The sequence below is a fragment of the Hibiscus syriacus genome, unplaced genomic scaffold (assembly GCF_006381635.1).
Source record: "Hibiscus syriacus cultivar Baekdansim isolate YM2019G1 unplaced genomic scaffold, ASM638163v2 tig00110387_pilon, whole genome shotgun sequence".
In the NCBI taxonomy this organism is placed as follows: Eukaryota; Viridiplantae; Streptophyta; class Magnoliopsida; order Malvales; family Malvaceae; genus Hibiscus; species Hibiscus syriacus.
In genome coordinates this window covers 6,052,221-6,124,309 of record NW_024062717.1, presented here as the reverse complement: position 1 = coordinate 6,124,309, position 72,089 = coordinate 6,052,221, and the positions used below count along the sequence as shown (strand labels likewise).

General features: G+C 32.6%; 3 protein-coding genes and 1 pseudogene across 5 annotated transcripts; 2 read left to right on the top strand and 2 right to left on the bottom strand.

The window, feature by feature from the left end:
* The first annotated feature begins 25,852 nt into the window (after nt 1–25,852).
* On the top strand, nt 25,853–27,918 carry LOC120122481 (annotated as a pseudogene).
* Nucleotides 27,919–35,953: 8,035 nt separating this feature from the next.
* On the bottom strand, nt 35,954–36,761 carry LOC120122751 (elongation of fatty acids protein 3-like). The gene has a single exon (XM_039141855.1). It carries the CDS (start codon nt 36,590–36,592, stop codon nt 35,954–35,956), a length of 639 nt encoding a protein of 212 aa, XP_038997786.1. The 5' UTR covers nt 36,593–36,761.
* A 15,684-nt stretch (nt 36,762–52,445) lies between these two features.
* On the top strand, nt 52,446–53,734 carry LOC120122480 (probable galacturonosyltransferase-like 1). The gene has a single exon (XM_039141623.1). The coding sequence runs from the start codon at nt 52,515–52,517 to the stop codon at nt 53,595–53,597; it is 1,083 nt and encodes a 360-aa protein (XP_038997554.1). The 5' UTR covers nt 52,446–52,514; the 3' UTR covers nt 53,598–53,734.
* Nucleotides 53,735–58,836: 5,102 nt separating this feature from the next.
* LOC120122479 (probable vacuolar amino acid transporter YPQ3) lies at nt 58,837–61,564 on the bottom strand. 3 transcript variants are annotated; one of them, XM_039141618.1, is made up of 12 exons: nt 61,309–61,562; nt 61,180–61,222; nt 60,921–60,947; nt 60,471–60,569; nt 60,269–60,372; nt 59,994–60,165; nt 59,799–59,903; nt 59,628–59,723; nt 59,508–59,528; nt 59,353–59,411; nt 59,167–59,257; nt 58,837–59,082 (listed from the first exon to the last, which is right to left on the bottom strand). In XM_039141618.1, exons 1-12 carry the CDS (start codon nt 61,530–61,532, stop codon nt 58,978–58,980), a joined length of 1,146 nt encoding a protein of 381 aa, XP_038997549.1. In that variant the 5' UTR covers nt 61,533–61,562; the 3' UTR covers nt 58,837–58,977. The 3 variants fall into 3 exon arrangements, with proteins under 3 accessions (XP_038997549.1, XP_038997553.1, XP_038997550.1); XM_039141622.1 differs by lacking the exon at nt 59,167–59,257 and having other exon boundaries at nt 58,967–59,082; nt 61,309–61,563; XM_039141619.1 differs by lacking the exon at nt 59,167–59,257 and having other exon boundaries at nt 58,972–59,133; nt 61,309–61,564.
* Between the last annotated feature and the right edge of the window lie 10,525 nt (nt 61,565–72,089).

The following is a 72,089-nucleotide window of genomic DNA, read 5'->3' as shown; positions in this document are numbered from 1 at the left end:
TGAACCGCAAGGAACCGTTCGAACTGGCTTTGAACCGCTTGGACCGGACCGTGAACCGATTCAACCTAAATTTTTTTATTTTTTATTAAATATTTTTTATATTTTTATTTAATTTTTTAAATAATTATGACGTCATCCGATTCTTACGACCGATCTAATCGACTCAACCAGTTGAACAAATAAACCGATAACACGGTCGATTTGTTGACCGGTTCAGTTCTGAAAACCATGTGTATATAAATATTCGTCGTATTTAAATTTATCTGTGATATTTATATGAAAATTGTGATTATTACGCTTAAGCTGGTCAACATCTAAGGAGGTGCGAAATACTATAAATTTTCATACGATCTGACGGTTCGAATGAAAGTTCAACCCTAGCCATCACGTGTATGATTTGTTGAGTCACACCACTTCGATATTTTCCCTCGTGAAACCACATCCTCCAATTTCTCATCCTCCATTCTCTGCGATAAATTCAAAATTGTTTCAATCTAGTGAAAGAACGGTGATTTTATGCGTCTTTATTTTACTGTTAAATACCGTTCATATTATATTTTTTAATATAATACACTTTGCAGGAAAGCACGACTCTTACACCGCTCTTTACGGCGCGACTTTTACGCTGATCTGGTGTCACATGGGTAAGGCGCACCTCCTACAACGCGCCTTGTTAAAAGTGTAAAAAATTCGGTTGCTAATTTTTTAAATATTTTTAAATTGGTGCCTAATATATAATTACTTTCTGTTAGGGTGATATTTGCATAAAAATGCCAACTTTCTCTATTTTTTTGTGATATTATTTTTAACAATAGTTAATAATATTTATTGACTTTTAAAATTAATTATTTAAAAATTTTAAAATAAACTTTTAATTACAATTTAGAGATCAAATGAATTATTATTTATTTTTTAAAAAATAAATAAAAATATAATAAAAATAAATAAAATTCAATAAACATATAATGTAAAGCTAAAAAATATCATCTCTTTATTTAAAATATTCTTTATAATATTAATTTTAAAAAATATAAAATAAATATTAAATTTTAATTTTATTAAAAATGAATAAATATTATTAACTGTTAAAAATAATATAAATAATAATTCATTTGATCCCTCAATTGTAAATAAAAGTTTATTTTAGTCAAGTTTATAATTATTAGTCGTAGGTGTGGAAAACTCATTTCTTTTTCAATTCTTTTTCAATAACTCAAAATTGTCTAATTGTTGTCTAAATATCAACTCAATTGTACCACGAATAAATATCCGATCAAAGAGTTGATCTTTTCTGCTCAATCTTCACAAAAACTGTTTTGTCTCATCATTTTCTCCTGCGTATGAGCTCATTTCTTTTTCAATTCTTTTTTGTTGAATATAGTTGCCCACGTGCACCCAGAAAAATCAAAAGTAGAGTAACTTTTATTGCAAAAGTCAATTGTGATTAAAAGTTTATTTTAATATTTTTTATATTTTTAAACAATTAATTTTAGAAATCAATAAATTTTTTAAAAATATATGAAATTTATAATTTTTTAAATTATAAAATATTTACTATCATCATCATCATTTTGTAAAAGAAATACTAGTTATAAAACTATTATAAAATTATTCATATTTTAAAATACTTTTAAATATTTTTTTACAAATTATTTTATAACTCGACAAATTTTGATTTTTGTATGAAATTACACAATACATATATTCTTTTGCATGAATGTTATAAAAAGAAAGGAGCTCATACGCGGGAGAAAATGGTGAGACGAAACAGTTTTTGTGAAGATTGAGCAGAAAAGATCAATTCTTTGATCGGATGTTTATTCTTGGTACAATTGAGTTGATATTTAGACAGTAGCTAGACAAGTTTGAGTTATTGACTTTGTACGATCTAATTTTCATTTGATTCCTGTAACTTTTCACATATACTACTGTTTAACAATCATAAACTTGACAATAGGTCTTGAGAATAGAGTATTTTAAAATTAATTTTTTAAAAATATAAAAAAAATATTAAAATAAAATTTTAATTACAATTGAGGGATCAAATGAATTAGTATTCATTAATTATATTTTTTAACAACAGTTAATAATGTTTATTCTTTTTTAATAAAATTAAAATTTAATATTTATTTAATATTTTTTAAAATTAATATTAGAAAAAATATTTTAAATAAAGATATGATATTTTTTAGTTTTACATTATATTTTTATTGAATTTTATTCATTTTTAATTCATTTTTATTGTATTTGTATTTATTTTTTAAAAAGTGAATAATAATTCATTTGATCTCTCAATTATAATTAAAAGTTTATTTTAATATTTTTAAACAATTAATTTTAAAAGTCAATAAACATTTGTTAAAAATAATATCACAAAAAAATAGATAAAGTTGGTATTTTTACACATATATCACCCTAACAGAAATTAATTACATTTTAGGCACCAGTTTAAAAATATTTACAAAATTAACACCCGAATTTTTTATACTTTTAACAAGGCGCGTTGCAGGGGCGCGCTTTACCCTACGTGGCGTAAAGCGCGATGTAGAGGAGCGTCTTTCTGCAAAGGGTGTTAGATCAAAAAATATAGTCTGAACGATGTCTGACAGATAAATAAAATCGCCTAGAGTGATTTATCGGAAAAATCACCTAAAGAACGAGGGAATTGGCCATTATACTATAATATCATCAATTAAAAATTAATTTTTAAATCAATACTAATATTTTTTTAAATTTCAAAATGATATATTTTTCTGTTACGCGAAATAAAAATTATCAGGTTTGTCATACATTTAACTGGGTGTACTTCTACTCTTAGTTAACACGTTTTTAGTTTACATGAAAGACACGATTAATTAAATATGTATTTCGAAAAATTATATTAAAAAGTAAAAATATAGAAAGTTAATTAGATAATAATAATTTTTACAATGTTAATAAAAATAACAATAATATATATAATTAAACCATGTTACTACAAAAAGAAAAAAATTATAATACTAATAAACAATAAAAATAAGAAACAATAATTTCATCGATGACTTCTTCATAAATAAGTTTTACATTACAATATTCTTCAATTTCATGAAGGATTTCTCTATAATAATTGTTCTTCAATAGGATCATCGTCACTATCATTGTTTTTTTTAATATTGACGGTGATTTTCTCGAAAAATTATTTTTTACTTAAATATTTACGTGTCAGACACCCTTTGAGATATATTTCTCGATCTAACACCTTTTGCAGAAAGACGAGGCAATGCATCGCGCCTTACGATGATGTGACACCACGTAAGATAAGGTGCGACCTATGCACCGCGCCTTACGCTGATGTGGCGTCACACAGGGTAAGGCACGGTGCATGGCCGCGCCTTACTGTCGTCTGACATAAGCGCCAGATAGGCGCGGTGCATGGGTCACACCATGTATAATTATATCTGTATTTCTCGGCTTTTAATCTTTTCTCTCGGCTATAAGTACGCTCTCAACCCGTAAACATTCACACCAATCCTCTCAACCTCAAAAATCACACAACAAACATTTCAACCCGTAAATATCACCTGACAATCTTCTTATCTTTGATTCAGAAGTTCGTTCGATCTTTCGTTGTAAGGTAATTTTTTTAATATATAATTTTTTTTATAATTATATATGATTATTTAAAAAAATATTGTACTAATTATTTTTAATTAATTCTTGTGATTGTAAAATTAGAAAGCGAGAGCATACGTCGAAATATTTTTGTCGATATGGTAATAATATAAAATTATATTATTTAAATTATTTGTGTTTATGTGTAAAAATTTCATTGTGTTATATTTTAATTCATATATTATTTATTTAATTAGGCTTGTTTCAAGTTTTTTTTTACAGATATGAGACTGTATCCCTTTCAAACTCTAAGAATGACACGAATTTCAGCTATTGTTTATTATGATAGAGAAATTCGGGAAGATGAAACCGACATTGTTTTCGTATCAAATCGTTATGTTAAAATATCCTTCAAGAGAAACATAATTATTGAGGAGCTGATAGTGAAGATTTCAAGGAAGGTTCATGTTGGAAGTATTAGAAGAATGTCGTTGCTTCAGTACAGATTTACAACATCATTGTTTCCGTTAACTTATACATCATTTGAAATATTGAACAATGATGATGTTGAAATGATGGTTGATTCTCAAAATCATTATTCAGATGCCGATACAGAGATGTATGCAAAGTTTATTGAAGTGTGTGTTGTTCGGGGTATGTCATTAAGCTCCCAATATGGGCTGGCTGAACAAGCTGATCAAGTTGACAGCCCAACTACAGTAATGTGTAATGATTTTAATTTCATAATGAGAAATCCACATCATGGTGCCATCCCATAAACTTCAATGTGGAGACATTCATCAACAACTCCTTATGATCTGTACCGAGGTGGGTCTACAAACAATTCGTATGGCAACATCGCGTCCAGTTCAAAGGGAAGGCATTCATCTGTCAATTTCTTTGACATAAATATGGAGATGCCCTCGACGTAATAATATGTGCAGTTTCCATTTGACACGATGGCTTTAAGCTCCAAGGGAGGCATTCTACTGCGAGCTTTTTCGATCTCAATGTTAAGATGCCTTCTAGTTCAAGGGGAAGACACGCAATTAGTAGGTTATTCGACCTAAATATGGAGAGCATGAAGGAACCCTCATCTCCACCAGAAGAACAGCTTCGTGAGCCTGGTGCGGATGGTGCTGAGACTAGACTATCCGTTCACCTAGAATCACCGCTGTTCAACTCTGATGATGATGTAGATGAAGTTCCCACAAATGTGGTACAAACTGAACCTCTAGCACACATGTATGAAGCTAACTATGATACAATGTACGGGCCAGAATTTATGGATATGTCTAATCTCGGTGACTATAGATTTAACTCATCAATAATTAATGGTGAGTTATAAGGCATGGAGTTTTCAAGAAAAGAAAAAGCGATGACGGCTATAAAAAAATTACAATATCCGTAATTATATTCAGTCTAGAGTCGACCGCTCTACGCTAGAAAAGTATGTATGCTATTGTGTCTGACGTGAAAATGGTTACAATTGGATGGTTCGCGTATCGAAGAGGAAGAAGAAAAACAATAAATGAGAACTAACGGTATACAACGGTCCTCACACATATTGTGCTGGAGGGATCAACCAAGATCATCCAACTTAAACTCTGAAGTGATCTGCCAAGCCATCATGCCCATGGTAAAATCAAGCTCCCATATAGCTATTGTTGTGTTGATTTTAGCTATACAATCGCAGTATGGGTATTCCGTCTCATACAAAAAAGCATGGTTGGCAAAGCAGAGTACGATTAAAAACTTCACGGCGAATGGGATGCATCTTACAAGGAACTTCCAAGTTGGTTTAGGGTGGTGCAGAGGTTGAATCCTGAGACAATTGTGGACTTCGAAACTTGCCATGCATACCATAATGATCGAGTTTTTCGCGATCGATGCCAATTCTACCGGGTTTTTTGGACTAATCCATAGTGAATTAATATTGTGAAGTACTTCAAGCCTGTGGTCCAGATCGAAGAGACTTTCTTGTATGAAAAATACAAGCAAGTTTTACTATTTGCAGTTGTCCAAGATGGTAATCTCAACATTCTTTAGTTGTTTTCGCCCTTGTTGAAGGAGAAAATACAGATTTTTGGGATTTTTTCCTCCAAAACTTATGTTCATATATTATCTCAAGGGAAAAAATCTGTGTCATTTCAGATCGTGGAGCTAAGATCAAAGCATCAGTGGAGTCTTTGGGTCCAATATGGCAACCACCCTTTGTCCAACATAGGTACTGTATCTGACATATTGTTGTAAACTACCATAGAAGGTTCAAGAAGAATGATGAGCGTCAATTACTTGTGCGCACGGGTAAATGAAATTGATATAGTTTTTTTTCTTTCAATCATTTTCTTTTTTTATAAAAACAAAGTTAGTAAGTTCTACATTTTATGCTCAGGTTACGAACTACTACCTCAAACATTTGAATCCATGCTTCAAGATTTACGTGCGAAGAACGAGGAATGATACAATTACATCAGCCTAATCAATAAAGAAATGTGAACAAATGTATATGATAGTGAATATCGATATGGACACATGACGACTAACTTGGCTGAGGTAATCAATTCGACCTTAAAGGGGACATGTCACTTACCTATAATGGCTTTGGTAAAAATGATATATTTTCGTTTGGAAGCTCTTTTTGTGAAGCTCAGGAGACAAGCTCAAACATGGATACAAGGCGGTCATGTTTATCACCCTAGATTAGTTATAGATGTACAAAAAAATTGTTGCATTAAATGGAATATCTGTAACAAGCTTCTCTAGAACGCATGAATTGTTTCGTGTCACAGAGATGTCACGACCTCTTCAAGGGATTGAAGCTAACTCGTTAAGAGTAAATCTACGGGGCAGATGGTGCGATTGTGGGTTTTTCAAGCTCTGAAGTATTCATTCTCTCATGTGATAGCAGCTTGCTCGCATACCCGTAAAGACTATAATTGTTTTGTGGATCTCGTATACCTACTATTAGAAGTGTTTAAGGTATACAAATTTGAGTTCCCCCTATAGGTAATGACAATGACTATAATGAGGTTCAGAATTGGGTTCCGATTGTACTAGATCCAACTTTATTAAGGGACTGTGGTCGTCCAAAATCCACTCAAATTCATTGTGATATAGATATTCGAGAAACATCTAGACAAGACAGAAGATGTAGGCATTGAAGAAACTCAGGACACACTAGAAAAACATGTCCACTTCTTTCGTCATCAAGTAACCATTGATGAGAAACTGATGTAGTTGTTGTTTATCAAAGAATAGTTCTTGTAATTTAATTCACATTTACTTAAAGTTAATGTCATTTGATTACCACTGATTAATTAATTAAACAATACAAGAAACCCACAAAGAATAACTATTTAAAGCGCAAATTATCCATCAACATTGATAAAGAAGAACCATTCAAAGATATGACACATTTTTATTGGTACAACGGGATTCGACATTGGCGTTATATGTGATTAAAATAAAAGAGATAATATATGACAAACTTAATAAAGTTATCGAACACAATTATTAAATTTTTATCAAACTAATAACAATTTGGTATTTGAATATAATTTTAAATACAACAAACTTTTAAAAGACAAATGTTTTTTATATATAAATTTACTATTATTATTATAAAAATAATTAAAAAGCACTAAATGATCATCACCATTTGCTTGAATTAAGTAATAAACAAAATAAATTAAATATTAAATGGTAAATAAAAAAATTACAATAAAGAAAGTCCAACAAACAAGTAAATACAAATATAATAAAATATCAAAAACTATCGATGTCTGCAGTGCGAATGTGTTCTGCAGGGCGGTTATTGTCTGTCTCGAAGAGGATTTCTTCGTATAACTGGTTCTGAATCCTCACTGTCATCATTATCATCATTATGATCGTCATCGTCGTCGTCAGGAACAGATACATTTTATTGATGAGTAACTGATGACGATGTAGCACTTCCATAGAATAAAGACCCTGAAGATGTATGACTGACTATCACGCCGCTCATAAAAAACTGGGAAAACTCAGAAAACACAGACATCGATGAGCGAGAAAACTGTACAGGAGGTGTCTGTACGGAGGCCATCGGTGGTGAGACTGCACCTGCCAATCAACCAACATATGAACCCTAAGTCGGATCTACAAATATAGAACCATAATATCCTCTAGAATGAGTTATATAACTCTGTGGCGATGGCGGCATCTGGTATGGGAACGACGGTGGCAGCATTTGATATGACTGCGGGGTGTACGTCGTTGCAGACGGTGGTTGTTGTGAAGGTTCCGGTGCTGTAGCTGGCGTAGAACTGGAAGCACCTGCTATCCGTCCACGAGTCGGTGGCGGCATCTGATATGGTTGCGGAGTGTACGTCGATGAATGCTCCATCTTCGTGCATCATCGGAAAGCATGAATGGTTTCCCATTTCTGTTGAACCAATCGTAATAACCATATACAACCATCAAATGGTCAACATAAATGGGTTCTCTATGGGGAATGCACCGATGTGGATCCTCCCATATCATGACCCACTCATAATGTTTCAACAACCAATCTATATTTGTCTTACCGCATCAATCGGTGTTATACAACAGGTCGAGATTTTGAGGTACTTCCGGAATTGGTTGTATAAAACCAAATTGTCAGAGCACGCGATCAGTGGGGTGTCACTCAACAATCGCATAATAGATCAGAGGGACCACCACCATCCAAACATCTAATGGGCCCTTTAACTCATATGAGATGCATATCCTCATATCATCATTACAATAAGGATCCCATTCAAACTAAAACAAATATATATAATTCTTATCAAAATAATAATTTAATTATATAATTATAATACAAAATAGAGTTTCAAACATTTAAATGCATATCTCTGTACCAGCCTTTTGATCAATTAGTAGCCTGATTATTTCTAATTCATCAGCTAGATTTCGATGATTTTTCCTATCAATAGACCACTTATTCAAGGAAATAATTTTTATTATACACTAGATAAAATGATTAATATACAAAATCAATTTTGTAATTACCTTAATAGTAGCGTGAATACAAACGGGTTCTTCATAACAGAAGATAAAAAGGGCAAGCGATACCATGCTTAAGACTGCAATAGAATGAGACATCCGCCGATAGCATTTTTCCTGTATTCAGTAGCTTGACACATCTCCCTATACATAAATGTCAAAACTGCCGAGTCCCAACTCAGTGATCCAGCTAAATGAAAATCGCCAAGATGCCACAACCACATACAGTGAACTTGCTTGTGCAATTTGTCTGGCATCAACAACCCTCCTATGAGCTGTAGTATGCATGCCCATGCATACTTTTTAACTTGATCCTCCGAGGTGCCCTCACTCAAATTCTGGAAATTTGCATCTAACCAAATTAATGGAATCCAACCACCGTTAAAATTTGGCGGGACACCTCCTAGATATTCCTAGCACAAAGAAATCCAATTACCGTGCGCCACCCCTGAAAGCACATCTTCATCCACCGAAAGCCCTAAGTGCATGGAAACATCCTCCAGCGTAATCGTTCACTCTCCGCACGGAAGATGGAATATGTGTGTCTCCGGTCTCCACCGCTCGACTAATGTAGAAATTAAGTTTGGTTCTATCCTACAGTTACCTTCATATCTAGCTATGTAATTGAATCCAACCTCGACTAAATACAACCAGACACGGGTTGGTATCGCTAACTTAAGGTTGCGGATAAAAAGATCTAATATACGGTCGCTCTCCTAAAAATATTAATAATTACAAAAATTAATTTATAAACTAATAATAAAAAATTAAATAAATAAATTATTACTAATAATTTAAATTAAATTAAAATTTAAAAATGTTACCGTATCAGCAAAATGTCTCGATATATGATTTTCATCCAAACGAAGCAGACCACCTTCCATTTTATAACTGCAAAAAATAAAATAATTACATAAAATACTAAAAAAATTAAATGATACAATAATTAAATAAAATACTAATAAAATATTAAATAGAATAAAATATACCTTATAAATAAAACTTGAACGAGGATTGGTTTTTGAGAGGATTTGGTGTGATGAAAATGGTTGAGAAGGGAGTATTTATAGGATGGAAGGGAGAGTGTGAATGGGCGGATGAGGAGTGTGAACGGTCTGAATTAAAAGAAAAGGCACGACCCATGGACCGCGCCTTACCCTGCGTGGCACCACATCAGCGTAAGGCGCGGTGCATAAACCGCGCCTTTCTGCAAAGGGTGTTATATTGGGAAATATATCTCAAAGGGTGTCTGATATGTAAATATTTAAGGAAAAGGTTATTTTCAGGGAAAATCACCCATCTTGACTGATATTATGTCTAATATTATCGTTATCAGCGTGTGTTGTCAGCATCAATGGTGATGGATTACCTGCAAAGAATATTGAATGCGTATGTGTTTAATAAAAAATCCTACCACTGAATACAAACTACGAAAATTCAGATGTCATCAGTGGAAAATGTATCATTGATTGGACTAATTTAATTGGTTGTGCTGGCACAAACCAAGTGACCTTCGTGGTAAAGGAATTGTTGTTATCCCTTGAGGACCTAAGTTTAAGCACCATAGATGCAATGGGTGTAAGCGTTCAATGTCGAAAGGTTGAGAGTTATCTTTTAACAGATATTGCCTTGTACTTACTCCAGATTAATAAAAATAATAATAATAATTGCTTGTGGTGGTACTAGTGTATGAGCAACACTCGTTAAATACAATACACATGAAGTAAATATTGAGTTTGATAATACTAGTGTATAATAATCTTATGTCGAATTTGACATAGGTGAAACAAAATATGATGAATACTACATTAATAACATCAATAGTGCATGTTGTGGTGTTTTAAGCGGTGTTATTGAGGACAAGTCAAAATCTCTTCCCTGATTAGTTGATCGATGTTGTATTAATAAATACTTTTTCGTACATTAATGAATATATCTAACCGGTTATTCGTTGTACGATACAATTTCTTATAGTACATGGGTAAGGTTATATAATCACTTGAAATTATCATATGATGTTTAAAAATAAAATGATGATTGAGAATACGATCATATTATATGTCCCAAATTATTAAATCACTCATTGTGCTTTTTCTCCTAATTAACATTTTATTTCCCTCATCTATCAACTTCATGCACTCTATCTAAGTAAGCAGACGATCAAGGAATAGATTGTACAAAACCAAAGTAATGTAGCACTTGATTACCTAGATGACACTTAACAATTAAGTAACAAATAAGAGGCGCAATCGTATGTCAAACGTTCAATGGAACATCAAACAAGTGTGTTAGAATTATTGAGGTTTTATGGATCAACCAAAATAAGCAAAAGGGGGGTGAATTAGCCTTTAAAAAATCTTGGTGTGGAAGTAATGAAAGATAGACAATTTACACAATGATTTATAGTAGTCTGACTTCTCAACTAAGTTTACATCCACTATTTCAGCATCCATATTAAGGATTTCCAACAAATTCACTAATTTGTTATTATATTTCAAGGATAAGTTATAACATTTACAACTCTCTAATTTTTCAAAGGCTAAACTAGAATCACTCCCCTTTTACAAAGGATTACTTTTTGTAAACAAGAAAACCTCTCAAGGTAGATATTTATGAATTTAAGCTCACAAAGAATCAAATAAAAAGATACACAATAAAACTCAATACATAATGTATAAGAGAAATGAAGAAATAAAGAACGAAAACTATTTTCTCTTAATTTTTAAGCTTGTATAGGTGTAGTAACTTTCTTCAAGTGTTTTTGGATTGTTTTATATGTTGGAATGAGTTTATAGTTGTTTAGAGTCATTTGTGTTGAATTTTAGTCGTTGGGGTAGTTAATTTCAGCATTGGAACTTGCTCAGACAAAATAATACCAGTACTACATGTGTTAAAATAAAAAATATAACCATTGGGGAAGAGGCATTATTGATGCTATACCTATTAATATCGATACTACTATTATAAGTAACATCAATACTCTTAGAAGTACCGGTATCATCTTTTCATTTTGGAATTTGAAGAAGTTTAAAATCAAAGCGTATGTAATATCAATACTATCAAAAGAGTATTAATACTTCTTTTATACGTAGTACCCTTACTACAAGAACAATATCGATATTATTAATGCATTATTGATATTTCAAGAACAGTACTCGATACTACTTACCCATAAAAGTATTTTTTATGTTCAAACTCTTATTTATGAACTTTGAGTTATTTTTTAAATATATGAACAAATTCAATTATTTCCGAAAACATTTTACTTTTAATTGTTATATCATAGTATAAGTTCAACAAAGTGTACATAGAAAAGGAAATATGAATGGATAATTAGCAAGTGCACTTAGAAAAGGTATGTTATACCACACACATGATTATAGAAGTAGTTGACAATCATTAATATTTTTTTGGATTGATTGTCTTACACATTTATATAAAAAAAGTACCAAAATTATTGATCCCTACCTCAATGTACATATTTCTTTGAAATCTACGAGGTAACATAACCACGTTGCATACTCTTGGTTGAAGGATTTATGGGACATTGGTATATATAACGATCCAATCATCAGCTCTATTGTCTGTCACCCCATATCTATCAACCAAGAGTCTTAACTAAAGTGAAACATCTTTTAGAGTGATTGTGCACTCCTCACACGTAAGATGAAATGTGCGTCTTTGATTTCCACCTCTGAATGAATATAGAAATAAATGTTGGTTGGAGTTTACAACAAAGATGGAGATTTCTTCATATTATGAATAAATAGATCAAGGACATGAATTAACCAGATATTTAACTAATTCGAATCCAAATCGTTTTGACCTGAGCTGATATTAATTGAACCTAAAATTAACTCAACTAGAACCCGAACTAAATCTGATTTAAAATCACTCTGAAAATGGCCCCTAACCTGAGTCAACTCGGACTCAATCTAATTCGAGTCATATTATTGAATTGATTTTGTAACACCTTAACCCGTATCCGACCCAAATATGAGTCAAAGTCACATTGACTTTTAAAAACGATATTCTTACAAAATATCAAAACATTTGAACTCTTTTTAAGAAAATACAATAATATATTATTGAATCATGTTTGTTATAACCAATTTAAGAAAATATATATTTTATGAACATTAAAATATGCTATGAACAGTGAACATCACCGTATGAACAACACTATGAACAGTATCGTGAATAGTACCAAATGTTAAAATTTTTCCAGATTGCTACAGGGTACCGATTCCCCTGCTATAGGGTACCGATTCCCTGCTACAGTACTGCTACAGTACTTTTATAAAATACATATAAATTCATAAAAATCTAAGTTTTCATCTGTATAAAATTTCCATTTACATATATACATTTGAAAACATTACAAAACTCAATCATATGATTTTACTAACCATTTAGAATATATCATATTCAAAACTTAATTTACATGCCAAACACTATAATTATTACAAAATACATACTATTAATTTCTTTTCTGATCTGATCTTTGGAAATGAGGAACTGACCTATCTTGCGTAACTTTTATCAATCTTCCTCTTCTTAAAACCTACGCGTGAAACAATCACACGCTAAGTCGATGACTTAGTGAGGCATAAAAATATATAATAAAAACCATAAAACATTTCATATATCAAAATGCATACATGCACATATACCATTATATTTCTATTCATATATCAAATCCACACATGTACATATGTGATTATCTATCATTTCATAAAGAAATACACTTAACATCATATAATTCATGTAATACAGTTCATATAACTAAAAACATATATCCTTTCATATAACCAATACATGAATCCTGTAATTTATTCCATATAACAAATCACATATACATATCACATTCAGTATATTTATTTAATTTCTTTATTAGCCCATATACACTGTTGAGAACTAAAGGTATGTGAGTACATTGAGGTTGTGCACTAATGCTATCACCACAACTCGTATAAATTCCCACTAGGGGCACTGAATATTTATCCCGAAGGACCACTATATCCCGAAGGACCACATATCACATTTGTCCCAAAGGACCACTCCTTAAGAACCATATACATAATACAATGGACCAAATAAGTGTACTGAAGTACCACATATATGTTCCACGGAATTACATATATGTCCCGAAGGACCACGTAGAATTATCCCGTAGGACCGCGTAGACCCTCGACTCTTGGCATGCCAACTATACCTATAGCTCTCGTATTATATAATATGGGCATTATTATTTATCATTTCACATATTCATATCACTTGTTCTTTTTCTTCTATCACATACCACATGTATGTGTAACCGTATATCTCATATCATATCATATGTATCACAAGTGCATGTATTCACGTAGATAGTTTCATATGACTTATATCATTTCTCATGTTTTTATATAAGTACATATGTCACATCTTGTTCATATATATATATCACATAGCACATAGAATAGCATATAAACTTATGCATAAATCATTTCCATTTGATTCACATGTCACCTATCTCATTGCTTATATTTTTTAAGCACTTAATCACTTGTCTCATAATTTCATATATTCACATATCACTTATCACATTGTTTATATCTTATGATCATGTAATCATACCAAACATATTCACACATATATGTATTCACATAATTCACATGTAGAAATGCACTTACTCTATAGACCTATGCATGTATTCATTTTATTGCTCTTATATTCACATATAACAACATATACTTATTTTCATGTACTCATGCACATATAAGAATTCAATATACTATATAACATTTTAGGAGTCACTTCTTACCATAGTAACTCCACCACTGGCTCATCGCAAGCCAATGTATGTTCAATAACATACGTACAATTAAATTGCACTCACCTTAGCCTTTCTTTGATTCGATTCTAATTCTTTAATTGTTCCGAAACTTGTTTAGGCTTAATATCTACATAAATATAACATTTCAAAATAATTATCAGAAGCCTAAACCTTAAACTTGATGTTAATAACTTAAGTCGGTTTAATGAACCAAAATTCCATTTTTTTTCTTTAGGGGAAATCGATACCCCCCCCAGGGGGAATCTGTACCCCCTGCATAATATGGAATTTTTCGTTCAAGCCCATAAATTATTGTTCATGCACGAAAATTCACTATATCAACTTAAATTCTTCATGTTTCATTCCCTTTCATACTCCTAACTCATATATACATTCTTAAACTCATTTATATCCATTTATTTCATCTTAAACCTCAAAATTCTATTCTCTATATAGAAATCAATAATCATACCAAATTTTCCATGTTATCCAAACTTAATTCTAACACTTCTAACTTCTTATTCTCATATATGACAAGTCAAATTCATCCTCCAAATTCATTTAAACCTTCTTATTCAAAATTTCACTTAAAACCCCATTTTCTTTAATATGTCATAACTCCTTTATCTTTTGATTTTAAGATAACTTAAGCTTTCCTTAAGATTAGTTATCCTCTAATGATCAAAACTCAATTTAAATTTCAACTAATAATTAACAAAATAGAAAACTCACATTTGCCTAGCTTCCACGATTGGAGAAGAAGAAAGAAAGAAGAAGATGAAATGTTTTCATCTTACTCCCCCCACGTGTATATCTCCTATTAAAGGGGATAAAAAATATATTTCCTTATCAATTAACCATTTTACCCTTTAATTCATTGGATAATTACTAACAACTTTCTGGAAATATTCCCAAATAAATCATTGAATTATTCAACTATTCTACTTTGATTACCAAATTCTAAAAATTTTACAATTTAGTCACTAACCCATAATTTGGGATATTACAGATTTGACATAATCTGTATTTGATTTAACCTGGCTTTATATAATATAATCTGAAACTTAAATAATTATCTGATTTCATATCCCAAGGAAAAGATGAAATGGGTGATTTTCCCAAAAAAATCACCCTAGGGACCTTTATTTCCCTGTCAGGCACCGTTCAGACTATATTTCCCGATCTAACACCCTTTGTAGAAAGGTGCGCCCCTGCAACGCGCTTTACGCTGATCTGGCGCTACGTGGGGTAAGGCGCCCCCCGTGCAGCACGCCTTATGCTGAGTTGGATAAACGTACGGATATAGCGCGGGGCACCTTACCTTTAATTCCGACACACGTCAGAAAAGTTCCCCCCTGTAGCGCGTCTTAGCTTTAATTACACAACTACCTCGGCCGTTCACCCCCATCCCTCCCTATAAATACCCCCATTCTCAATCACTTTCATCACACCAAATCCTCTCAACTTCTCTCAAATACTCTTATATTCTCTTATAATTGTTTAAGGTATATTTTATTATATTTAGTATTTTGTTAGTAATTTATTTAAATTTAATTTTATTAATATTTTATTTAATTAATTTTTTTACATATATAAAATGGAAGGCGGTCTACTTTGCTTGGATGGAAATCATATATCTCGACATTTTGCTGATACGATAACATTTTAACGTTTTAATATAATTTAAATTATTTGTAATAATTTATTTATTTATTTAATGCATGATTATTAGTTTAAGAATTAATTTTTGTAATTATTTATATTTTAGGAGAGGGACCGTATATTAGATCCTTTTATTAGGAACCTTAAGTTAGTGATACCTACCCGTGTCTGGCTGTATTTAACAGAGCCTGGATTTGGTCACATAGGTAGATGTGAAGGTCACTGTAAGATAGAACTAGACCTTATTTTTACCTTAGTAGAGCGGTGGAGGCCGGAGACTCACACATTCCATCTTCCGTGCGTAGAGTGCACGATTATACTTGAGGATGTTTCTATGCACATGAGGCTTCCGGTGGATAGAGGTGTGATATTAGGGATTGCCCATGGTTCCTAGACTACTTTATGCCGAGAAAATCTAGGACATGTCCCGGAAAATTTTAACGGTGGTCGGATACAATTAAATTAGTTAGATACCAATTTTTGGGAGTTGAGCGCAGACGCCTCTGAAGATGAAGTTAAAATGTATGCATTGATATGTATACTGCAGCTGATAGGAGGGTTGCCGATGCCAGACAAATCGCGCAACCAAGTTCACTGTATGTGGTTGCAACATCTTGGCGTCTTTCATCTGGCTGTATCACTCAGTTGGGGCTCGGCAGTTTTGGCTTTCCTGTATAGGGAGATGTGTCAAGCAACTGACTACAGGAAAAATGCTATCGGCGGATGTCTCCTTCTGCTGCAGTCTTGGGCATGGTATCGATTGCCCTTTTTATGTCCCGTTGTGAAGAACCCATTCATATTTCCACTACTATTGAGGTAATTATAAAACTGATTTCGTGTATTAATCATTTTATACAGTGTATAATAATTTTTATCCTTGAATAGGTGGTATATTGTCAGGAAAAATCATTAGGAGCTACCTGATGATTTAGAAAAAAATAGGATACTAATCGATCAGAAGGCTGGCACACAGGTATGCATTTTAATTTTTATAAATCAATTTTAGATTATAGTTATATAATTAAATTATTATTTTGATAAAAATTATATTTATTTATTTTAGTTTGAATGGGTGCCATATTCTAATGATTATGTGAGGATGGCGATCTCACATGAGTTTAGGGGCCCATCAGATGTTTGGATGGCGATGGTCCATTTGATTTGTTATGTGATCGTCGAGTGGCACTCCACTGATCGCGTGCTCTGACAATTTGGTTGTTTTCAACCAATTCCAGAAGCACCTCACAACATGGACAAGTTGCATAGCACAGATCGACGCGGCAAGTCGGATACATATTAGCTGGTGAAGCATCATGAGCAGGTCGTGCTATAGGAGGATCGACATCGGCACATTCCCCGTAGAGAGCTCATTCATGTTGACCACTCGACGGTTGATAATGATTATTATGAGTGGTTCAACAGAACGGGAAACCGTTTCTACTTTTCGAGGATGCACGAGGAGGACCTTTCAACGATGTTGACAGAGACGTTCACCGTTATAGTACCATCATCCCCCGACTCGTAGACGGAGATCAGGTGCTTCCGGTTCATCCTCAGCTGCACCAGCAGGACCTTCATAGCAGTCACAATCTCCAGCGACTTATATACCGCTGCCATATATGATGCCGCCACCGCCTTTCTCTTACCAGATATCGTTGCCGCCGCCTTCACATGGTTTTATGACCCCGCCGCCACCACCGTCACAGAGTTATATGACCTCTCATGGAGGATATTATAGGTTTTGTTTGTAGATCCAACTTATGGTTCATATGCTGGTTATTTAGCAGGTGCAGCCTCATCACCCATGGCCGCAGCATAGACACCTCCTGTACAGTTTTCACACCCAGCGATGTCTGGGTTTTATGAGTTTTCCCAGTTTTCACAGGCCAGTGGGATAGTCAATCATACACCTCCAGGGTCCTTATTCTATGGAGGTGCTACATCGTCATCAGTTCCTCATCAACAAAATGTATCTGCTCATGACGACGATGACGACGATGACGACGACGACGATGATGGTGATGATGATGAGAGCGAGGACTCATAACCAATTATATGAAGAAATCTTCCTCGAGACCGACAACCACCGCCCTGCGGAACACATTCGCACTGCAAACATCGATAGATTTTGTTTTTTTATTATATTTGTATTTAGTTGTTTATTGGATTTTTTATTGTAATTTTTTTATTTATCATTAAATACTTACTTTATTTTGTTAATTTGGTTGAATTTTTTTAAAATTTATTTTGTTTATTTTATTGGACTTTTTCTTAATTTATTTTGATAATTTTGTTTATTACCATTTAATATAAGTTACTGTAATTTGATTATTATTTACCAATTAATACTTATTTTAAGTTTGTTGTATTTAGAATTATATTCAAATACCAAATTATTATTAGTTTGATAAAATTTAATAATTGTGTTCGATAACTTTCTTAAGTTTTTCATTTATTATCTTTTTTATTATAATCACATATAACGCCAAAGTCCAATTAAAGTACATGAAAATTATAACGTACAATTATAATGTCAGTGATTACCGAATGACATTTACTTTAAGTAAATACAAATTAAAATACAAGAATTATTATTTGATAAACAACTACATCAGTTCCTGATCAATTGTTACTTGATGACAACAGAAGTTGACATGTTCTCCTAGTGTGTCCTGAGTTTCTACAATGCCCACATTTTTTGTCGTATCTACTTGTTTCTCGAATATCCATATCACAATGAATTCGAGTGAATTTTGGACGACTACGCTCCCTCAACAAGCTCAGATTTGGTACAATCGGAACCCAATTTTGAACTTCATCAGGGTCTTTGTCATTACCTATGTGGGGAACTCAAATTCGTATACCTTAAAAACTTTTGATAGTAGGTATACGAGATCCACAAAACGGTTATAATCTTGACGGGTATGCGAGCAAGCTGCTATCACATGAGAGCATGGATACTTCAAAGCTTGAAAAAACCCGCAGTCGCACCATCTGTCCCGTAGATTTACTCTTAACAACATAACTTCAATCCCTTAAAGAGGTTGTGGCAACTCTGTGACACGAAACATTGCATGTGTTCTAGAGAAGCTTGTTACATATATTCAATTTGATGCAACAATTTTTTTTTGTAGATCTGCAACTAATATAGGGTGATAGACATGACCGCCATGCATTCATGTTTGAGCTTGTCCCCCGAGCTTTGCAAAAAGCACTCTCAAATGAAAATATGTAGTTTTACCAAAGCCGCTACAGGTAAGTGACATGCACCCTTTAAGGTCGAATTGATTGCCTCAGCCAAGTTGGTCTTCATGTGTCCATATCGATATCCACCATCATATGCATTTGTCCATATTTCTTTATCGATGAGGCTGATGTAATAGTATCCTTCCTCGTTCTTCGCCCGTAATTCTTGAAGCATGGATTCAAATGTTTGAGGAAGTAGTTCGTAATCTGATCAAAAAATTTAGAACTTACTAAGTTTTTTTCTTTGCAAAATTAAAATGATCAAAAGAAAACAAACTACATCATTTTTACTTACCCATGCGCACAAGTAATTGACGCTCATTATTCTTCTTATACCTTCCATGGTAGTTCGCATCAATGTGTCGGATACAATACCTATGTTGGACAAAGGGTGGTTGCCACATTGAAACCCAAAGACTCCATTGTTGCTTTGATCCCAGCTCCGCAATCTGAAATGACACAGATTTTTTCCCTCGTGATAACATGTGCACGTAAGTTTCGGAGAAAAAAAGCCCAAGAATTTGTATATTCTCATTCAACAAGAGCAAATGCAACTGGAAAAATATAATGATTACCATCTTGGACAACTGCCAATAATAAAACTTGTTTGTATTTACCATACAAGAAAGTCTTGTAGATCTGGACCATAGGCTTGCAGTATTTGACAACATTAACGCACTTTGGGTAAGTCCAAAAAACTCGGTAGAATTGGCATCGATCGTGAAGAAATTGATCATTATGGTATGCATAGGAGGTTTCGAAGTCCACAATTGTCCCATGATTCAACCTCCGCACCAGCCTAAACCAACTTGGAAGTTCATTCTAAGATGCATCCCATTCGTCATGAAGTTTGACAATGACATTTTATTTTGCCAACCAAGCTTTTTTGTAGGAGATAGTATACCCATACTGCGATTGTATAGCTGGGGAATCAACACAACAATAGCTATATGGGAGCTTGCTTTTACCATGGGCATGATGGCTTGGCAGATCACTTCAGAGTCCAAGTTGGAATGATTTTGGTTGATCCCTCTAGCAGAACATGTGTGAGGACCGTTGTATACTGTTAGTTCCCATCTATTATTTTTCATATTCCTCTTCGATACGCGAACCATCCAATTGTATCCGTTTTTGCGTCGGGCATAGTGACACATATTTTTCTGTCGTGGAGCGGTCGACTCTGGATTGAACAAAATTACGGATATTGTAATTTTTTATAGCCATCATCGCTTCTTCTTTGCTTGAAAACTCCATGCCTAAAGATAACTCACCATTATTTATTGATGAGTAATATCCATAGTCACCGAGATGAGGCATATCCACAAATTTTGGCCCGTATATTGCATCATAATCAGCTTCATACATATGTGCTAGAGGGTCAGTTTGTGCCATATTTGAGGGAACTTCATCTACATCATCATCATCATCATCATCGGAGTTAAATTGCGGTGATTCTGGGTGAATGAATAGTCCAGTCTCAGCACCATCCGCACCAGGCTCACGAAGTGGTTCTTCTGGTGGAGATGATGGTTCCTCCAAGCTCTTCACATTTAGGTCAAAAAACCTACTACTTGCACGCATTCCCTTGAACTAGAAGGCATATCGACAATGAGATCAAAAAAGCTCGCAGTCGAATGCCTCCCCCTGGAGCTTGAAGCCATCGTGTCAAATGTAAACTGCACAGATTGTTGTGTAGATGGCATCTCCATATTAAGGTCAAAGAAATTTGTAGATGAATGTTTTCCCTTTGAACTGGACGCGATGTAGCCATATGGATTGTTCGTGGACCTACCTCGGTACATATAGTAAGGAGTTGCTGATGAATGTCTCCCCATTGAAGTTGATGTTGTAACACCCCAACCCGTATCCGACCCGGATACGAATCCGAGGTGTCACATTGACCTTTTAAAACATGTACTTGTATAAAATAGTGAGTAATTTAAAAATTTTATAACATATAAATGACTAATTTACATAAAAGACATTTTCATTATTACCAAACCAATCAGAGCGTGTATATTTCAATTATTTATTTACATATAACTATTCAAAACATTTATAAAACGGTTCATAGCTTAAACAATATATTCTTTTGAAAACATGCCAACTAGAACTTTATATACTAAAATACATATTATTCACCTCTTTTCTGATCTGACCTTTAGTAAGGAGAACTGACATGTCTTGCTCCACATTTCTCTTTACTCTTCTCGAAACCTACGTGTAAATCACTTACACGCTAAGTCAAATACTTAGTAAGGCATATAAACATATAAGGTAAACGGTAACTAATAATCATACCTAAACAATTACTACTATCATTTCATAACACTCATACTTTTTCATGTAACAAATATATGCATACATATATGTCATTATCATTCATATCTCTTATCTCATGTTCCTATGATCTCTTATGTCCATATCATATAAATATACCATAACCAATTGCACATATACATATCATGTCATGTAAACCATATATATACTATCATAAAACACGTACACCCAAGCAACTATATATCATCTTCATTTCTTTTTTATTTTATCACTATCATTGATTCCTTTCATCATATGGTCTTATAATTTACCATTTGTACAATCAATATCACACATGAAATTCCACAAGGAAACAAACATATTATCATATCACTTTATTAATATTATATATTTAATAGCCCATGATATACATGTGAGAACTAAAGATATGCTAGTACATAGAGGTTGTGCACTAATGCTGTCACCACAGCTCATATAATTGCACCGAAGTGCCATGTAGAATTGCACCGGAGTGCCGCGTAGAATTGCACCGTAGTGCCATATAATAATGTCCATAAGGACCACATATCATTCCTTAAGAATCATATACATATACTAGGGATCAAGTATGTGTCTCGCCAGACTTCACACATGTTCCAAAGAATACATACATGTCTCGAAGAACCACATATCATTCCTTAAGAATCATATACATATGCCAAGGATCAAGTATGTGTCTCACCAGACTTCACACATGTTCCAAAGAATACATATATGTCCCGAAGGACCACATAGACCCTCGACTCTTGGCATGCCAACTATACCCCTAGCTCTCATGACACATAACATGGGCATTATCTTTTATATCTTTTTACATATTCATGTAACCATATCAAATATTCATATAAGCTCATGGTTTCATTCATATGTATATGTAATCACGTAGTTCATATCAATTCTCATATGAGTTCATATTCATATAAAATATGATTCACCTTCACGTATCACATATACTTTCTCTTTCATATAGCTCATAACAATTCTCATATGTTCATATGATATGTAAATCATTATCATCTTATCATGTTATCACATAAACCTATCATCTTACAATACATACAAAAACACATCAATACCTATATTCACATATACCTATCATTTCATTATCCTTATTATTATTCTTATCATCACCATTAATCCCTTTTACTTACCATATTCATATCAATAACACATATAAATCATAACAAATACATACTTCTATGAATTCATATTTTTCATTATTGGAAATAGACTTATCGCAAGTCTTATTTTCCATTGAACCTCATATACTAAATAATGTGCACTCACCTTAGCCTTGTTTACTTTGAATTAATCTTAATCCTTATATTGTTCCGGAACAAGCTTCATTCTATATCTACATCATAATAATACATTAATACATATCAGTATACTAATTGATATCTTCTAAATTGTCACTTCTTAGGCTAAAAGAAAAGCTCATTTCATCTTTTAATGAAGGTATGCATCGATGCACTGCACAGTGTATCGATGCATTCCCTATCGGTGCATCAATGCACTACCTGTGCATCGGTGCATAAAATACATTCGATGTTTGTTTATTACTGGGATGCATCGATGCATGCCTTATGCATCGATTCACCAATTGCATTCGATGTTTTTAGATTAAAAGAGTGCATCGATGCACTACTTGTGCATCGATACACCTTCAAACAATTTCTGGGTTTTAACCTTGATGCATCGGTGCACTATGAATATGCATCGATGCACTCTGCCCAGAATCCTCTTTTTGAACCCGAAAATTCATTCTTTTTGGATTAAATCCTTCATATTTCAACCCCTTTCATATTCCTAACTTACATATACATACTTAAACTCATTAATATTCATTTATCTCATCTTTAACCTTAATATCCTTTCCTCTTTAGGAATTTCAAGAATCATACCCTATTTTCCACATGTTTCAAATCCAATTCTAACACTTAATACTTCTTAATTAAGCTGATGACAAGTCAAATTTAGTTTCAAGTTCAACTTATCAACTCCATTCTGGAAATTCACTCAATAACTTCAAATCTTTAATCTTACCTAACTCATTTATCTTTTGATTTTAAGATAACTTAAGCTTTCCTTAAGCTTAGTTATCATCTAATGATCAAAACCCAACTTAAAATTCAGCTAATAATCAAAAATTAAGAAATCTTACCTTTGCTCTCTTTCTCACGATGGAGAAGAAGAAATGAAGAAGAAGAAGATAACTTCCCCCTTTCCCCACGTGATTCATTCATATATAGGAAAAAAATATCTTTCCTATCAAATGACCATTTTGCCCTCTCATTCTTTTAATAATTACTAATAACCCTTCAGGACTTATTTTTAAATAATTCATTGAACTATTCAACTTTTCCACTTTAATAATCAAATTCTGAAACTTTACAATTTGGTCATTAACCCATAGTTTGGGATGTTACAGAAGTGACGGCACCATGATGCGGATTTCCCATAATGGCATTAAAAATCATTACACATTACTGTAGTCGGGCTGTCAACTTGATCAACTTGTTCAGCTATCCCATAGTGGGAGCTTAATGACTGACCCCGACTAGCACGCACTTGAACAAACTTTGCATACATCTGAATATCGCCATCTGAATAATTACTTTGAGAATCAACCATCATTTCAACATCATCATTGTTCGATAGTTCGAACGATGTATAAGTTAATGGCAACAATGATGTTGAAATTTTGTACTGCAACGACGACATTCTTCTACTACTTCCAACATGAACCTTCCTCGAAATCTTCATTATCAGCTCCTCAAGAGTTATGTTTCTCTTGAATGATATTTTAACACGCTCATTTGATATGAAAACAACGCCAGTTTCTTCTTCTCGAATTTCTTCATCATAATAAACAATAACTGAAAGTCGTGTCATTCTTAGAGTTTAAAAGTGCGACAATATTATATCTGCAAAAAAACAACTTAAACAAACCTAATTAAATAAATAATATATAAACGAAAAATATAACACAATAAAATTTTTACACGTAAACGTAAATAATTTAAATAATATAATTTTATATTATTACCTGCACCGCAAAAATATTTCGACGTATGCCCCCGCTTTCCAATTTTACAAATACAGAAATTAATTGAAAACAATTAATATAATATTTTTTTCAAATAATCATATATAATTATAAAAAAATATTATAACAAAAATTATCTTATAACGAAAGATTGAACGAACTTCTGAATCAAATATAAGATGATTGTCGGGTGTTATTTACTTGTTAAAAGGATTGTTGTATTAATTTCTCAGTTGAGAGAGAATTGTGAGAGAGTTCACGGGGAGGGGCTATTTATAGCGGAGAGACGATGCTTAAAAGCCGAGAAATGCGGATAAATTATGCAAGGCGGGGTCCCTGCACCGCGCCTTGCATTATGCATGTGTGATAATTGAAAGGCGCGGTCATTGCCCCGCGCTATAGCCGTACGTGGCGTAAGGTGCGCCCCAGGGGCCGCGCTTTAGCTACGTGTATCCAACTCAGCATAAGGCGCGTTGCAGGGGGAGCGCCTTATAACACGTGGCGCCAGATCAGCGTAAAACGCGCTGCAGAGGGCACGCCTTTCTACAAAATAATGTTAGATCAGAAAATATAGTCTAAACGGTCTCTGACAGAAAAATAAAAGTCCTAAAGTGATTTTTTTTTTGGAAAATCACCGAGGAAATGAGCGAGTGAAGGCAGGTGGGAAAATATTTTTCATCTCATGTACCTTTTATAATTTTTCTGAAAAACATACTTAATCGGTCTCGTTTTTCATTTATATTGTCAACTAAACTGCACGTAAATAAAAATATATCTTTAAAAAAATCATTGTGGACTGAACGAATGTATCACACATAATAACAAAGATTAATTCAAAAATTAATTTAAGAATAAAATTTTTTAAATAATAATAATATTTTAGTAAATAGATGTATAATTCCTTATTATTTTATATTCGTAAACGTGGGGCAAAGAAAAAGAAAACCAAACAAGTGCCGTTCTAAACTCTCTCAAATTATCGCGTTATTTTGCAATTATTTTTATTTTTAAGTTTGAGATTTTAATCTCCAAATCCAATTTATCCTCCTCCATTGTTGGACACTATAAAAGGGGCTAACCCTGCTCCATTGATTTCCCATCACCAAAAAACAACAGCTTTCAAATCTTAACTCTCCCAATTAATTCGGCAAAAGTCTTTTACCCTTTTTGTTTCGTTTTCTTTTTCCTTTCTTTTGTTTTTAGCAATGGCGTTGAAGAAAACCTTGGTGGAGCAGCTTTTCAATATTTCGAAAATTTCTGCACAAGCTGTTACTAATTGCCGGATTTCCTCATCAACGGTTCAAAACCGAATCTCGCAGAATGCCGGCAAAGCTACGACCGATATGGCCCCGGATCCAGGTGATCGTAGAGATAACTGTAACGGTAATGGCGTGTTCAGGCGATTTCTTCATAAAGGAGCTACGGTTTCACCGGCAGTGAGGACGTTGACGATGGGGAAGGATTTGAAGGAGAGGTTGAAGGAGTTTGATATGTCGAAGGATAGGATCCGTTTGGATGGGTTGAGTCCGCACTTAGCGGCGAAACCGGCGATGCCGGAGGTGGCTTCACTGTCGGTTCAGGAAACCAAGAAATTGTTAAGGGTTGCGCAGTTGGAGGTGGTGAAAACGAGGCTGAGGGAGACCGGTAAAACATGGATTTCTTATTTGGACTTTATTCAGATCTGTGGAGAGAGTTGTTCGGATCCCGAACAAGGACTGCAGTTTGCGAAGTTGTTAGACGAGTCTGGGTCTGTTATCGTTCTAGAAAACGTCGTCGTTTTACGTCCCGATCAGGTAGCTAAACCTTCCCCCCTAATAATTATCTCTTGAAAATTTAATTTGTTTACAGATGAGATTCTATTCGTGTTTTGGCTTCAGACAATGTGTATGGAGGTTGAAAAAGAAAGATATGTTAAACACGAATTTATATCAAATATTTTTTAGATTTTTTGATTGAAAGTTACCGAAAACTGATATGGTTTTTTTGTGGGCATTTTTGTGTTTCTTTCTTCTCTTTTTCGGCAGGAATTTTTACGCACCGATCTAAAAACCGTGTAAAAGGTTTCCAGGTTTGAGATGGTTTCTGAGAACTGAAGGACTCCAAAATAAAAAGCCCTTTCGATGTTTCCACACTGTGATTACAAAAATCACTATATTCTCACTTATCCTGGGGTTTAAGGGGTAAAAGGTATGGGATTTAGGACCTTTACAACGCCATCCCTTTTACCCCACCCATTCATTTTTCATAGGAGAAAAAAAAGTAAAATTTACCGTTAATTCAAAGAAAAAAAAGGGTTTAATTTTTTAGTGAGGGAAGATGACGGTGGGAAAGTGAGACACTTGGTTGGTTGGTTGGCTGGCCATAGCTTTTATTTTTATTTTCCCCCTTTTTTAGCTTTTTTATTTGTGTGCTTTGATTGGAGAGAATGCTGGCTGGAACAGTCTTGATAGGGATAGGCTTCAACTTGACATTAACCTTTTTAAGCTTTTATTTTTATACTCAAATGTTTTCCATCCTTTATTGATTTTGCATAAAAACAAAAGTTCTCTTTTAGATTTGGTTTCATTTTTAACTTTTGTTTCTTTGATTGTTTTTTTAATGGTGATTATTTTGAGTTGTCATAAGCAAAAGCATTGAAAAAATACTCCCAAAATGTATATCGAGCCATGTTTTACCCAGAAGCGTCTTTTTTAATTTTCTGATTACAGGTAGCAAAAGCACTTGGAGGTCTGCTTCCTTTACCAGTTCCCTGTCCCAATGACCCGAGAAGAAAAGAACTGGTGGAGTTGGAGAAGAAGAAGGCGGTAATAGATGAAAAAGCCGATTCCTTGGTCCGTCGAGAATTGTGGTTGGGGCTAGCCTACTTGGTGGTTCAAACCGCCGGATTCATGAGGCTAACCTTCTGGGAACTGACATGGGATGTGATGGAACCCATTTGTTTCTATGTGACTTCCATGTATTCATGGCCGGCTATGCATTTTTCCTCAGGACATCCAAGGAACCTTCATTTGAAGGTTTTTACCAGAGCAGGTTCAACGCAAAGCAAAAGAAGCTCATCAAGGCTAATAATTTTGACATCAGTAGGTACAACGAGCTGAAAGAATTAATTTACCCCAATCCATCATCGGATCAGGCCTTCAAAACGGCCTCATTTGATCATTCTGTGAAAACCCAGATTGGTGTTTTAGAGAACTCACAATAGAAAAAATACAATTTCTTTTTGGAGGATCTAGGTGCGTCCTTGTGTAATATTCATTAAGTCTTGTTCTTCTTCCCCTATCCCATTTCTCCTCTTTAAACATAAAAAATATTGGGTCAAATATCCAAGTTTACATCAATTGGCTGATGCAATCACCCAAGAAATGACATTGTTGGAAGTCAGATTTTATCTTTGCTTTTTTAGTGTAATTAATTTAATCTGAAAATTTGGATTTCTTTTATATAAAAAAATACATTGGGTTGGACCCGGAAAGATATATGTTTGAATCCAATACCGCTCTGCTTTTAAACTCAAATGAGAAAGCTTGCTGCTGGAGTCATTTATATAATTTAAATCATGCGTAAAATATGAAAACGAATGCTTTTGTACCCTTTAGACGAATCTGGGAAAATCAGTCAATTCTGGAGTCCCCACACGCAGTTACCAAATTTGAACGAATTCTTCCAAAACTCTCCTCTTTTATAAATTCAAGCAAGTCCCAAAAATGACATATTCAAGTAAACTGCACGCTACAGCTTTCCCATTCCTCTCATTAAGATTTATAATTTTATAAATTCACATTTTTATGAGAATTTTATAATTTTCATCACGTCCTTTTTTTTGTCGTTTCTAAAAAGGTTAAAATAGTTACCCAATCTCTGTTTTATTATTTTATCGGAATTTGAGATTTATTTCATATATTAAAATTAATATTTTATTTAAAAATTCACTTACTCGAAAAATTTCAACCCAAATATATATAAAAATTCATTTTGTTAGATTAAATAAGGATTTATTTAAAAAATAATATAAAAATAACATTAATACAATTATCTCTAGATATATAAAAAATAATTATATTATCAAATCAGGTTAAATGAATTTTTTTCATCATAATTTCAAACTCAACCCTACTTGTCGTAATTTTTTATTTATTTTATCAAACTTAAATTTTATCAAACAACCCGATGAAATCCGGTTGGGTGGGAACTGTTGGTCCGATTAAATATCCATCCCTTGGTGAATCAGATTTCTTCCCATATATGCGATGACCAATTACATTATGACATGGCAACTAAAGTTGGGTTGAAAGATACAAAATCCCCTTATCTCGTAAACAAACCTAGAACCAAGTACGAACCCAATAACTTCTGTATTAAAAAAATTATATTGTTGTTTATTAATGTATCAAGTTCGAGCACTAAAAATATCAACAATATAAATATTTAATGTCAAATGATTGAGAGTTATCTTTAAATAACACTACTTAACCCAGATTAATAAAAAAAATCCCTAGTATCCTGCCTTCTTCCTTGGTCGGTGCATTACTGGAGCAGGTTTTATCCAGACAGGCTCATTCCTTCATTTCTGTGAGGGCCACATAAAACCGTGTTACAAATGGTAAGAAGGTTCCTTGGGCCTTGGCTACAAAAAATGGTATAATTGCTTTATGGTCCCTGTAAAATTTTAACCTTAAATATTAATAACTGCACCAATTCTAACCGTAAGAGGTTAAGTTTGAATGGGATCTACGTAGAAAAGGAACATTTGGTGTTTGGGACTGGGACTGATAATTTGGCAACGTCTACCAACAAATCTAATCCGATTATTCAACGTTCAACAAAACCCTTTAAGACAACGTGAAACAATCATGTTTTTAACTCATTATCAACGGGCTAATTAGGAAATGGATGTATGAAAAATACATTGGAATCCTCAGTAATTGCAAGTTTCTAACAATTCATCTCTTGTTTGAAACATTATTCTTTGTACCTGTATTTTTCAACTATTTTTTTCTTCAAACAATTATATAAATTAAGATAGACTAATTGTTCGTTAAGCATTTTCTGTGTGTTCCATGAAAGGAGGAGATATGCTTTAAGAAAATCACAGTGCAAAGGGGCTGGGAACTTGACTGACTTGAAAACAATCAAGGTTTAACTTCGTATTTATAAGGTTTCTATTTAATTAGTTAGGGGTTTAGGTTTGATGTTTATGAGTAATTTAAAAATTGTATCAAAGAAAAATGTTTTTAATTAAATCAAATTATTATTTTGGTCTCCCTACTATGATCAAATTAATATTATTTTTTATTAATCTGGGGTAAGTACAAGGCAGTATATGTTCAAAGATAATTCTCAACCTCTCGACATTGAACGCTCACACCCCTGACATCTATGGTGCTTGAACGTGAATCCTCAATAAATAACAACAATTCTTTTACTACGGATGCCACTTGGTTCGTGCTCAAATTAAAATCTTAATGTTAATAGTTAATCTAACATAATTATTCAACTTAAAAGATTATTTTTATGCCGAGATTTTTTATTTTTTTCTCATTTTATTTCATATCTAACATAATTTGTTGTGGTGATTTAGTTTTAAAAAATATTTATATTCCTTTTACCTTATTGTTTGTGTTTGAAAGTTTTATTAACTTATATATTATAGTACAAGTTTACTTTATGTAAATAATTTTTTTGTATATTATGTCTAGACATATTATTTTTATGAAAATTTTATTTATTTAAGAATTTAATAATTTTAGTCTAAATTTCAGAAACGTATTGTGGTAATAAAAAAAATGAAAACCTGGAGGAGCAACGTGGAAAGATATAGGATTTTATTTTTGTGTGGTCTTGGCCCACTTGAAGTTCCGATGGATCCAAACCTATTCCTTCATAAACACTTTGGGTTTAGCTCAAACATTACTAAAAAATCAGATCATAAGTAATTATAAAATCTTGGACAATAAGCTATTTTGTAATAATTAAAATAAGGGTAAACTACAAGTTTAGTACACTAAATATGACTTTTGTTCCATTTGGTCACTCAACTATTTTTTTTCAAAAGTTTTGTTTTAGTTTCATTTGGGTCATTCGCTGTTAAAAACTTGACATTACATTTTAAAAAAATCAAGGGTAAACCACACATATTGTTGCTAATGTTTGAGTAAGTTTTCGTTTTTCACACTGAAAATTTAAAAGTAACAAATTAATCACTAATGATATTGATTTATAACAAATTAACTACTTGACATTAACAGTCGTTATTATGGGTGATGAAAAGCTGATATGGTACATTAATCACTGACTTCACACCATTTGACCGATGTTTTTCTTTCATCTCCACACTTCTATAAAGAGAAATCATTGCTAAAAATATGAAGAAGGGGTTTCCTTTATTTTGTGTTGGGGGAAAGAAGAGGTGAAAAGGAAACTATGGTTCTAAGTTTTCACCGCTGCCATCTTTCACTCTAGCCCGATCGTCGTTTTGGTTACTCACTTAAGGTTTCGTTGGTATTCGGGGATAGATATATCATTGTCATCATTGCTCTATTCTAATTATTTCAGATAAGAATTCAATGATGATGTGATATTACCTTATGGTGACACATCAACATCACCGTTATTTTTTTAACAGTGGATGACCAAAATAACGTTATATATGATTTTGAAACAAACAATAATTGAGTGATCAAAACGGAACAAAAGTGATAGTTGGAGTGCTAAAGGTGAAATAAATTCAGGATTTCATTTTTTTAATAATTTTTACTAATGTGTATTGAAATTCATAACCTAAAAAAGAGAGAATATGTCAATTAAGAACTTTTAACATTTTAGCGTGTTATGGAAAGTTTTGTCAAAAAGATAAAAGTATTGATCGATAGGCAACATATGCAATCACAACAAATATGAACTAGATCGTAGTTGATCTTTCACCCTTAATTTTACAAGTTCATGTAATTGTTATGAGAATGGCTATTAATTGTTTTCTTAATTGTTTGGAGCGGTTATAAGATAGTAGTACTTTAGAATTATCTTAACTAATTAATAACGTATTTTATAAATACATTGTTCGAATCTAAAATCTTTAGAGAAATTAATATTTTTTTACCACTGAAGTGACTGGATAAGTTTAATTTTGATGTTTATATTAATGAACTAATTATATTTATATATGTATGCATATTTATCTGTAAAAAGATAGAAAGATTCATGAAGTCTTATCATCGAATTCTTTTCACTTCCACATTGCAAAATGCAAATTGGAACTTGTAATTGGCAGCAACATACATATATGAAAACAGCACCTCAAACTCCGGAAACTGCAAGTTAAATTAAATTAATGATGATGAAATATTCCAACAACCATTTGCATACGCAAACAAAAGAGGAAAGAGAGAGATGAAATATTAATCCATTTTCTGATACCAAAACCATCCATTTTATCCTCTCTCCATGATGTCGATGTAATTGTTATATATACATTATTTTTTAATATATACGCAGAAAGTTTAATTCAACGCAATGGGAATTTTGGTTTATATGTATATATATATTAAAGAAGTGTATTTGTATTTTTTTCTGCCCGTTGATCTTAGATCAAAGGTCACGTCCAAATATAATTGTAGACACTCATTTTCGTCCGGATTTTTTTTTATTTTGTTTTTTCATATTATTTATGTATTATATATATATATATATATATATATTAATATAGTATAATTTTTTAAAATAACTTTTTTAGTAAACGATTTTTGAAAATGTATATATTATATAGTTTTTGAAAACATCTTGAAAATATATATAATATATATAGTTTTTGAAAACAAATATATAATATATAGTTTTTAAAAATATTTTAAAAACTTATATATATATATATAGTTTTGAAATCATTTTTAAAAAAAATTATATAATATATTGTTTTTTTAAAAATATTTTGAAAATATATATAATATATTGTTTTTTAAAAAACATTTTGAAAATATATATAGTATATAGTTTTTAAAAAACATTTTGAAAACTATATAATATATAGTTTTGAATATTTTTTTAAATATATATATATAATATATAGTTTTAAAATATTTTTTGATTATTATTTTTTGTTTCTTTTTATTATTGTTTTATTAACGTTTTTCTTTTTTATTTTATTTTTAGGTCCAACAAGGGTCCAAAACGGACGGGCAAAGCCCAACAGCCCGAGCCCAACTGTTTGACCCATCAGTGGCTAGGGTTACATGCTTAGCCAGGCGTCGTACAAGCAGCGTACTTAGCGGCCACGAGCCAACAACCAACAGAGCCAAGCGCGAAACGACCGACCGATATCCCGGGACTGACTCATCCCGGGATGACCGGTCTCACAACGACCATGAATCCTCTTATTTCGGGCTCAAAACGGCCAAAACTGGGGCTATAAAAGCCCCGGTGAGGCTAAGCAACGGGGGACCACAACCATCAACAATGGTCGAACACAACGGGAAACAAAGATCGGAGATACAATAAACACAACGAACAGAGAGCAACACCACGAAAACACACAAAAACAACGAAACATAAAACATAAAAAAAATCAAGAGTCGAACCAATCATAAAACAACAAAAAAAAAAAACCAGAGACTGAAAACAAAAATCAAGGCCGAGGGACCCGGATCGTCAAAGCATCGGAGAACAAAGGATGGCCGTCGGAAGTTGAAGAGCCGTCGAACCAAGGTAAAACTCGAAACCTTTCGGTTTAGATCTACGCCGATGGGGACGATATTTGGGTGTATGGGTTTTGGTTTTAGGTTTATGGGGCGGGGATAAAGCTTGTGGTGAGTTTGGAATTTTCCGATCGCCGCAAGTGGCGGCAAGCGGTGTTATCGGGGGCAGCAGGCAGCAGCCGGTTTCCCTCTGGTAAGGGAAAACTAGAGAGAGGTGAGAGCTTCTCTCTCTTTAGAGAGAGAAAGAGAGAGAAGCAAAGGTAAAAAATGAGAAATGTGAGGAAATAAAACCCCTATTTTTGGGTTTAAATACCAAATGCGAAACGGTGCTGTTTTGGCTAAGGGTTCCGCGTTTTTTTGGAGCATGGGATAATTACATTATTAATCCCCCTGTCTTTGTAGTTTCATGTTTTAGCTATTAAATGAAGTCCTATTCTATTTAACTTCGGGTACTTTATTTTAGTTTTTATGATTTAATCCTATTTTTATACATTATATTATTTTGTTAATATTCAAATTTGGCCATAATATTTGTAATTATTGCATGTTAGTCACTGATTTTTGGTTTTATGATATTTTCATTAATGCTCAATTTTGACCCTATAATTTATGTATATTCTATTTTAGTCACTGTTTAGATAGTTGATTTAATTGTTGTTAGGATCCTTCACATTTTTATTTATTTATTTATTTTATATATTTTCCCTTTAATTATAATATTTGTTATTATTTCTTTTAACATCGTTTATATATATATATATATATATTACTTTTTACATTCTTTTATTTTTTAGAGACTAAATATTTTTTCATTTTTTTCTCTTCTTAACATTCTTATTCTTATTTTTTTTATTTACTCAATTTATTTGTTTTTTTTCTTCGATTTATTTAATATTCATTTTTTTTAATCTAACAATATTCTTGACTTTTTAGGGAAATTTTTTAATCGATCGAAGGTAAGCAATTCATATATAGTTTTTAAAATTTTAATTTTAATTTTCGCAATTAAGACAACCGACGAATTAATTGGTACCGAAAGGGCAGTACAAGGGTACTAATCCTTCCTTGACTGTAACCGACTCCCGAACCCGACACATTTTCGATAAAACGCAGATCAGGTAAGATGGTGTCCGATGAACCTAAAATTGTTTTTAAATGATCGGTGGCGACTCTAACGTGTTCTATTCAAGTCGAAGCCCAATTCCGAGTCCAACCGAAAGACGGCCGTGACAATAATTACTACGCATATGTTATTACTTTAAGTTTACTTATAAATAGTACGAATCAAATTACTTTAATGGTTAAATATATCGTTGTTATTTGAAAGGTTACAAGTTGGAGCACTGACGACTGTAAAGGTAATTATGCTTTCGTTATCAAATGGTTGAGAGTATTTAAAACATACACTAATTTCTAATCATCTTAGCTTAATTTAAAAAAAATTACTTATAAATAAACAAATAATTAATATTAATTTAACATAAATATATTTATTTAAGGTTAATTAAAAATTATATAATAAGTTTCGTAAAAAAGTTATATAAGAATGCTTTTGAATAAGCGTGGTTTGCCCTTTTTTTTTAATCTTTGTTTGGTTAATTGGGATGTTAGTTTTAGTATTAATCGTCAATCGTCGTTATTCATTTATTATTTATATCATATCTTTATTTTCTAGTTTCTAATAACTCTTTTTTTTATGACACATTTTCCTTTACCTTCTTGCAGGTTTTCATCTTTTTATCAGTTGTTTGGTCGTTCTCTTCGTTTAGTTTTCTCATGGTTGGATTTGATGTCGTCTCGACTAATCAAGATGATGTTTATTTGTTATCTTGTTGATTTTTCACAGTTTGCGTTCAAAGATAGTTTTCTTACTTTGCTCAACTATGTTTGTGATTGTCGGTGATCGTTCAGTAGTTCGATCTGCTATTGAGGTTTACTTGTCGATGGAGTCAAATTTGTTTGTATATATGTTTTGTTTGAGTTTTTAACATTTTCATTGTGTGGTTCTTGTATGATCTCAAGTAATTAGTTTCTTGTGTCAATGATTAGAGGAAATAACCTTATTATATGTTTACTTTACGTTTATTACAAATTTTCATTGTAATTTTAGATATTTGAATTTTTAATAAAATTAGTGATTTTTATTTGCATAAAAAATGCTTTTGCACAAATTGTACTAAGCTTTACATAAACCTCTTGTTGTAGATACTTTCATAAATAATTAATATCAATTATTTAATTATAATTAGAAAATAAATTATTTCCAAAAGTTTTAGAATAAATTATTTAATAATACTTTATATTGTTACAAGCTTATATCGATATAATTTTTTTAATGAACATATGTTGTTTGAATGGAAACATGCTTCATAAGACAATCCATTATATATAAACATATGTAAGTTTGAATGGAACAAAACCGCAATAGAAATTAATTTTGAGAAAAAGAAAACCTGAAAGAAGAATACAGAATGTATATAATTAATAGCTTTATTTTCCATTTTCTTTAGAGTTAATATGTTGTTTTCTTTAAAATCCGACAACCTAAATAACTTGTCACAAACCTTTGTCCTCGTGAATTTTCCCCATCACCGGCGTTTGCTTGCCATTTATTCTTCTGTTCTGAACATAAAACTTCAAAAACAGTAACAAAATAACACCATTCAGAACAGAGTTCAAAACCCATGCTCCGATCCCATTGCACCCACCTTTCATGAAATGCAGCATTAAAACCCCAATATGGCAGACCACGTTGCAGCCCAACAGCAAGATTTGGCAATTCAACACTAAGGGGAAGCAAGCGCTTCGTAACCCTATCGCAGTCCAGAATCTGTACCCGTACACGGCCGCGTAAACGAGGGTCGTGAATAGGATCGCCAAGACTTGAAACGACTGCGAGAACTCCAGCCAAAGTAAAGACATGATCGTCAATATGGAGTTGTTGAAGAGGTGGAAGAAGGTCAATTTCCGGGTCCTGAAAATGGAGAAGATGGTGCGGAACATGTGGACGAAACGGGAGAGGTAAAAGATGTAGGACCAGAAGAAGACGCGGCCGGAGGGACGGGTTCCTAGGGGGAAACAGAGGAGCCATTGAAAAGGGGTCTTCGAACGGCGCCAGAACCATCGGGTCTCCTTGATTTCCGCCGCGGGAGAGAGGAGAATCCCGGCGAAGATTACGGCTGAGACGACGCTCATCAAGAGGCTATGTAGCGCGGGGATTGGGCCGAGGGAGACGGGCCGTCCACATCGGACGAGGAGGCACAAAAATAGGTGGATGAAGTAGGAGATGATGAGGTAAATAGCGATGGAAGTAACGAGGAAGGACTAGGTGGATCCCCATGATTGAGTGTGGTTCCAACGGAAGGCGACGATGGAAGGGTGTTGGGAGAGGTAGTAAGTGATGACGGCGATCATAGCGTCGGCGGAGGCGGCGTATGATCGGTGGTTTGGAATGGTGGATGGGATATTGTTTTCACATGTTTGAATTGAAGTTAAAAAGGAAAGGAGGTGGGATTTTGTGGAGATTAGATTTGGGAAGGTTCCTTAATGTCTGGTTGCCATGCACTTCCTTCTGATATGCTTTGCATGTTACAACATTGAGGTGGTCGGAACTGATTTGTTACACGTGTGATTTAATTCTTTAATTAACCTCTAATTATAATTTAATTTTAGTTTTGTATGTGGTTTTCATTTATCAATTTCTAAGGGCGAAATCCTTCAGATAATGCATTGGGAAAACCCCCCAAAATATTGCACTTGAGGAATTATTTGCTGAAATGAGGTTATTTCTACAATAATCGGCAAGGTCGTCAGGTAGTCCAAACGACCTGTGCAGGTCGCCATGCAATCCATGCGACATTTAGGTCGTCATGCAATCCACGCAACCAAGCATGCTCCCCCATATCGTTGCTCGTCTGATTTGGTAAATAATTTTTTAAATAAACTTTAACTTTATATATTTATTTAAACACTAACCCCATCCACGTTTAATTTTATTTCTTTCTCCATGATTAAAGTAAACGTCAAATGATTGTTCATTATTGCAGCCTTCAACATGATTTTTCATGGGAGAAGAAATAATTGATGCATGAGAACAAAAATTGTTGCATTATCGCAGCAGGGTTTAGGGTTATATATTGGCGTCGGGTATGGGGTAAAAAGAAAGAAAGGGAGAAGAAAAGAGCAATCGGTAAGGTATTTTTTTAATCTTTAAATTAGTTTGTTAGTTTAAATTATTAGTTTGTTAGTTTAAGTTATATTTATATAACAAAATTTTAGTTAATTAGTTTGTTAGTTTAAATGAAGTCTGTGGGACATCCGCAGCAGTAGAGTATGAGACGAGAAACATACACAATTCGGAATTGACTGTTGATATTGATGCTAAAAATCAATGGGGAGAAATTCATGATGATTCAAGCGAAGATGAAGAAACCGAAGAACCCGTTTTGGGCGACGATGATAATTTTTTCGGTAGAGGTGCACTTGACTTGGCTATTGATGAAGTTCCGACACCGTATCAAGCTACTCCTCACATGTACGAGATAGATTATAATGTGATGAGGGCACCTGAATTCCCAGACATCATACATGCCATATTTACCTCCGTACCAAATGGTTGAATCATTCGAAAATTCTGGTGAATTTTCAGTTGGGTGCAATTTAGAGGAAAAAATGAAGCTACGCTAGCGATTAAAGAATATTGCATCAAAAGCCATGTTGATGTCAATGTTGCAGAGTCCAACCAGAAAACCATATACGCGAAGTGTGTTAAATATGGCCCAGAGTGCAAGTGGAAGATCAGTGTTGAAAATTCAAAGGCACGATGCTTGGGTCATCACAATGTACAATGGTCCTCACACATATTTGCGAAACTCCATCGAATAAGACCACCGACTATTGGACTCTGATGTAATATGTGAATACGTGAAGGATGTAACACCCCAACCCGTATCCAACCCGAATACGAGTCCGAGATGTCACATTGACTTTTTGGAATAATATTCTTGTAAGATAGCAAAACATTTGAACTTATAATAAGAAAACACAATAAAATACTATTAAATTATGTTTCATTATAAAAATTCAAGTAAAAAACGTATTTATGAACAATACTATACGGTATGAACAGTACCATGAACAGTGAAAATTTCGAATATATATTGTGTATCGATGCATTGCTACAGTGCACCGATGCACTACTACAGTAACTTCGGCAAAATATGTATAAATTCATAAAAATCCAAGTTTTCATTCGTATAAAATTACCATGTACATATACACATTTAAAACATTACAAAACTGATTAAAACATATCGAATTCAAATCATTATTTACATGCCAACCACTATCGTTATTACAAAATACATATTATACATTTATTTTCTGATTTGATCATTGGAAAGGAGAAACTGACCTGTCTTGCATAACTTTTGCCAATCTTCATTTTCTCGGAACCTACGCGTGAAATAATCACACGCTAAGTCGTTGACTTAGTGAGACATATAAACATATAATGGAAAACATCAAAAATTTCATATAACAAAATGTATACATGCACATATACCATCATTAACATGCTTATCGATACTTATATTACTATCACTAATTTCTTTTTATCATATAAGCATATACTTAACATTTCTATACATATCATGAAGCACTTACATCATTTCACAATAGAGCACACACAGTATCACATCAATTGATTTATTTACTCTCTTAAAATCCCATGTATTAGCCCATGTACACTTCTGAGAACTTAAGGTATGTGAGTACTTTGAGGTTGTGCACCACTATGCTGTCACCACAGCTCGTATAAATGTCCCGAATGACCTATCCAGAGGTCATAAAGAACCTCGGCAACTGTCCATATGTCCCGAAGAACCTAGGTAAATTATCCATATGTTCCTTAGAACATAGGTATACTATCCATATGTCCCGAAAGACATAGGTAATTCTGTCCATATGTTCCGTAGAACATAGGTAAACCCTCGACTCTTGGCATGCCAACTATACCCCTAGCTCTCATATCACATAACATGAGCATTATCATTTATAACAATTCACATATTCATATCACATTATTCTTTCACATAGCTCTTTATCACATTTCATGTAATCACATATTGCATATTCATGTAATCATATAGATCATGTCACATAGCTTATATCATTTCTCATATTCATATATATATAGTTCACTTTCACATATCACATTTAATCATGTGGTTCACTTGCACGTAGCATATTTTCATATGATTCACTTTCACATATCACATATTCCTTTTCTCCTATTTTTCATATCAGGTCTCATATAACCACATATGTCTGTCTTATCTCATATCATATAATTCTTTAGCTTATATCACATGTTTATATCATATAACTTTTGTAATCACATACATTATTTATACCAGTTCACATAGCTTATCACACTAACATGTATTCACACAATTCATGTAACATATGTAATAATATATATCACATACACCCATGCCACATAAGCATCATATCAATCAATAACATTTTAGGAGTCACTTCTTACCATAGTAACTCTGTCACTGGCTCATCGCAAGCCAATGTTTATTCAATAACATAAGTACAGTTTAAATTGCACTCACCTTAGCCTTGCTTTGATTCTATCCTAACTCTTTGATTGTTTCGAAACTTGTTTAGGCTCAATATCTACATAAACATAATTTCCGAAACAATTATCAAAAGCCTAAACCTTATAACTTGGTATTAATAACTTAGGCTAATTTAATGAACCAAAATTCCATTTTTCCTTTAGGGGTGTATCGATGCACTATGGTGCATCGGTACACAAAATAGCTTCGAAATTCTCATACATCGATGCTTACCTGTATGCATCGATACACACTGAATAATTTATGGAAATTTACCCTTGATGCATCGATACATGTTGAATGTGTACCGATGCACACTAGTCCAGAATTCCCATTTATGCACGTAAATTATTTCCTTCTAATTTAATTGTGTCATATTTCAACCCCATTTATATCCTTAACTCAAATACACATGCTTAAACTCATTTATATCCATTTATCTCATCTTTAGTCTCAAAATTACATCTTTCATATGGAAATCAATAATCATACAAAAATTTCAAGTTGTTCTAAATCCAATTCTATCACTTCATATATCTTAATTAAGTTGATGACAAGTCAAATTTAGTTTCAAATTCAACTTATCAACTCTTTTCCAAAAATTCACTTAAAAACTCATTTTCTTTAATCTTTCATAACTTCTCCATCTTTTGATTTTAAGAAAACTTAAGCTTTCCTTAAACTTAGTTATCATCTAATGATCAAAACCCAACCTTTAAATCAACAAATGATCAACAAAATTCGAAAACTTACCTTTTCAAGCTTGGCTCTCTCTTTCTATCGTACATGAAGAAGAAGAAGAATATGAAGTGGAGAAAATATCTCATCATCCTTATCCCCACATGCCTATATATCATTTTCAAGTCAAATGACCATTTTACCCTTTAATTCTTTTAATAATTACTAACAACCCTTTAGGAAATACTTTCAAATAAATCATTGAACTTTTCAACTATTCTACTTTTATCCCCAAATTTTGAAATTTTACAAATTAGTCACTAACTCGTAATTTGGGATGTTACAAAGGAGATGGTTGAAAAGGATCCAAGGATCTCTTGTTCAGTGTTAGCTGCATCTATTCGAAGCCAATTTAGATACCAAGTAAAATATGGCAAAGTGTGGAATGCAAAGATGAAGGCAATGAAGCTGACGTATAAAGATTGAGATACATCGTACAATGAGCTACCACATTTTCTACAAGCAATGAAGCAATTTATCCTAGGAACCATAGTGAAGTCTCAAACCATTCCCGCATATGACGAAGAAGGTCAACTTATTTCATAGACTATTTTGGGCATTCAAGTCATGTATTGAATGATTTCCATTTTTGCAAACGTATGATCCAAGTATATGATGCGTGGTTGTATGATCAATATAGACATGTACTCTTGATGGCAGTTGCGCAAGATGGCGAGTGAAATATCTTCCCAATTGCATTCGACATTGTTGAAAGAGAGACAATAGAGGCTTGGGATTTCTTTTTGACCAATCTACGTCAATATGTCGTTCGAGAAGATGGAGTTTGCTTGATATCCAATAGAGAAACGGGTAGTTTGGCGGCAATTGAATGACGAGAAAGTCGTTGGATACTTCCGTACGCCTATCCGACATTTTGTATCCGTCATATTGGTAAGAATAGTATCGATTTATTTCATAGCGTACACATTCGTAGCGAGATAGTAAGCACGAGTAAGTTTTATTTTCAATTTGTGTGCTTTTTATGTGGTTTTTGTAATTGAGGTTTAACACAATATATTATGAAATAGGATACAAACTACGTCGACCAAATTTTGATAAGAGAATGGAGAATTTGAAGGTATTTTTATGATGATCAGCGTGTTTGGAAGTGGGCTTCAAAAATACCGCGAGAAAAATGGTCGCAAGCATACGATGAAGGTTGGCGATACGAACATACGACCACAAACCTTGTTGAGGCCATTAATTCAGTACTAAAAGGTACACGTCATCTCCCAATAGCGAGTGTGGTAAAAGTGACGTACTTTAGATTGGCTAAGATTTGATCGGATAAAGGTAGGGAAATTGAGTCTCTTATAAATAGAGGTCAAACTTGGGCTTCTACAGTGGTGAAAGCAATGAAAGGAAATGAGCGATTGACAACCTCAATGCTTGTTCATAATTTCGACTGAGTTGGTCATACTTTTGTTGTGTCATGCATATGCTGTAACGAAAGAGGAGGAGACCAAACATTTAGAGTTGATTTATGACACAAATGGTGTGATTGTGGTCGCTTTCAGGCATAGAGATATTCATGTGCTCATGCAGTCGCTGCATGTATGTATGCTGGTGTAAGCGCATACACTTATGTTGATGAATGTTTTCACCTATATAGGATATTAAATATCTACAACTATGCGTTCAGACAGATCTTAAATGAATCATATTGGCCCAAAAAGGATCATGACGAATGGCTGCCAAATCCAATGCTTCGTAGAAGTCTAAAGGGTCGACCTAAGTCCAGTCGTATTCATACCAATATGGATTTCCATGCTAGAGAGAGAGGCCAACCAAAGAGATGTGGAATATGTAGGGGTGAAGGTCATTCGAAAAAAATGTCCTAATTTACCAAGATATAGGCCTCATTAGTAATCATATATGTAATTTATATCTTTGAATTCTATGTATTTATATATTTGATTTTGTAATAATTAACCTATTTTTTAAAAAATTATGTAATTCTTTTTCTTAAATTATTAAATTTTCATATTTAAGTTGAACTTATGTTCTATAACCAAAGAGATGTGATTGTTGCCTGAAGCAACTTATCACCATTTCTTTTTAATAATATTTAAGTTTATTTTAAATTGAAATTTATATATTTAAGTTAAGGTTAAAAAATTCTAAATACATATTTACTCAAGTTTACAAAATAAAATACTAGTCTAATTAAAATATTTAATTTTAACAAATAACAATTGAGTTTATAATTGTTGTCGATGTCGGGGTGTTGTTGAATGATAATGTCGGGGCAGACGTCTAATACGTTGTGGTTGCTCAGGAGTATAGTACTCATATTCCTCATTCATTGGAAATATATGCCCACCACTATGTTCTCTCATTCCACCAGTTTACTTTTCCATCCCACTTGGAAACGTTAACTGACAAATATTGGGATTTGACATCATAGATGTCATTTGGGGAGAGTAGATTGGTGCCTCAGGCTGCACAAACTCAAGTACGTATGTCGGGACAGTAGAATCATCAAATGCATTATACAATGATCCCGCATCGCCGAACGGTTATGGTGAGCTATAATCTACATGGGTTGTTTTCACTTCAGGTTATTGAGATTAACTCCCAGTCCCACTCGGTAGAGAGTATTCGGCTTTACCAAATTTTTCTTAAATTTCAAAAATTGTCGCCTTTCTACCCTTGTTGTCAAGAACGACTTTCCATTATCCCAATAATAATCAAGGTAAGTCGAAGTCTCAAAATTAAAGTCATCATCTTGAATGGGATCGAGAGTTGGCAAGTATGAAGCCCTATTGTTCCAAGCATTAATGTAGCTTGCATGCTTCTCAACCCAATTCACATTTTCTTTACGGCAACCATCTAATTTGTGGAGGTGGTCATGATCCCATGGAATCTGCAGAATAGGTTGGTGGAAGCCGAATTGCCTCAGCACTCTATCCGCAAATTGGATCTCAACAAAAGCAAAACTAATCAATGGTGTAACAGCACACCAATATTGACACCCATAAAAAACATCGTGCATAATTTCTGCATCTACGTATTGTCTCCAATTAAACTATAAAATTAAAATAAGAATAAAATTGATATAAATCGAATAATAAAGTTAAATTAAATAATAATTAATAATAACATATTATATATACGTCCTTTTGCCATTAATGTTGATCTTCAGCCTAAACTCTTTAATATTGTTATGCACTAACCCCGTTCTTTCTATTTTATGTCTCCATCTGTATATCAATCAAAACAAAAACAAATATTCAATATTTTTAATCAAAATAAATAAATTATAATTAAGATTTTATATTAAAGTAGAGAATTCATATTACCTTCCGGCAAATGAAAAGTCAACCGCAGTCTAACTAATCGGTGTCAAAAAGGGAAGTCTTTGCCAAGCCCATTATTGTAGCAGCATCAAACATCCACCGATTTCTGTTGTATTTTTATTATTCACGATTAATGACGCCTTGCACATCTCACGATATAAGAATGCAAAATCGTCGATCCCCATGTATATTGTATAGTATTCACAAAATTTCTTAAAAATAGAAGATACTGAGTGTGAACTAGATTACCAGATTTATCTTATATCAAAATTCCTCCACTCAACTGCAATATATATGCTCGTGTTGCATATATAATTTCTTGTTCCGTACTATTTGGTTGGAGCTAAAATTGATTATTCAACCATGACAACCTCACACTCCACCCTCTAAAATCTGGTTTAACTGGCGTTTGCCCAAGAAACTCACTGCAAAGTTATTCCACATCATTGTACTCATTTCTCATTACCACCGGCATCCCATTTGTTTGGACCCCTAGTTGCATTGCCGCATCCTCCAGAGTTATCGTACATTCTCCACACGAAAAATTAAATGTGTGCATTTCTGGTCTCCAACGTTCAATCAACGCACTGATCAAGCCTGGGACCAACTTGTATTCTCGCACAAATGTTACATAGTAAAATCCAGCCTGTTGCAAGTTTTCTTCTATCAATTGGTGTGGCTTGACTGGAATATTTAACAGATGACGAAGGACTCGCTGCTCGTCCTCCTGCAATTAAATAATTAAAAAATTATCAAAATCATAAAATAATCTTCAAATATTTAATAATAATAATTAATTAAACATTTATTAAATAATAATAACACTATTATTCTCAAATGAGTAGAAATATGTTGATTGTCAAGTCTTAGCAGTGTATTTTGGTCAGCCATTCGAATGAATCTGTAAAAAAACATTAAACAACAATATTTAAAAAATTCATTTAATATAATCTAATATAAACTTAGTTTAATAAAATAAACTATTTGTTTAATTAATTATTATCTAATTAACTAAATTTTTATTATAAAATATAACTTAAACTAACAAACTAATAATTTAAACTAACAAACTAATTTAAATATTAAAAAAATACTTTACTGATTGTCTATCACTTCTTCTCCCTTTCTTTATTCTTACCCTATATCCAACGCCAATATATAACCATAAACCCTGCTACAATAATGCAACAATTTTTTGTTCTCATGCATCAATTATTTCTTCTCCAATGAAAAATCATGTTGAAGGTTGCAATAATGAACAATTATTTGGCTTTTACTTCAATTATGAAAAAAGAAATAAAGTTAAAGGTAGGTGGGGTTAGTGTTTAAAGAAATATATAAAATTCAAATTTATTTAAAAAATTATTTACCAAATCAGACGAGCAACAACATGGGTGAGTAGACTTGGTCGCGTGGATTGCATGGTGACCTAAATGTCGCGTGGATTGCATGGTGACCTAAATGTCGCATGAATTGCATGGCGACCTGCACATGTCGTTTGAACTACCCGGCGACCTTACCGATTACTGTAGAAATAGTCCCATTTCAGCAAATAATTCCTCAAGTGCAATATCTGAGGGGTTTTTCCCCGATGCATTCTGAAGGATTTTTCCATTTCTAAGAGTTGATTAGACATTGTCACGATTAATCAAGATGTAGTTTATCTTTTATATTATTAATATTCCCTACTTTGGAACATTGAATTGGATTTAGATACCCGTTATGCATTCGTAGATAGCTTTTCACGTCACTCGAGTCTGATTTGATGTTTGTCGATGGTTTTTTAATAATTTGATCTCCTTTTGTGGTTCGTTTACCGATGCGATCAGATCTGTTCTTAGCTATCTTTGTTCGAGTTTTTTTGTTAGATTTAATATTTCCTTGTATTGTCCTTATGTGATCTTAAGTTGCTAGTTTTGTTTCAATAATTTAGGAATTTGTTGTAATTATGTGTTTAATTAAAAATTATGATTGTAAATCTTTATTGTAATTTATGATATTTTTATTTTAAATAAAATTTGTGATTTTTTTCAACAAAAAAAAATTGATCGGTCAAAAAAGGAGAAATTAAAAAAGCACATGTACAAATTTTACTTTTTTATAATTATGCTTTTGTTAAAGCTGAAAGTTAATCATTCTAATTGGGAATGATCATTATAAATTAGCACATTACATCATGCGTTTTCGGTTCCCTTCAATATTAAGAGAATAAATCATTCAGATTTTAAAGATTTAATTTTGTCAATAATAAAAAAGATTAGGAAACCTTCTATCTTTATTCTAAAATATTATTTTATATGAGTTTTCTTTTTCAATTTTATGATGATTTGTGTATTTTGATTAATTTAATCTATGTAATGTGTATACAATAATGTTAGGAGTTAATCTAACACTAATTCAACCAAATTTCTATCAATTGAATCTTTGTGAATAAAAAAAAGTTAAATTGATTTTTTTCACATCTAAAAGAAAATAATTAACCTATTTTATTAAAAAATTGTTATAGATAAGTTGACGGTTGACTAAAATTAACATAAGAAGTCTATTGATATCCTTTTAGTTCATAAAGGACTTAATTATTTTTTAATCTTTTTATAAAATTATTTAAAATTTTAATTAGTTGAAATAAATTTAGTTTCAATCAAATATTTTAAATTTTAGTTTCCAATTGCTATTAATTTTATAAAAATATTTTTAAAGTAATATAGGTGATGAAATTATCAAAAATTAAGTCCTTACAAACATGAAAAGAAAATTATTGACCCCTTTCGTCACTCTTTATTAACCATCAATGATGATTTTGGTTACTATTAATAAATCAGTGATTATTGATTTTCATGAAATTGAATTCAGGAAATTAAGTAATTAAACCATTAATGACCACACAACTTCATAATATCTCTCTTTTTGAATAGTATGTATCTTATTCTTTTGTGAGGAAGAATGCTAATTGTGTCTATAAGAAATGGTTAAATTAATAAAGTAATACTTTTTTTAATATTTTTTGCCAAAAATAATATATAAAAAAATTATTTTTAAGAACGACACATATTTCTAAAATATAAGAGAAAGATAGATATACGTGGTAGTGCCTTTTGAAAGACTTTCTTTAAAGAAACACTTTTATTTAAGTGACGGATCTTGGATGACGTAACTTAGAGGTGAAACTAGAACATTTTTTTGGTATGTCAAATTTAGAAATTATATCAATAATTCTTTTAAATTGAGAAAATTTAGTTTTAAATTTTTTATTGGTAAATAATTTTTTAAATGAGGTTAATTTCTTTTTAAAAGGGTGTTAATTTTTTTTAAAACGGGTGTCATTTTATTTATATATATATATATATTATATTATATTTATATAGGTAAAAAAAATTGGGGTGTCAATTGACACCTCTCGATACATGTTGGCTCCGCCAATGAAATCAACAATAAAAAATAATCTAAGTACCCTAATAAAGACATTATGATATAAGCAGTTAGGCGATTTCATCTTACGTGACAAAAGTGAATATCATTTTTTTTTACTGTTTTGATGAAAAAAAATTTAAAAAAAATATTATTTTAATAATTTAGCCATAAGAAATTAAACATCAGCCAAGCTTTTGATCCACGACATTACAATTTTAAAGCTTGTTGGTGACATGTTTTTCTTTTTTCTTGCTTTGTTTGTCTTTAACTTTTTTGATTTCATTAACGATCAGTGGTTAACTGTATATTTTACATTGAAATCTCAAAAAACAATTACAAGTAACTGTTTGGATATGTATATAGGCGCCTCATGTTTCTTAGCTCAAATCTATTTGTCTTGTTTTGGATTTTGAAATTTTAATGGTTACGGGGACATCCACACATCCAAATTGTTTTCTTTTTCATATTAATTATTGAAATGATGATTTTCATTTTGTTTATTTTTTATTATCGATTCTGAAAAGATTTATATTTCAATCATTTTTGTTAAATTTTGATTACTTTTATTATTTTAATTTTTATATTTTAGTCAGTGAGTCTTTAACTCGTGTAAGTTTGATGACATGACATGTAAATAAAAGTGTTTAATTTTTAATTTTACTCATGATCTTTAGATGGACTACTAATTAAGCCATAAATTTTAGATAAAATATCAATTTGACCTCTGAATTCAACTAAAGTCTCCCACCATCGGCCTCACTCACCACCACCACCCATGTCGTCTACCGTCAATCATCGTAACTCGCTATCAGTTGCGGTCATCGACAAATGATCTCAAAATTTTTAGTTCACTCTTTTTATTAATTGGCCCAATTGTTTCCTCATTGGATCTGAATATAATAAGTTTAAAGCCCAAATCCAATATTCATATCCAGATCTACTTATTCATTTTAATTGAATTAATTTTGGTTGTATTGTGTGGGATATTCAGTTTGAAGGCCAATTATTTATTTTTCTGGGTTTAAATTATTTAATTTCTGATTATAGTTTAGTTTTTCTAATGATATTCTCTGGATTGGTTTATGATTGTTGTCCACAACTTGATGAACTATTCCAAAAGATTGTTTTTTAGGACCTTTATCGTCACGCGGATAGTTCCAACTAAATTTTTCTTGATTTTTTTGTCAAAAAATTGGGAATTGTGCTCGTACTTGGTGTATGAAACTGATTATTTTGGTCTTATGTTTCCCTTTTGAGTTGTGGCTTTTTTTAGATGATTTTTTTTTGTTTTATTTATGATATTCTTGATCTATTGTGTTAGGTATATCAACCAGCATAATGATCTACTTATGTCTAAGGTAAAATTTTTAATTTTACACTTTTTTTAGGACAGTTGGATGAAGGAAAATTAAAGGATGAGATTAATTTCTTTTTTACAGTGAATATCTTCATATTTTATATTGTTAATCTCAACGTTTAATTTCCCCTCATCCAATTATCCTAAAAAGGTGTAAAACTAAAAAGTTTTACACAATATAATTGGATACTGCCTCATATTAGACTTAAAAAAATATTTATATTTTTAATTAGAAATATATTTTTTTAAATAGCTTTTAAGGTGTTTTTTTTAAATATCATAATTTTAAATTAATTCAAATAATGATAAGTTGAGGTGGAACTATTATAGTACTAGAGGGGCCATGACCCCTAATTTTTTTAGGGTAAAGTTCACATTTAGTACCTAAACTATCTCTTTTATTTCATTTTAGTACATAAGCTTTCATTTATTTAAAATTATACATAACATTTACTTTTTTTTTATTTTAGCACCTCGCAGTTAAAAATTAAGATACTAAAATGAAAGAAAAAGTTAACTGCGGGGGTATTAAAATGAAACAAAAAGATAACGGTGTGTACTAAAATGAAAGAAAAAGTGAACTTTAGGTATGATTTTGAAAAAAATGAAAGTTTAGGTACTAAAACGGAGCAAAAGTGATAGTTTAGTTACTAAACTTGTAGTTTACCCATTTTTTAAAGTAATATATATATGTATAATTAATGATATCTAATTTATTAATCAATTAATCCAAATTGGGTGTTGTAGAGGTGAGAGCAACCCTCGCAACCCAATTTGCTTCATTCACAAACGTCATGATTTGAACTTTTGACCTTAAGGGGTTTAATGACTCATCTCATTAGACCAACTTATTGTTGATATATATTTATATATATTAAATTCTTATATTGATCCCTTAAAAGGGTATATAATAAATTATTAAATTTGATTACCCAAAAAAAAGTATGCATATTATCTTAAATTTTGAAAACTATTACTTTAAAATTTAGTTATCATTTATTAAAAAGAGTTAACATTCATTTTTCTGTATTATTATTGTATTTTTAAATGAAGGAAAATATACTATCTTTTGTTATTTATGATTTCAAGATACAAAAATCATTTTTTGTCTTTTTTCCTGTTTAGTTGTTCATCTTCTTTTAGTTGAGGACTTCAATCAAGTTATTAATTATTCAACTTTTAATTTTATTTCAGTTGAAGATAATAATATTTTAAATATTATATATATATATATATATATATATATATATATATATATATATATATATATATATATATATATATATATATATATATATATTAAAATGCCCCTAATAAACAATGTTGAGTTCAGCCACCATATAAGTTTATAACATTTACATATTAGTTTATGTGATATTTGTATTATATTTTTATGACTAATAAATATTTTAAAGTGTGCCTACTACAACAGTGTAAATCTTTAGTAAAAAAAATAAAGAGATAGAGAACTTATCAAGCAATCTAAGTAATTTAAGAGAATGTTGTTCTTCTTAGAAATTTTGGTTTAAAGTAACTGTGTCTATAATATATTGTTAATAATTAAAAATATTCTAAACAAATAATACCTTATAATCAACTTAGACTATTCAAAAAGAAAAAAAGAAATGGAAAAATAATTAGAAATGGAATTCCGTGCTTCTTTCCTTTTTATCTATTGTATCAAAGAGATTAGTTAATAACTTTTGAAAATATAAATAGATATTACTACGATGTCATTGACTTTTTTAAATAATTTTTATTTAGGAAAAAATAATTTTTTACTTTTAATAAGTATTGAACTCACAATTTAGAAAAGATGAGATTTATCGACTCATAATTTTAAACTACATACTCTAAGAATTATTGATGGATATTAATTTTTTATTTATTTATATGTAAAATATTAACATTCATCTATATTACGAGGGTAATAAAATTTAATATATACATAGAAAATTGATTAAAGAAAGACAAGCATTATTTATAATCGGAAGTGTAAGACAAGCATTATTTATAATTGGAAGTGTAGTGTGTGGAGTTAGTCATGTGTGGCACATGCTATTGTGCCTTGGGTTCAATCAAAAGCTAATAATGAAAGAGGGGGAAGCTTTCATTTCTGTTAGTATGCACACATCACTTCTTCCAGCGGCATGTGATGTGTCTATTTATATTACTCATGTTATTCAATGATACAGTTGAAGATGGTCTCTCCTTTTACTTTTGTTTTTCAGATTTTTTTTATTAATTTCATCACAATCTCGGACAAAAGAAATTGTAAAACTTTAATTTTTCTGAATAATTAATTAAGCCAACTAAATTAAGCAATGAAACTTATTTTCTCTCCCATTTTGTTATAGTGGTCTACTAGAAAATTCAGTAAAAATTAGATAAATATACAATATTCTATGTTAGAAGTAAACTTTTTTTTCAACATAAATTTTGTTTTCGAGATACCTACTCATAAACATCGAGGCATGAAGGCCTCTCTTCGTTAAATGTTCTACGGAATATCTGGATCAGGTGTATGATGTTCAAATTTATTTAAAGAATTCAGTTCAAAAATTATATTTGAAGTCGTCATATATTATTTGGAGTATTGTACTGAGAATATCTATGAAATTATCTTTTAGATATGTTTTTTCTTGAAGAAAATGTAGTTTTAAGTCTGTTTTTTTACAAGAAAAAAATATTTAAATTCGAAGATTAATTATATATGAAGACTACTTAGCATCGTCACAACACCAAAAGAAATATATAATATGTGATCCTATAATGTATTTTTTAAAAAAAGAATTAACATTTTCAAAAATCATCAAAACCTATTAAAATGATCAACCATCAACCTCTTTGTTAATAAAATCTTAAGTTTTGATTAAAAAAAATAGAAATCGAGGACTGGATTGCTATTATAATTGAACCCGTTAGAATATTAAACTCATAATTTTGATTACCATTTTAATAGAAAATATATTCAAGTATTTCAGTGTTAGATTTTTTTTTTCTTATTATAAAGAATAAATTGGTTAAATTTATATTTTTTTATCTCTATATTATATTAAAATTTTGAATTTAACATTGTATTTTAATTTGACATAATTTTTTATTTTTATAATATTATTAATTGAAGTAAATTATTAACATCATAACTATTTTCTGTTATTGACATATTAGAAATCTTAAATTTTTTATTAGACTAAGTTATTCGGTAGATTATAGTTTTTCTGGCAAAAAATCACCAATATGCATTTAAAAAAACAGCAATATTTTAAACAAGAATAGTTAATAATATTAATAGTTAGGTCAAATTAATAATATCATAATATGAAAATGATTAGATAATGTTAAATCAAAGTATACATTATAAAGAATAAATATTTTAATTCTATTAAGTAACCTCGTTGATAAATTAAAGTATATGTAATCATTGTTAATTGTTTAAAAACCAAAACCATAATCTATACAAATAATTTTAAAATAAAGGTAGAGGAAAGAAACATGAAGCCAAAAACTTATTAATAGGGTTGAAAACCCTTTTTGAAATTGGGTTCGTAGTTCCAGGAAACGTGGGTTCAAACTTGAAACACAAAAGTAGATACCATGGATGTGTCCATTCCCGAATTCTAAATGCATAAAACCCAGAATATAACTCTTCAAAATCTCAACACCCCATTCAACCCCCCAACAAAATGTCCAGCCTCGCATTAATATTCCCACCAAATCACCTCCACCGACACCATCACTACCGCCTCCTCCTTTTCCTCCTCATCTCCGCCAGTATTGCTGCCACTTCCTCCGCTACTACCACCACAACCACTTATCAAAGATTCAAAGAAGCTCCGCAGTTTTATAACGCTCCCACTTGTCCCTCCATCGACGTTCATGATACCAACGAAATGTGCTCTCCTCAAGCCGTTCATGTTGCAATGACACTCGACGACGCCTACTTGCGCGGTTCAATGGCAGCCATATTTTCTATCTTACAACACTCTTCTTGCCCTCAGAACATCATTTTCCACTTCGTCGCCTCCGCCACGGCAGACCACCTCCGCTACACGATTTCCCGTTCTTTCCCTTCACTTAAATTCCAAATCTACCCATACGACTCCTCCACCGTGTCCGGCCTCATCTCCACTTCCATTCGCTCGGCACTGGACTGCCCTCTCAACTACGCCCGCAACTATCTCCCCAACCTCATCCATCAATGCGTTCGCCGTGTCGTTTACTTAGACTCAGACCTCGTCCTCGTCGACGACATCGCTAAACTGGCAGCGACACCGCTTGGAGACGTTTCCGTTTTGGCCGCACCCGAGTACTGCAACGCCAACTTCACTTCCTACTTCACCCCAACCTTCTGGTCAAACCCTACACTATCTTTAACATTTGCGGATCGAAAAGCTTGCTATTTCAACACCGGGGTAATGGTGATCGACTTGCAAAGATGGCGTGAAGGAGATTACACGAAGAAGATCATTGAATGGATGGAGCTTCAAAAGAGAATAAGGATCTACGAGTTGGGGTCTTTGCCACCATTTCTGCTTGTGTTTGCAGGGGAAATAGCCCCGGTTGATCATAGATGGAACCAGCATGGGCTGGGAGGAGACAATTACAGAGGATTATGTAGAGATTTACATCCCGGACCGGTGAGTTTGTTGCATTGGAGTGGGAAAGGGAAGCCATGGGTGAGACTGGATGCACACCGGCCTTGCCCTTTGGATGCTCTATGGGCTCCTTATGATCTCCTGCAAACACCCTTTGCTTTGGAATCTTAGAATACTGGTATATGTTCAACAATAAGCCTTTCTTCTTCTTCAGGAGTTTTTTTCCCCCTTTCTGGGCTGAGACTTTTAGTTTCAATGATGCCATGGAACTTATAGAAAAATATGAATCTGAGTGGAAAGTTAAGATTTCTACAGCTGAGAGAGCATTAACAATCTAAATACAATCTCTGCTGCTTCTTTTTTGATCTATGTATAAAATAGTCAAGGCTAAAATATTTTCACTTTTTATGTTCATGGTCTTCCCTTTTTACGTTTTTGGCATGTTGAATTACTTGCATGAATTTTGTCTATGACCGTAATAACCTAAACTCCACGCAATTGATTACGACCATTTGAAAAACTATGATGTTGGAGCTACCAATGTCACGTTTCACTCCACAATTCGAGTCTCTTCCACTTACTTGTAGGGATGGCAACGGGCCGGGTTCGGGCCGGGTATTGGTCCCCCGTCCCCGTTTAAAAAACCGGTACCCGTTCCCGTTTAAAAAACCACGGGGATTTAAACGGAGATCCTCATCGGGTAATCGGGGAAAACCGCAGGGAAACGGGCATCCCCGTTTAGCATAAACGTTTATTTAAACGTGTATCGATAGGGTTGTTCATTCGATTAATTTGGTGGCCGAACCGACCGAACTACCATTAACTAAATTAACCGAATTTTTTTTTCTTTAACCGTTAATAGAACCAATTTTTTTTCGAAAATATTAACCGAACCGAATAAATTTCGGTTAATTTTTGAATTAACCGAAATTTTTTAGAATTTTCGAATTTAATACTAGAGAGCAACTGCTATTCCATTTGCTAGGGAAGAACGTGATGTTGGTATAGGTCCCGAGGCTGATTTTAATATGGCTAATTCACATGCTTCGCTTTATCAGAGGAACGTTAAAGCTTGTGTAATGGAGACAGCTTGTATGAGGTTATTGGAATGCGAGGTGAAAATGAGGGTTGCTGTCGAAGAGTTGAAGACAATATGCAAGTTGCATTGATTTTAAATTTTGCTGGACATAATTTCCAGCTTGCCAATGCTAGTGGTGGGCTTCAGGTGTGTAATGGTGTACTGGACGAGGACCCTGCAGCAAGTACACGTTCGTTGGAAGTGGCACAATACCAGCAAACCAACCAGACTTTTCCCATTTAACTAGACAATATTTGTCTATTAAAAGATATTAAAGGTTCACACGTGATTGCAAACAAGAAGTGTAAGTACTATTTTCACTATTAAAAGAAAAAAAAGAATATTATGAGACAGCGAAAATTGAGGTAAATTCTAGAAATTGAAGCGGGGACGATGTTTTAAAGTGGGGCAGTATGGGGTGAAAAAAATAATAAAAAATATTTAAGGGTTAATTTAAAATATATTATTAATATTATATATAAAAAAAATATTTATTTTTAATATTTATCGGGCCGGGTAATCGGGTAATCGGGGCGGGGATTACCAAACCCGTCCCCGTCCCCGTTTAACATAAACGGGTTTTCCCCGTCTCCGTCCCCATTTATCATCCCCGAACCCGACCCGTTAAATTCGATTTTTGATTTTCCCCGTCGGATTCGGGTTTTTTTGTCATCCCTACTTACTTGGATTCCTGGATTTTACCATCAAAATTATCCAGCTTTGTCAATAATATATTTATTTAATAACAGGTTTTTAATAATCAATTTAATCATCGATTGATTTTTAAAATAATTAATTTCGATATATATGAACATCACTTATACGAATCATGATAAGCTATTTATTTCAGTTCACTAGTACAGTATTTTTTAGCTTTGGGTATGCTTTCTTTCCTTGTCATTGGGTGTATACTGTCTACCAAAAACCAGACATTTAACTTAATGTATCGTTTTGCCATATATTACCTTATTTAAATTTAAAACGAATATCGGATATTGATATGTACTCCATTAATTATTTGATTTGAAAAAGAAAACTCACTCCTTAAATCTCTACTTGCAACCACGAATTAAGCTGAGCAGTATGGGTCCCCAACAACATATAAAGTAAAATTGTGATAATCAAATTGAATTATTAGATTGATAAAGTGTTTTCATATTTAATTTTTTTCTCATTGTGACTACCAAACAAGAGCTACATGTTTATATAGTTTTTTCATATTTAACTTTTTTTTTAAAAACTTATTTTAAAATCTTTTTTTAAAAAGAATAATTAATCTTATTAATTCAAAACAAGTCAACATTTATCAACTGCAGATTTTTTTCCATGGTACGCTAGAGTCCACCCAAATAAGTCAATAATGTAGAGTTTAGAAAAATTATGTTATTTTTGACATTTTCTTTATTATTTTTGTAGACTTTGATTTTTCAAACAACTACTGGAATATATGCTCTATTAGATGGTACCGGAAATATACAACTCCAATTGGCTTATTTTTTAAAAGGCTAAATAAAGAAAGAAAAGAAAGGATTTTAGAACCTGGCATTAGTTGTTAAAAGGCCATTAATGAAATAATTAAGTAGAGTAGGTCAGATAATAAATCAAGTGGCCGAGGTGAGGTATTTCAATCCAATTTCGCTCTGGACTTCGGCTTTTTATCTTCTGGAAGCTTAAATTAAATCTCTCACGGCTCATGTGCTGAAGCAGAAATTGCAATGATGAAGATGCCAACTCATTACTATTAATTTTTTGCTTACTGATAATTCATGTAATCAATCTACATTACAAATTAAAGTAATTTTTTTGTTTTATTTTAACTATCATTTTACTTTATAAAAAAACTTTAAATTTAATTATAATCAGAACCTAGGGGAAAACGACGAACGACATGTTAGTTTATCAGTAATTAGTAGTTTGAAGGTGGAAAGGGATTCAACAAAAGCTTAATTAATCAGACGAGTAAACGCGTTATCTTCTTTTCATGTTGATATTATTTTGACTCTAAAATAAGAGTAAACTTAACTAATTAAGACTTTTTCTTTGTCCTTTTCATTTTTTATAAAGGGCTGCGCTTCGGCTCCGGTCTGTTTCCCAATTACTCTCTCTCTCTATATATATAGGGTAAATTATGCATTTAATACCTAAACTATTAATTTTAGTCCGTTTTAATATCTAACATTTCCATTTTAACCATACCTAATGTTTAGTTTTTATTTCATTTTAGTATCTCGCTGTTAAAAACTTAACAGACGGGCTGACGGAACATAGCTTCGATGGACAGACAACCAATCCGAACGTTGGACCACGAGAAAATGATGAGTTGACCAACATTGTCCAGTTTAAAGCCCATCGAACGGTTGACGACGGAGATCGGAGGATGAAGAAATCGAATAGTCAATCGTTGATTTGGGAAGATTGAGACATTTTACAGTGAAACGGAGGCCAAAAGCACGTTAAGGGAGTCGAAAAGGTGCAGGTTGAAAAGTTTGGGCTTCATCGGCCGACTGATGCGATGATCGACGATTGTAGACACGACAGCCACAGAGTCTGTCCGTTAAGTTTTTAACAATGAGGTACTAAATCAAAACAAAAACTAAATGTTAGGTATGATTTTGAAAAAAATGAAAGTTTAGGTACTAAAACATATCAAAACTAAAAGTTTAAGTACTAAACATAGAAGTTAACCTTATATATATATATTTAAATGATCAATGTTTGATATTGTCATATTTTCGGAGGCTGTCATCTGAAAATCTCCTATCCTCCGTTACATTAGATTTATCAAAATTATCAGTACTTCGTCCATAATTAATTTTTATGAAGACCTTTTCATTCATTAGAACTATTAAAAAGCTAGTATCTCTAAGAACAAATCTCCAAATTAACTATAATGTATAAACAAAATTAAGCAAGACTCGTGATAAGTTTACGTGTTGTATCATAATAAAATTCAAGGTTTAACAATGAAATTTGTTTAACTTGTCAATCTATAAATAATCATAATGACACTATAATTGATATATGCAGTAAAGACAATTATAAATATTTCCAATTGAGACTGGAACGGAGACTGAAAAGCCTTTACAAATCACAGCTCTTACACCTCTTCTTCTTCTTCAATGACCAGATCTCTCCTTTACATAAACATCGATCGTGGTTGTCTATCCAATTCAAAAGAGGTGAATCACTATGGTTAATGACAAACCAAAAATTGATGGGAAGAACAAGAACAGATTTTATGAAATGCAAAATCAGTCAAGATTCCACCCAAAAATAAAAAAAAGTCATTCTCGCCTCCCACACAAATCAAAACAATTATCTTCATCACTAGTCGGTCCATCAAAGCAAGTCAAAGATGCCAATGAGGGGAGAAGAAAAATAAAAGAAAGAACGCTTCAAGAAAATATATTTTCAATGGTATTAAGAATGATCATTAAAACTATCAAATTTAATCACTGAAATTTTGTGATATTTATTTTACTCACTAATAACTCTTTTATTATTATATTAGTGATAATTTTTATTAATTTCATCACAGTTATTCATATTAGTTATAATTATACTTTTTAACACAAAAAGATTAATAAAAGTGGTTACAATCTACACATTAATATAATTTTTAGAGAAAAAAAAATACAGTACCTAACCACTAAACTAATAAAAATTAATAAAAATTTTAATTTTTTTTTTATAAATCTGGAGTGCTGTTTGAACGTGACAACACAAATATGAAACAAAGATGTTTTGTTAAATGTAATACAGGGAAGAATCTTATTTTTGACGCAGCGGAGGGAGAATACGAGTCCGATTACTTTTTTCCTAGGGTTCGGTATGAGTGCATTAAGGGCGGTGTGTTTTAACACAATTGGGATTAGAGGTCAACTCTTTGATATTTAAATATAGAGTGAAGTCAATGAGCGAAGATACCTCTAAAAGGAGTATTTATAAAACTCAAATCATCCATGTGACAACAACATGAACAAATCATGGAATGAAACAATCACAACTCATTCAAGCCTTTCAATTTCTTTTTTTTCTTTTTCTTTTGTGTGTGTGTTGGTGGGGGGGGGGTAAATCAAACAAAATATTGTATTTGGTCGCTTATCTTGGAAGATATCAACGCTACATGTGGAAAGTCGGTGGCTTCTCGTGATGGATTTCATGCACCAAGACCCAATATATACATATATGGTCAAATTATGATTTTAATCCTTCTTCTACTTTAATTTGATATAATTTGATCTTTCACTTTTAAAATATTATTAATTAATCCAATAGTTAACACCATTATTTTTCTATTATTGTTCCAAGTGACATGATTTGATCCTCAACTTTTATAAAATTTCAAATTTGCAGATAAAAACCAGTGTTCCTGCATAAACATAGGCTTATACGGGAAACTATACTTATCAAGGTAAGTGGTGAAGTTACTGCTCCAAAGATCGAGTCATTTAGATGATGGGCATCGTAAAATCAAGAGTCAACTTTTTTACTTGCTTCTGTGTAGTCTCCATAATCTTCTCCATCACTGCTCATTGTCTCTCTGAAATATTTGTAGTAAATATACTGCAATATGATCTGTTGGGAACGATGTTAAGGCAGTGTAACCAAGCAATAATAATCAATTGAATGATTCAATCATTAAGGCGAGAGAAAGGATACAAAAAAGTCGAGTGCCACACAAACTACAGCATCCAGCAACCATGGCATGTTAGCCTTAATGCTGTCCCATTCAGTGGTTCTCACTAGAATGCTGTGTAGCAGCCATTAAAGATGAAGCTTTAAACGAGTCGAATTGTTGCAGAATAAAGTAAAAGTGAATGGACAATTCTCTGATATAGAGCAAACCTTGCCACGTAAGTAGCATTGGCTATCAGTGCAAAGATGAACATGAGAGGATTTAAGCCCTGTATTATTTTCCAGACATTTAAGTGATTAGTCAATCAATATGTTTTAAAAGCAGCACAAATACAATGATTTTTGGACTTGGAAGAAAGTATTACCTCCACACTGCCTCTTTTGATCTGATCAACAATGAAAAAAAAACAATGATTTTAGTAAGGAACTGGGATTTTATTTTGATCAGAAAGAAAAACTATGGTTTCTTAATTGAACTCGTTTACATTTAACCATATCTGAGGGATTCGACCTCCCATGTATATGGCAGCCATTAGCCATCCCAGCCATTGTCCAAAAGCACTGTGCTCCATACTGCGTTCCTGCGACAAAGTCCGATAATTCAAGACCAACTGTTGTTTGAATTTAAGTTGGAATTAACCAGGAAATTATCATACCTGAAGCAGTCTTCTATTGGTAAAACCAGTTTTGGCTTCTATCCAAGCCTTACTTCCTAGTGGCAAGTTGACTGATGCAGCTAGAAATGTACCATAACCCGCAGCCTGAAAAAATAATCATATCTATGTTATTCAACTGATCATTCAATTCTAGAGTTCTCATGTTTAAAATCATTTAGCAAGCTCAATACTCACCGCTCTCGGGATCGGCCGAGGTCGAGTTCCGGACTTCTTGGTTGAAACCAGACCCGATTCATCTTCGGATGACGAATCACTCTCAAGTGCTATAGCGGAAGGACCACTTTTAGCTACCCTCATATATGTTCGAAAAGGTGGAGTGCCACTACCAGCCAGAGATCGGGCCGACCTAAAATAGTGTAAGATTGTAGATGTCTCACTGTAATTAGCTCTTCAAACTATAATTAATGAAACAAATGTACAATAAAAACATGAAGAGTAAAGAATAGTACGTGTAATAGAACTCCCTTCGATGATGGGTTCTCCCCCTGGCCTTAGGTATGGGAATTCCGGACTCATCTTTGTCAGGTCTCAAAGGCTCTTTCTTATCTTCAACCTAACATTACATTAAAAAATATTCATGAAACCATGTCTAAAAAGAACCCCATTTTTCTTATCTGCAATAAATAAAAAACCAAAGTCAAAGGTGTGTACCATGCTGTTGGTTTTCATCCGTCTACGTTTCCACCACCTGCTGATATACTCGTAGTATACACTTTGTAACACTAGAGCCACAGTACTTATTGTATAGAGCTGACAAACAAAACTAGGCAATTTAATTAGCTTCTCATAAGTAATGTAATTTCACACGTAACTGGGATTTTGTAAGACAACTTCACAGAGTTAACCAAGTTTACTACTTATTACAAGAATACAAGACGTTGGTAGACAAAGATTGGGTTTGTTCTAATATAAGAAATGGGCTGAGGTCCAAGTGTGGGACAACTTGAGCAATTAATACATGATGTTAAAGTTGGGCCATTTTAATTTGTCCAAAATGTGCATTCAAGAATAGTCCTCGTTTTGCAATTATAAATAGATGGAGGGTTGAATACGTAATGTAACATTTAGACCTAGAAAGTAGTCATATGTAGTAAGTCGTACCAGAGCTGTGTAGAGCTGAGTCGGCAACTGCATCCACATAATATACGAGAAATTAAAAAACAGTGAGGTTAGAAAATATATAACTTTCTTATGAAGGAAAATTGAAAGATAGCATCTTTGTTGACTACAAAACCAAAGGGTCATTTGATTTTAACCATAATTTTTCATTTCTGGTTTTTGGACCACCAAAGGCACTGTTGGCTCTCGTGAATTCAAATTCACCAAAGCCTGAAAAGAAAGAAAGGGAAAATTTACTCACTGTCGCAGGTTCCAGAAGACATCCAACAAGATTAAACACATCACTGCAACAAATAAAACCAAGGAGATTAACCGTACAAAACCATAAACAGAGCTTGTAAATGAAAAGGGGGGGTGGAAGAAAGCGAACCCAGCAACCCAAGTGAGGAGAAAAAGGAGGGAAACGCCATGGCCGGACTTGGTTTTGAAGTTGGTGATGATTTGAGGGATTTCTGCAACTCCCCAGCATACTAAACTGATAATTCCAAAAGCAAAAGAGAAATCATCTTTTAGACTGCAAAGACAATCTTTGAAGTATCTCTGAACCCACCCAACGCAGGGCTTGATCTCCCCGACACAATAAGATTGAGACATGGCTAACTTGTCTTTTCTCTTGTTATTCTCGACAAAATAATGGAAACAATGTCGAAGTTTGTGATTTTTGTGGAAAGAAGCGCCATTATATTATATTTATATACCTGTAAAAGAGGTCCAAAAGCATGTTACTATATGCTCCATTAGTAATAAAAAATGACCCAATTGCTTAAAACAAATGTGAAGTAACTATTTCCTCAAAAAAAAAATGTGAGTTAACTAGCTAATTGATATCGATAATAAAAAAAGTTGGTGTTATTTTTTAAAGTTTCGAGTTTAAGTTCTGAAAATGTTTTAGATATGAGTTTTTAATATTAAATTGTTAAGAATTTATCTTTAAATATATATTACCTTAAAAAAAGTATCTATGAATTTTTTACACAGTTACTTTCTAGAATATGTGTATATTATTGTATGTTTCATAATAAAACCGTACAAAACTTCCTTTCAATAGTAATAATAATAATAATACTTTATAATTATCTTACGCTATTTAGAAAACGAGCTCTCTAGCAGACTATCACGCATATACTTACCCTGGATGCTCGTGTTTTCAACTTGCAGGCTTGCACTGTAAAAAGATAAATCAAAATATGGTCGTGTAGATGTTCTAAAGACACGAACTTTCCAAGTAAAGTATTAGGATATTCTCTGTAGTAAGTACTTCTTAACAATGTGGCATGCAAAAGTAATAATAATTTTATATACAAAAATGTTTAATATAGAAACCCTTTATTTTTTGTGCAGACATCGTCCCATGAACCAAATCCATGATTCCAGCCACGTTCAATAATGTTGTAAAATAGACAGGACAATTCGGGGATTGGTTTGATCCATCTGATCACATGTACAATATTTTTCATTCAGGGGAGGCTTAATCATGGCGTAGGGGCTGGGAAAAAATGTTAATGATGAAAGTTGAGTTGCCCTTCCAAAGAAAACAAGATGAGATGACATGTCAGCATTTAACTAGAAATTTCGTCCTCATCTTTTTCTAAATAGGCAAAAAGCAAAATCAAAAGCAGGATATCTGAATCCTTAAAAAGAAAGAAAAAGACAGAAACGGCGACGGTCCGCTGCAACTTGTTAGAAGGGAGTGCAAAACATGTGGCTTGAAGTTGTTCTCTGATTTGCCTGACTCATGATCATGTCTATCATGCTGTGGGTCCCTAACATTCTTGATTTTATCTTCAAACCTTCAAACTCACGGTCCAGAATTCAAATATATATATTAGTAGATTTTTTATGAAATTACATTAATAAATTTGAGGGTAAACCACACAAATGATAACTAATGTTAGAATAAGTTTTTGTATTCTCTACTGAAGTTTTAAAAGTAATATATTCATCACAAACATTATCGATTTATAACAAAATAGTCACTCCACCATCATTACCGTTAAACTGATGGCGTGAAAGTGTTAACAAATGGGTTAATATTTAGTTTTATATATGAATTACTTCTAAAACATCAAATAGGTCCTTAAACATGATTTTATATCTAATTTACTCCCCAAAAAAATTTCTAATTTCAAATTTTTTAAATACTCACCACCACCATTGTATTCCTCCCTTCCCTCTTCCACCACAATATTCAGTATTCACCCTAAGAAATAACCTAGCATACTAACTTTAATTTCTAATCAATATTAGTTCTTTGAGTATATACACAAATGCCGCATATATTTTATTTAATTTCCAAAATTAATTAACCTTATCCTCATTAGATTATTTTAATATGAATTAACTCTTTTATGATTATAAATAGTATACAATTATTTCTTATTAGATGTCGAGACGTTTCTCTACCCGGCGACGGAAGGAACAAATAGTACACCCAAGCGTAGCTGTCTCGGAAAAATGAGTGTTTATCTTCTAACATAAGATAGAACACTAATGTGTAGAGTCGCCACCAATCTTTTAATATGGTGAGATTGGTCACCAAAAATGCTATTTTAATAAAATTCATGAGAGTATTATTAAAATAACACAAAGAGGTCTGCTTACCAAAAAAATGAGTTCGGGAGTCGATTACGTGTAGGGAAGGATTAGCACCCCCACAACGCCCAAAAATCGTATCGTAGTTTACTAAATAATGTCTTTGAAGCAAAATTTATAAAATTATATTTTATTTTAAATTACAAATAACTGAAATAAATCATTACTTAATATTATTTATTATAAATATTAATAATCCCATTATAATACTAAATATTAAAATTACATAGGTTAAATTATAAAATATGTAAATTAATAATCCTAATATAAGATATAAGTACTAATAGTGTAATTAATCCTATAGTAATAATTAGTGATTAAAATATAAGATATTAAAATTAATTAACATAATTCAAAATATTATTAAAACTGTGCACTAATAATGTAATTTACTCTATTATTATACAAATTAAAATATAAATTATTAAAAATATTAAGGACTAATTATGATATTTATCCTAATATATATATATATATATATATATATGTGTGGAAATGACCAAAATATAAATAAACAAAACGCAAAAACTAAATTAAAATGCATAAAACATGCTTTTAATGACTAAATTGAATGGTTACAAAGCTACAAGGATCACGGGCACAATTTCCCCATACCCAAATTTATGCACAGGCCCCTCCCAAAACGACGCCGTTCGGGGAGGGGTATAAATAGGCTCTAACTGACCCAAAGAGACTAAAAACCTCACATTTTCCTCTTTGCTTCTATTTTCTTAGAGAGAGAAGCTCTCGTATATCTCTAGATTTCCCTCACCGGAGGGAAATCGATCACCGGCTGACCACCATGTGCCGTCGCCGATAGCCACCACCGACGACCACCCACGGTGGCCGAAAATCACCCAAATACACCAAAAGTTTCCTCGTTTTCCCCTAAAACCAAATCTAGCAACATTTCCCCCTAAAAGCCTTAAATCTAAGTATATCTAAGATTTTATACCTTCAAAGTTCGACTTTTCCGGCGATGCTTGAGCTTTCAACGACGGTAAGGCTTTCCTCTCTCTGTCTTTTATATTTTAGCGGTCTTAGTTGATGGGTATTTGCTTGGTTGCTCCGTTGCTTGGTCTTTCTCTTCTTCTTTGCATGTTCGTCCCTATTTGTAGGGTTCTTCGAGTCCCTCTTCAGACCAGTTAATGGAGTACACCCCGGTGAGTCACCGGAGCTATAGTGGTGACTCACCTTAGGGGCAGTGATCTGTGCGGTGGATAGACTGGGTGAATTAAATGCGCTCAGATCTCGTGGATCCGACGATGATATGGCAATATCGTGGCAACTGCTGGTTGGAAGAGACGGCGGCGGAGGCATCATCACTCTATGGTGGCGGCCGAAATAGCCCTAGGGTTATAATGAAAACCCTAGGGTTTCTGATGGTCACGTTTAAAGCCGTTGGATCTCTTTAGATCTAACGATTGAGATCTGTGTGGCGCTGGAACTTGTGTGAAACCCTAACCGAACTTGGATCTATTTCTTGGGCTTGTTGGGCTGCTCGGGTCAGATTTGGGTATGCTGAGATCGGTTGTAATATGGGCTTCGGGTTGTGATTTATTTTGTATTTGGGCCTTCGGGTCAGATTTACATTTGGGCCTTGTAACAAAATTGTAATAATTTAATAATAATAATATATAATAATAATAATAATAATATACTTATAACAAATAAAGACTCAGACGAAAACGATTGTCGACAGCTGCCCCTCTTTGCTTATTTTTGTGTTAACAAGAATAAAGCAAAGATAAAAAGACAAGCAATTTTCGTCCAATTGACTTTATATTTTGATAAAAATTCGTTCCATTACTCTTCCGTAGAGATCGAACTTTTGATCTATTCTTGCTTGACTACTCTCTTGTAAAGGCTGGATTTGCATCGCTCCACTACTCTTTTGTGAAGGTTGAATTGACTTGAAAAGAATCTGTTTCACTACTCTTTCGTGAAAATCAGACTCGAGGTTAGGTTACTTCACTACTCTTCCGTGAAGGTTGAATTGACTTGAAAAGAATATGTTTCACTACTCTTTTATGAAGATTAGATTCGAGGTTGAGTTATTTCACTACTCTTCTGTGAAGACCAAATATGCAACATTGGAAAGAACTTGTTCCACTACTATTTCGTGAATACGAGGCTCATGTAATCTTTGGATATCCCTCTTTTTAGGTATTTTGAATTGATTACTCATTTCTTGGGATTTGAATATCTTGGACCTTCAACTTTCTCTTGAACAACCTGTATATATGATATATATTCACTATCATGCATGTCATGATCCTATCTATGCCTAAAATGCGCGCAATGACAAAGTTTTAGGGTATTTTCTTTTTCGAATAAGGACCCCCTTCTGTTGTCCATTCTTGACTTAGTCTCATCATGGGTGCATCAAACATAATCATTTTATCTCAGTTGACCACCTTGATCTTTTTTGGTCAAATCTGAACCGATTTTTGTTCTTCTTAAATTCCACCAGTACAAATGACAAACCATTCAATTAATGACAAATATTTCAGATCATTTTCAAGTATATGAAACCTCCTATGCACTTCAATGTTTCATGTATCATGTCATCATATGTTAAAATCATTGTTAGTCTCAGAATATTTATACTCTTCTAAAACTTTTTTTTGCACAATAATACACCATAATTTTATGTACTTCAAATTAAACCACATGTTTTAAATTTTCAAAACAAGATGCTTGTAAAAAGAAGAATTAACAAGAAAATGCCGCTTTTTATTTATGTGAAGAATTTACATGGAAAACTTTTACTAAAAGAGAGTAGGCATCTTCAAATATCAATAGCACATATACTTCTGAACTGGCACGCTGCACAGTGATTCGAGCGTAGCTTCTGTCAAAAGAATCTCGAAATTGTGATGAAGGTGTGGAATTCCTTCTTATACCACCAAATTTCCAATATTGAAACTTATTATTTATCATATAGATGAACAACAAGATCTCAAATCTTTCTTTTCTATTATGCAAAATACCTTTTAACCGCGTCATAATTTACTGGGTAAGGTAATTCAGGTCCATCCATTTCAGCAAGGACTAAAGCTCCTCCAGAAAGAACCTCTTTTACAATATAATGTCCTTCCCAATTTGGCATCCATTTTCCCCGAAAATCCTTTTGAAAAGGTAAAATCATTCTAAGTATGAGATCTCCTTCATAGAATTCTCGGCGGCAAACTTTCTTATCATGTGCTCGTATCATCCTCTTTTGATACATCTGACCATAGTAAATAGCTTTCATTCTCTTTTCTTCAATCAAATTTAGCTGGTCATATCTAGTTTGTATCTAATCTGCCTCATCTATATTTACTTCTGATAAAAATTTTAGTGAAGGAATTTCTACCTCAATAGGTAAGAATGCTTCCATCCCATAGGTTAATGAAAATGAAGTTGCCCCAGTCGATGTTCGTACTGAAGTTTGGTTAGCTAACAGAGCAAATGGTAGTTTCTCATGCAATCTTTATAAGTTTCAGTTATTTTCTCTATAAGCCTCTTTATATTCTTATTAGTTGCCTCAACCGCTCCATTCATCTTTTGGCGATAAGTGGTGGAATTATGATGTTTTCTCTGGAATTGTTCACAGACTGATTTCATCATCTTGTTGTTTAGATTCAGAGCATTGTAGGTAATAATCCTTTCTGGCAAACCGTATCGACAAATGATTTATTTTTTCAAGAATTTATATATTGTAGACTATGTGATGTTCGCATAAGAAGTTGTTTCTACCCATTTGGTAAAATAGTCTATTGCTACCAAAATGAAGCGATGGCCATTTGAGGTTTTGGGAGAAAAAAATTCCAATAACATCTATGCCCCACATATAGAATGGCCAAGGAGCTGTCATCACATACAAAGGATGAGGAGGAGTATGCTTTATATCTCCATAAATTTGACACTTGTGACATTTTCGGGTATAATTGATACAATCAGTTTCCATAGTTGACCAATAATATCCAAATCTCATAATTTGTCTAGCCATTGTATGTCCATTACCATGAGTACCACATACACCTTCATGCACTTCTTCAAGAATTTTTTAGCTTCTTTAGTGTCTACACATCTCAATAGGATTTGATTCAGGCTCTTTTTATACAAGATTTCTCCATCGAGTACATATCATGATGCCATTCTTCGGATAGTTCTCTTATCATTTCCAGTTGCTTGTTTAGGATAACTCGGATATCTGATATATTGCAATATATCATAGTACCATGGTTTCTCTTCTTCTTCTTCTTCTTCTTCTTCTTCTTCTTCTTTAATGTTAAAACAATGAGCTGGATATTCATAAGCTTGCATTTCAATAGGCATCATGCTTGAATACTCATCTACCTTAAATGCGGCTGTTAAAGTTACAAGGCATCTGCCATTTGGTTTTCTTTTCTGTGAAGGTAATTGAAAATTACTTCTTCAAATTCTTTGATGAGTTCCAAAACCAATTTATGGTACTTTACAAGCTTAGAATCTTTTGTCCCATATTCTCCTCTAATCTGGTAAATTACCATGGCTGAATCCCCATATACCTTGAGCAATTTTTCTTTACGTTCGATGGTAGCCCTAAGACCCAAAATACATGCCTCATACTCAACCATATTGTTTGTATAATCAAAATTAATTCGGCTGGTAAATGGATAATGCTCTCCATTTGGTGAGACCAAAATTGCACCAATTCCATGTCCCAAGGTATTCGAAGCACCATCAAAAGTTAGCTTCCAATATTCATTGGTGGATGTAACTGATTCTTCCACTAAGGTTTCCATTAAATCCTCATCCGAGAAATCAAAATTTATTGGCTCATATGCTTGAGAAGTTCTTCTTATAATAAATTCAGCTATTGCACTTACTTTTACTGTTTTTTGACTGACATATTGGATGTCAAATTCTGACAATAAAATCTTCCAACGAGCTAACCTTCCAGATAATGCGGGTACATCCATTAGATACTTCAAAGGATCAAATCTGAATATAAGCCATATAGTATGATATAACATGTATTATCTAAGCCTTCGAGTAGTCCATACCAGAGCACAACACAAAATTTCAATTAGAGAATATCTAGTTTCACATTCAATGAACTTTTTACTGAGATAATAAATAGCTCTTTCTTTCTTCTTGGATTGATCATGCTGTCCTAATACACACCCCATTGAATTTTCTCAGACCGATAAATAAAGAATTAAAAGTTTATCTGGGATAGATGGTACCAAGATTGGGGTACTTGACAGATATTTCTTAACTGTCTCAAAAGCTTCTCGACATTCTTCATTCCATGTCCCATAATTATTCTTTATAAGGAGGCAAAAAATAGGATCACATTTCTCAGTTAGTTGCGAAATAAATCGAGCTATATAATTTAGTCTTCCCAAAAATTCCCGAACCTCCTTTAGTGTTCGTGGGGGTGGCAAATCTTGAATAACTTTAACTTTATATGGGTCTATTTAAATTCTTTTTTAGCTCACGACAAATCCCAAGAGTTTACCAAATATTACCCCAAATATGCATTTATTTGGGTTAAGCTTTAATTAACATTTCCCTAATCTTTGGAAAAGCTTTCTCAAATTCTTGACATGTTTATCCTCTAAATTGGCTTTGACAATCATATCATCGACATAAACTTTTATTTCTTTATGCATCATATTGTGAAATAATGTTACCATAGCCCTTTGATATGTTTCCCTTGCATTCATTAGTCCAAATGGCATTACTTTATAACAAAACGTTCCCTACAAGGTGACAAACGTTATTTTTTTCATATCATCATAGTACATTCTGATTTGATTATAGCCAAAGAAACCATACATAAATGAGAATAAAGAATTCTTAGCAGTATTGTCCACCAATGTGTTTATGTGTGGTAAAGGAAAATTATCATTCGGACTAGCTCTATTAAGATCTCAGTAATCAACACACATATAGACTTTACCATCTTTCTTTAATACAGGGACAATATTTTCTACCCATTCAGGGTATTTGGCCACTTTAAGAAACCCAACATTGAATTGTTTTTTTACTTCTTCTTTGACTTTGAGTAAAATTTCAGGTTTTATTCTTCTTAGCTTTTGTTGCACATGCTTATATTCTAGTCTTATTGGTAACTTGTGTACTACCAATTCTGTATCCAATCCTGGCATGTCTTTATATGACCAAACAAATTCGTCCTTGAATTCTTACAGTAACTTAATCAAACTCTGTCGTCTTTTATCAGATAAAGTAGTGCCAATTTTCACCTCCTTCTTATCCATATCAGTCCCCAAATTTAATATTTCAATAGATTCCTTATGAGGTAGAATTTGCTTATGTAATATCCTCAATATCGGGTTAGTGATCAAATTGTAAAATTTTAGAATTTGGGGATAAAAGTAGAATAGTTAAATAGTTTGATGATTTATGTGGAGATATTTCCTGAAAGTTGTTAGTAATTATTAAAAGAATGAAAGGGCAAAAAGATAATTTGACTTGGAAATGAAAAAAATGATATATAAACATGTGGGGATAAGGATGGGGAGATATTTTCTCACTTCATCTTCTTCTTCTTCATCATACGAGAGAAAGAGAGCTAAGCTTGCAAAGGTAAGTTTTCTAATTAGTTGATTATTTGTTGATTTAAAGGTTGGGTTTTGATCATTAGATGATAACTAAGCTTAAGGAAAGCTTAAGTTATCTCAAAATCAATAGATAAAAGAGTTATGATAGATTAAAGAAAATGGGGTTTTAAGTGAAATTTTGAATAAGAAGGTTTAAATGAATTTGGAGGACGAATTTGACTTGTCATCTATGATAATAAGAAGTTAGAAGTGTTAGAATTAAGTTTGGATAACATGGAAAATTTGATATGATTCTTAGCCTTAAGAATTTGGATGAAATATGGAAGATTGTAAGGTGTTGGAATGATAGGAATTGGTTAAAGTTGTTATAGATGAATTTAGTAACATAATAAGGATTTTATACATGAAAATTTGGGTAAAGTATTGATGATTTTCGGATGAAATAACCTATTCTGGGCAGGTGCATCGATGCACTATGAGTATGTATCGATGCACTAAGACAATTTTTGAATGTGCATCGATGCATTAAGGGGTGCATCGATGCATGGAAATTTCGAAGCTATTTTGTGTATTGATGCACCCATAGTGCATCGATACACCCCTAAAGGAAAATTTGAATTTTGGTTCATTAAATTAGCCTAAGTTATTAATACCAAGTTATAAGGTTTATGCTTTTGATAATTGTCTCAAAAATTATGTTTATGTAGATATTGAACCTAAACAAGTTCCGGAACAATCAAAGAGTTAGGTTCGAATCAAAGCAAGGCTAAGGTGAGTGCAAATTTTAATTGTACTTATGGTATTGAACGAACATTTACTTGTGATGAGCCAGTGATGGAGTTACTATGGTAAGAATTGACTTCTAAAATGTTATTTGATTTGTGATTATTATATGTGCATGAATACATGAAATGAGTGTAGGTTATTATATATGTTACATGATCTACATGCTTACATGAATATGCAATATGTATTATATGTTATATGAAATGACATAGATGTTTATACATACATGTGGTATGTGAAAGAAGAAAAGGTATATGTGATCACAAGAGAAATGACATGAGTAAATGAACATATGAAACACAAGAATAATGCCCATGGTATATAATACGAGAGTTATAGGTATAGTTGGCATGCCAAGAGTCGAGGGTTCTACGTGGTCTTTCGGGACATATATGTATTCTTTGGAACATTTACAGGGTCTTGTGAGACACATATGTGATCTATTGGAATATGTATATGGTTCTTAAGGAGTGGTCCTTCGGGATAAATACAATACATAGGTCATTCGGGACAAATTTCATAGCCCCTAATGGGACCCCATACGAGCTGTGATAACAACATAGTGCACAACCTCAATATACTCGAATACCTCGAGTTCTCAGTAATATACATGGGTTTACAAAAAGGTATAAAAGTGTTTGCATTATTACATGTTATCATGCTATTATTATTTACATGGAATCATATGTGACATGATTGAATGAGTAGATGATATGTTCATATAGATATGAAATGCATTATTTTTATTATATGTTTTATATGCCTCACTAAGTCGTAGACTTAGCGTGTGATTGTTTCACGCATAGGTTCCGAGAAAATGAAGATTGGTAAAAGTTATGCAAGACATGTCAGTTTCTCCTTTCCAAAGATCAGATCAGAAAAGAAATGTATAGTATGTATGTTGTAATAAGGAAAGTAGTTGGCATGTAAATAAATGATTAAATTCGATATATTCTAATCGGTTTTGAAAGTCATACGATTGAGTTTTGTAATGTTTTAAATGCGTATATGTAATTGATAAATTTTATATGGATGAAAGCTTAGATTTTTTTATGAGTTTATACGTATTTGTTTTACAAAAATATTGTAGCAGTACATCGATGCACAATTGATATTCGAAAATTTTCACTGTTCACAGTACTATTCATTACTGTTCATAACGTATTTTACTGTTCATAAAAACGTATTTTTTCCCAAATTTGTTTTAACGAACATA

Coding starts and splice junctions, on each gene's coding strand:
- LOC120122479 (XM_039141618.1), bottom strand. CDS start 61,532: ATGTCTCAATCTTATTGTGTCGGGGAGATCAAGCCCTGCGTTGGGTGG. Junction 60,373..60,470: donor GGATGAAAACCAACAGCATG/GTACACACCTTT, acceptor ATGTAATGTTAG/GTTGAAGATAAGAAAGAGCC. Junction 59,904..59,993: donor CTCGGCCGATCCCGAGAGCG/GTGAGTATTGAG, acceptor TTATTTTTTCAG/GCTGCGGGTTATGGTACATT.
- LOC120122751 (XM_039141855.1), bottom strand. CDS start 36,592: ATGAGCGTCGTCTCAGCCGTAATCTTCGCCGGGATTCTCCTCTCTCCC.
- LOC120122480 (XM_039141623.1), top strand. CDS start 52,515: ATGTCCAGCCTCGCATTAATATTCCCACCAAATCACCTCCACCGACAC.